Genomic DNA, 69876 nt, shown 5'->3' with positions numbered 1-69876 from the left:
ACATTAGGGAACAAAATAGATAGTGGACAACAAATAGATAGTGAACAAGTGTAGGTTCATAATTGATTTTCATATTCTTACAGTGTTGGGGCATACTCTACACACTTGTATATATACAGATATAGATGAATGAAGAAAGCAAGAAGAAAATTTTTCAAATCTGTCTTCATTTTTATATTTTCTTCACAAAAAAGAGTAATTTCTCTCAAAGTACTTAATTGAAAAATACTTTTAAGAAAATACACTTAATTAGAAGCAAAAGATTGGTCAGACATGATTACTATTCAAAAGTAATTTTAAAATTTATTAGTCAAAAATAAGTTATTATTTTATTTTGATTTTTTCCATCTAGTATCTGACACTCACATTGGACTTCAATTATTTCGTATTTGCACCGTGTAGGGCCCAATTCAATGAGAAGAACTTCCCACCAAAGATTTTTTCATACCCAATGCTCGAATCCGAAATCTCTGTTTAAGAGAAAAGCAACAGCATCCACTGTACTACATCCTTTGGTAGTAAAAAGGAGTTGTTTCTATCAACAAAAGTACTCTTTTGAAAAATATTTTTCAAAATAAACTGATTTTAATAAAATCTTAGCAAAATAGGGTATTAGTATAGAAATCTAGAAAAGAATCTTAGCAAGTATTCCCTCTGTCCCTAAATTAGTGTCACATACGTTCATTAAGAAAACAATAAATATAATGTGTAATTTACTAAATTATTTCTATTTAATAAATGTCTTTTAAAAATTGAGTACTATCAAAAAGATTGAATGTAAGAGTATAATTGAAGAAATATATTAATTTTTCTCAAAAATTTCTAAAGTAACATTTATTTTGTAACAACAAAAATTTGCTTTATTTTGGAACGAAGAGAATACTCATATGGGGAATAAGGTATAAGCTTGACAAAGAAATATTTTATGACAATTAGTTGGAAACGTGGCCAAACAAGGTCTAAAGTGAAGTATTTATTAATGGACAAGTTAAATACGTTCTACTTCTTTCTTAAAATTATAATCCCAAGCTTTTCTAATTTTTGATTCATATATTCCATCTTGTAGTTTGTTGAAGATACTAATCAAATCTGGAGGTTGACCCGATAAATTCCCCCATTTGAAGTATAAAAACATTAAAAGTTTTTAAATCGTTTTCTTTACTCATATTAGACTATATAATTGAGTTGATATGGATTCTACATGTAATGGAGAACTTTTTATATTGAAGTAAATGGGTGTGATACGTTTTGACGAACAAAAGTGTACTAAAACAATTAAATTGGACCATGAAGAGTATCATCATAATGTTCTCTTATGACTTAAATGGGTATCATATACTGGTAGAACTATCTTATTCTCCTTTTTTCCATAGTCTTTTGTGGAATAAAGAGTTGTGTGAAAAGTCTTACTTCGAATGGTTTAAGAACAATTGATATTTTTAATATGACTTGAACGATTTTTCGAGCTAATTTTTATGATTGAGCTAAATATAATATTCATTTCTTTAATATAATATCATAACGGGACCATTTCAATTCTTATTTTCCAATGTTACATCCTTACATTAGAATTGTTCCCGCACCAAAATTCAATAATGTTAGGCCCTCATTTTATTTGGATATTGACTTTTTGACTTTGAATTTGATTGGATCCTCGAGGCCATGGAAATTCAATAATGCATTTATTTAACAAACACTAAACACTAAAAAGGTTTTGATCCAAAAAAATAAAAAATAAATCTAGTGATAGTATTATCTTTTGCCAAACTGATTGAAAATCTTGATGTAATTCAACATTTCATTTCAAGATACATAAAGCTTTAAGTTGTAAGGTGAAATATCTAGACTTAAAACAATATAATTTGTGGAGCAGATGGGGGGCCGATGAATGATGTTAGGTGTTGACTGTGAACAGTTAGAATTGGGCTAGTGTTGCCCCATCTCTTCACATGTGCAAACCCCATGTGGTGTAAGGTTCCCCGCACATGTCATTCATGTATTTTTTTTCTATCGAATTTAAGTTATGTGCAATGTAACTGGAAAATAAAATATTAAGTTGGAAAAAAAATTGTATGTAATTACGTCTTCGTAAATAATGAGATTTGTCGTATCAAAGTAATACATGTTAATTATTGTAACAAGGGAAGATGATCATCAAGAATTTTTTAGACAAGGTATATAACTTAAATTATTGTCTTTTTAAGGCACCATATACTGTTCAAACGGAGTTGTTTAATTGTTTCCCTTAGCACGTTCTTTTGTTGTTTTGTCATTCATTGAATGACATGCGACGAGGATTGAATATCATGGCTATGGATTGAAGAACAGAACAATAACACGTCATTAAAAATCTTTCAGAAGCAAGAATGTGTTACAGTAAAAAGAATATGAAAAATCTAAAAACCTCACAAATATGATGAGTCACAATATGACTGGAAAAAAATAATCAAAAGATATAAATTTTAATACAACAAACGTTAAGCTACTATATATATAGTGGGTTAACTTAAAGTCGCATAATTAACATAAAATAGAAGGAAAAACTCTTTCAACCTTAAATTTGAAAATCGAAACACAAACTAATTTAAACTCTTAAGGGTGTTTGACTTTTGAGTATTACACTCCCTGTTTCAAATTCATTGTTATATCATTAATAACAATAATATATTAATTATAATTTCACAAATGGAGTCATATTTCTCTTATCGAGAATCAAAATTATGTAAGTTTTAATCAATATTTTAAAACGTATTTCATCACATCGTCATAAGAAAAGATATTGTAACTAATAGTATTTTTGATAAAGCTTTTAAATATCTAAATTTTAATTATAAAAAATAAGTTATTTAACTTCAAAAATCATTCAAATTAACGCTCAAACAACTAATTTTGCAATTGCATTGAAGTGTTTGCAGTTCTCATTTTGGCCACAAAAGGTGGTCATGGGATTGGAGGGGGCAAGTATCGAGGTTTAGTTTGTTTTTGTTCTCTAAAATCCAACCAATAGATCCAATGGATTAGATTACTAATCAGTTACGGGTTGTTTGATAGCTGGTTTGGAGGTGATTTATATAGATATCAAATTTTGCATAAGTAATATCATATTTAGTATCTCGTTTGAAGGTAAATTATTCATAGATCAAATTAATATGGTGTTTGGTTTGCAATTTAAAAACCTACATAATTAATATATATATAAGTTATAACGAAATATATATTATTTTATATGTAATAAAAGATTGAACAACTAATACATTAATAACATACTCTACATAATTAATACTTACATAAATTCCCTGATAATTAATTTCTATATTATTAAGGGAAACTTACATAAATATACAATATTAAGAAAATATTTACCATCTATAGCAATAAAAAATAAATTCACTGAATATTTATAATACATTTATAATACAGTTTTAATACATATTGCAGAGAACTATTTATAAAACATATATAATACAAGTTTTATAGATGGATAATATATTTATCACATATTTTAATAGACTTATAATACATTATGTTAGTTTCTTACTACACAAACATAATATATATTTTAAAACACTTATAATACATTTATATTGTATGCATAATTCACTTTTAATACAAGTGTAGATTTATCATAGTATTGCTATATATTGCTATAAATGGTAATAAATAAAAAATATCGCTAAAATCGGTAATTATTTTTTAAAAAACACTCAATCAAGTAATTTTTCCTATTATTAATCCTCGCATAACTTTAATCAACTACCAAATGACTCCTTTTGAGATTCGATTTTGATTTTAACCCACGAGTAGGTGGACATACAACATGATTCGTGTTGGGTCTGGACTTGGGTCACTTTAATTGGGCCTCATTGTCGTCCAGGCGAATTGTTGGGCTGAATTTTATAGTTGGGTGACCCCGACAGCTTTGGACCAAACTAACCCGATCCATTTCAAAATGTCATAGTTAGGGGCAGGACTGTACAGGGCAAAACGATAAACCGCACCAAACCGACAAACCGAACCAAATCGGGAAAAAAAACGGACTAGTGGTTTGGTTTGACTTGGTTTGGTGTTTGGAAAAAAACCCCGACCATTATAAGGTTGGTTTGATTTTAACTAAAAAAAAGTCAAACCGAACCCAAACCGATCCGATTATAGATATACTACTTTTAAATTATGTTATACAATAAAAATATTTATTAAAATGTAATTTATAAATATTTTTTTAAAATTTTTCATAATTTTTGTTTTCTTTCTTACATTTAAATTTGGACTTGAGAAACTCATCTAAATAATATACAAAAAAAGCTCATCTTATAAAGTTATATTATAAAGTTAAAACTTCAAACAGTGTTCTGCCTCCATCTTATATGTTGATATTTTGTACTAGAACTCTTTTTAAGAAGCACTGCTCTGTGCTTTTTATTAGATATTATGAAAAACCCGAGAAATCCGAAAAAACCCAAAAAACCCAAAAAAACCGAGAAAAATTGATATAAAAAACCCGACTTTATTGGTTTGGTTTGGTTTATAGATTTAATAACCCGACACAAATGGTTTGATTTGGTTTGTAAAAAATCTGAACCAACCCAGTCCATGTACACCCCTAGTTAGGGGTGTGCAATGAAAATTGACAAATCGCATTAAATTGATAATTCAAGTTAAACCCAGAAAAAAAAATCAATAAGTAGTTTTATTTCATTATCTTTTATTAAAAGTTAATTTGGCCATGTTTTCGTAAAAGTTGTTATTCTAATTAAAACTAAATAAAAGCTCTCATTCGAAACTAGGCATAAAGTGCACAAATTTAACCCCTTATTTTGAGATTGTTGTTTGAGTTGTAGCTAAAGTTCTTTTTGCGGGGGATGAATTTACCCCCTTTGGACATTATTTTCGACATGCAAGACTGAAGTTATAAAAAAAAAATTGTATATGAAATTGCAAATTTTATCTAGAGTTGATAGGTTACATGCTTATACCATTGAATTTCAGTCATGTGTCATTGAAGTTTAGTCATTTGGAGTACCGTAGCCACATTTGTTTGAAGTGTAGTCATTTTTGTTTGTAGGACTATAGTCACACATAACTGAAGTTCAAGCAATTTTTACATGCACCTTAGTCATTAGTCATATGTGGCGGAAATTGTGTTTAGCTAAACAAATTTTTATTCAAAAATAATTTATTTTTAGAATTTCAACAATTTCGCACACGATGCAATGTCCAAATCTGTTCCAAAATGAGCTCAAATTAAATATAGAAGTTTCAAATATCATTAAAAAAAAATAAACCCACATCATTAATTTATCAAAACAATATTAATAAATCTAACAAATTCATTTTGCATCTTAGAACATCTTATTTTTATTCACCAACTATAATGAAAATAGCATGATATGAGATTTGTGCGCGCAAAAGGTGATTTTATTAAACCATACACAGTAGGAGTACAGTCGCTATCATAAGTAGTGATAACATTAAGGTTTTCAAGTCTGCCTAAAATACTATACATAGATGATGATACTAATTTAGGATAAACTAATCCATCCATGTCTGCTTGTAGTTTTGACATAGTATCTTCTGAAGAAGTTCACGTGACAGTAATGTGATCATGTATTAGGTGCTGATTGGATCCTATCTTATTAAGAATATATGCTACTTTGTTTGTTTGCCGAAATTATATTGTACCATTGAATTTTCCAACTTCTTCAATAGGTACCTATAACTACAAGAATCAATCATATTTTCATAAAATTGACGTGAGAATATTCCAATTGTTGAATTGCCTCAAGAAAATCCAATTCAATTTCGATAGGCAACAATTATTGTGAATAAGCCCGTTGAAATTCCTGTAGAAGTGCGCACAGCTCCGAAAATGGGTGATTGAGAGTATTGATTTTTTTTCCTGAAACTCACAATCCAGCTGAAATACTTGTATATATCCTCAAATTCTACCATTTTTATTAAGAGTTATCTTTTTAATTAATGCTAGCTGATCGACGTAAATTAATGACTTTTGTGCAACATCGAAAGGATGAAAGGAGATAGAGAGATCCAGAAAGAGTAGAGCGTTTATCCGTTGTAAACTCAAATTGAAGGATAAATGTCAGGCAAACAAAGTCTACGCGTCTTCCTCGTTTAGACTTTAATGCTGGCACATAGAGCAAGGCAATTTTGTACATTTAATTTTCAGCCACCCGCCAACTCTTTTACAGCATACACTCTTCCTATTCCTATGCATCATCATTCCTCTCCCTAGAAATTATTCTTAACCATCTGTCTCCCTTTGACTTTCTACCATTTATTAATCATTAATACTACTAAGCGAATATTACAAATGGTATTATTGAGTTAACATCTCACTTAAGAGTGAATATCAACCGTACAATATTGGTCTCGCATTAGATACTTATGAACAAAAGGTTGTTTTTCACTTGAGACGTATTCTAATGAATAAACTGTTGAGTTGATTGATTTGATGTTTATCATCATAATCAAACAATGTCATCAGAAAGAAGAAAAAGAAAAACGAAATAGACTCTGTCCAAATTAATCCCCATTTCTTGATACTTGCAAGCATTTACTATTGCACTCTGCATATATGGTTGTCCGGTAGAGACTTATTATTACCAGCAATGCATTTAATTAAGCAGCGTTTCTCAATTTATGTACCAATTCCTATTTCTTCCTTTACTGCGCAAAGGTTACACATATGAATACCTATGATTCTATAAATTACTCCTTCATATTGAGAACAACATGGACGTCTCTAGCCAAACACTTTAAGGAGCTAGAATTAAAAGGAAGCAACGTAAAACAAGTAGATCATGACGAAAATCAACATTGTTAGTCTGATTTTGCTAGTGCTACTCCTTATCATTAGCTCATTTAACCTGTTTTTGGAAGCCAGAGCTGATAATCCAAATAACAAACATATTCAAAATGAAGAAGAATTGAAGTTCATGAGCAACCAAAGGAGAAGCAACAACAACATTGGGAGTCCTAAAAGGAGAAACAATCACGGAAGAAGAAAATCAAAGCCACATCCACCATTAGTTCCTTGCCCGCCCCCACCAAAAAGAGGTTGTCCTCCATCAATAACCCGTCCACCACCACTAGTTCCATCGCCACCTCCACCACGATGTCCTTCAATTATAACCCGTCCACCACCACTAGTACCTTCGCCTCCTCCACCACGACGTCCTCCAATTATAATCCGTCCACCACCACTAGTTCCGTCACCACCTCCACCAAGACGTCCTCCAATTATAATCCGTCCACCACCACTAGTTCCGTCTCCACCTCCACCACGACGTCCTCCAATTATAATCCGCCCACCTCCACCACGATATCCTCCAATTATAATCCGTCCACCACCACTTGTTCCATCGCCAACTCCGCCGAGACGTCCTCCAATTATAATCCGTCCACCACCACTAGTTCCGTCTCCACCTCCACCACGACGTCCTCCAATTATAATCCGCCCACCTCCACCACGATATCCTCCAATTATAATCCGTCCACCACCACTTGTTCCATCGCCACCTCCGCCGAGACGTACTCCAATTATAATCCGTCCACCACCACTAGTTCCATCCCCACCTCCACCTATACGTCCTCCGATTATAATATTCCCACCACCACTAGTTCCATCACCACCTCCGTTCATATTCTTCCCACCGCCGCTAGTTCCTTCTCCACCACCTCCACTTGTCCCAATATTTGATGCACCTCTTGTTCCAATCTTTTCACCACCATTAGTTCCTGATCTAGTGCCAAAAAATACAAATTTACCATAAGCGTACGTATAGATATTCCTCTAATACTTAATATTCCTGCATTATATATCTGTCTAACTAAAAATGTTGTCAACTTTTAAGTACCTAGATGGACTATATATGGTCTGATTCATGTTGCCTAGTTGTTTTTCTTCTCATCTTGACTTTTGCGTTAGTTGATTACTACAACTATTTATATTGTACTGAGCTACTCTGAACGTACCTTTATTTAATTCCTGTTGTACTGAGTACGTACGTAGTGCTAATAATATTTGTTTTTATAGCTCCTTATGCAGGTTTATTTGTTGGATTAATCGTCCTAAATCCTTAAAATAGGAAGGAGAGATCTAGTTAAAATCGGATTATCTATGGACGCGTTTCTTTTGAATACATAGTTTCTAACCATTATTTAGTCCACCAATACTACAAACTCTATTACAAGGAAGGGTAAGGAATCAATTAAAAGATTACTTTTTTCTTAATTATAATTATGGTATCTGGATTAGCTTGTTGACATCCTTAATTAAGTTTACAGGATAATTGTTAAGTTCTATTACCTTCTATCAACATAACGGATTGCTCCGTCTAACAAAACTTTGAGAAATAGAGTTAATAAATAACCTAATATTTTACCAAGACTGACTTGGTAACAACGGCATAGCTGCATTGACTCAAGGATGACCACTAGAATCCTTATCATGCATATAGAAAATAATGTATATTTGTCAAACATAATTTTTTAGACATATATACTATAGTTCAAATACTCTTAGTAAAATTTCCAGCTTTCTCACTGCTTGGTAAATGATTACTTTGAAGATAAAGGCGCTAAGGTTGACAAGAAACATTGAAAAAATATATTACCTCCGTTATTAATTATTTACTTGTCAAATATTTTCTAATTTGATTTTCCTTTTTACTTGTCAATTTTGACAACAAGAAAGGACAATTTTGTTCTTCCTATTATTTCCTCAATTCATTAACATTGAGTTAATATCTTTGAAAAATGTAGTGAGTAAATATATTTAAAACTCTATCAATTACTAAGGATAAAATGGTAAACTCACTATACCAATCAGTATCCGGAAAGTATCAAACAATTAATTAACAAATCATCAAATCTGAAAAACATTAGTAATTGTTAAAGCACCATGATTCTTTCCTAAGGATGGCAATGGGCGGGACGGGGACAGGGTGAGTTTAGAGCTATGCGGGTGGAATGGGGCGGATTGAAGTAATTATTTTTAAAATTAATACAGGTTGGGGGCGGGTTGCAGGTTTAAGGTACCAAATAATAACCTAAAGAAAATTAAATTTTTGTAATTACTAAAAATTAAAGATATATTTTTTTTATATTAAACTTTAACTTTAGTTTTAACTTTAAAAAAAAATTAAACTAGTCATGTCCACTGAATTGTTAGCTGTTGAAATGTTGATTAGAAACAGTTAATTAGCGATTAGCAAATAATTGTTAAAATGTTAACTAGAAACGATTAATTAGTTGTTGATGTTGATTAGCGAATTTTTTTTTTATGAATTTTATTTTTCATATTAAACTCAATTAAAAAAGAAAAAACTTAAAAATTTATGCGGAACAGGGCGGAACGATTTAATTTTTTTACGGGTTGAACTCAACCCGCCCCGCCCGATTGCCATCCCTAATCTTTCCTCTAAACAATCGCACAAATCCACCTTTCACTTTAGCATTTCTTCAACCAACAGCCATGCATCTGATCACAAGGAGAACTTTTTACTCTATCTTATGTGCTTTTGTTAATCTTAAGGAAATATATATTACATTATAATAATAAAACAAATCAAAGAATCCGTCAGAATTAAACAACAACTTACAACATATCCAGTATACTCTCATAAGTTGATAGTCTACTCAGAATTTTGAGTACGAAATATACGAGCACACTTATAGACCGAACAAAATGCTTGTAAACTCATCAACATCAAAAGCATAATAGCTGCTAGGAATGTGAGAAATTGCCATGACCCAAATACATAATGCTTCATCATTTTCCCAATTCTAATATTCAATCTCCCATTATAAAATCCATTCACATCTTCAATCACTTTATCTATGAATGGAACTTTCGTTAATCTCAACGATCTGCTCATTCCATTCCACAAATTTGCAACTTCTTTATCACTCTTCAAACGGTTCAAAATAATCCCCTTTTCTCTAAGTAACACCGCGTCCTCTTCAGTATCAATAATTCCGTTCATTAATTCAGTGTAACGCGTAAAAACCAACGGCCCTGATGCGTTACATGCCTCATATGCAACTAAATTCCTCAAAATAACCTCTGTATTTATATCTAGACTGACTCTAGGCAAATGAAATTTCATCTTTGTATCGTCGAAATTTATGCTCATGATACCTGCATTGGTGGCTACGAAATTTACTCCGGATTTAGAAAGTTCAGTTACTGATGGTATGGCTAATTCTTCAAAAAGAGGGGGCTTATTGATATTAGTTTCGTAATTTACCTCTGCTTTTTCTTGTGAAAAGAATAAATATGTAATGGGTTGAATAAAAAGTTTTATCCCAGGAAGGTTAGAAAAAAGTTTCCAAGGCACTTTCACTAGGACTTTAATTGGTTTGGAAAATACAATTTTCTTAAGAAGACGTATTGGTCCTCTGTTTATTTTCACAAGGATCTTCCAAATTTCATTAATAAGCTGTCCGATGTAACTTGATTTCCCAACGAAAGTACTATTATCATCTTGAATCGAGCTAATTTGTTCGTGATCATCTTCTGTTATCTCAGACGTCGTTACGTCCAATTTGGGCACGATGAATTGGTACAAAAAGTCTAGCAAGTGAGAACATTCTGTGACTTGTACTTTTGGGAATTCGTCCATCATTTGGAATGGAGAAAGCTCTTTACAAAATCCCGCTAGCATAGACATCAACATGGTATCTGCTAACTCTAAAGATGAATGTTGGACTTCCAATATTTTCCTTAGTAAGAACAATGGGATTTGATTTTCGAGCATAATTAAATCTCTAAGAATGGCGTTATGCGCCGATTTTCTCCCTGCAACATCAACCAAATGCGACATTCTTGAGGAAACTCTGGTTAGAATTTTACCTTCTTTGATGGCATAGATTTGAAGGAACTCAAGTAAGAAAGAGGCGTCCACCGCCATCATCCAGGCCAAAGTTTCACCATTGAAATTTAAGTACTTGTGGTACGAACAACGAATTCTGTGCTCAAATTTTATTAATTGTTCCACAAGATTTTGAAATTTGAGGCTCTGGAGGTGTTTTTGAGTTCTCTTGGCAGCAGCAAGCTTGTATCTGTGATAGCAAAATTAACAGATTTTTTAGTAACATGTTCAACCAGCCCAAGTTTTGAATCGCCTAATATAGATTATGACTTATTTGTTGACTTGGTCCAACGAATCGAATTCTATACGACTCATCAAACTATTGGATCCAGATGGATCAAAATAATGTAACCTGACACATCAAAATTCAAATATAGAACTCAAATTTGGAGATCAAGACTTATCTGAAAATTAACGAATTTAAGCTATAATTTAACAAAAAATACACTTCACAATTTTTTGGCCAAAAAGCGAAATTTAAAAAAGGATAGGAAATGGGTTCATATTGAGTGAATTGGGTCATGACATATGTTGTTTGAACCATCGTGATACAAACAATTTATGAACAAATTGAGTCATGCATGACCCAAATTTAATCCAACACGTTCATTTGCTACCCCTAATAGTTACCTCTCCATATCGTGGAGGTCTGAGCGCCAATAATGATAAGGGCCTATTGCCACCAGTTGTGGCACGTAAGAATCTTGGTCGCTCAGCAATAGAGCTTTTGGTACATTGAAAATGCTAACTGGGATTTCAGTGTCTTCTTCAAGTTCTTCATCGAGTGTTCGACGGATTTGAATAATCCATCGATGCTCATCGAAGTTTGAAGTACTGTTGCAGTTTGAGGCCATTTTGGGTGAAAAAAGAACAGTTTCAAATACTTAGATCAAAAAATATAATTCAGTGGTTTTGGTTTATTGAATGGTACTGGAGTTAAGAGGAATGTAATTATAAATTTATTTATAGGTGTGAGAATGGACATAAATGTTATTAACAAACATAATCTTAAAGGCAAATATTAAGGACAGTATTATACTTTTTGCATTTTCTCATTTATTATGGCTACTATAGGACATAGGTACCTTCACAAGCACCTCCTCTCTTTTTTTTATTTTTAAAAAAAGAAACATATATATAAGTACTAGGTAATAAGTTATCCCTTTGTTACTAAAGAGTGCCTAAGATCGAATAAAGGGGTTCTTGGGAAAAAAGAATAACTTTTATAAATTAGATTAGATTAATTTAATATTTTATATTAAGATTTAGATATATATTTAATGCTACATGAAAAGTACTACAAGTTTTACAACGTAATTTTTCTCATATCAATTTGATGAAAAAATATATACTCAATATTGATCAAAATTTAAATAATTTAAATATTAAAAAGTGAAATATGACAATTAATTTGAAACGGGGTATCATATATATATATATATATTTGAAAGGTCTCTTTTTGGGCAACCATTATTTAGTTGTTGCTCTTCAAAGAAGTAAAAGAGAAATTAAAGCACCAATTGTTTATTTTGTGATTTCCTTTTCCTTGTTGAAGGACAAAAAAAAGGAGAATCACCTAAACTATTATACAGGACAACAAAAATAAAATAAATGAAAAAAAACGAATCTAAGAAAGCCGAGTTTTTTTTGTAATCATTTGCAATAAAAATAAAAAAAATTAAACTTCCTAGATAGACCACTTGGAAAAATTATTATTTTATAACCAGAACAACTCCTCAAATAGTAGAGGAAAATTAATACAATTTGTTTACATGATAGTTTAATAAAGTTCTATGAAAAAAATCATATACTTCTAATTAAGCACATTTACCATCCATCAACAGATAAAAGAGATAATCCGTGCTGAGTAAATAACATTTGAATTCATTATAATAGTCACATTAATTGTAATTGACATTGTACTTGTAGTTCTTTCATTTACGCTTCAACGAATAAAAGATTTTTGTGGTAATTATTTTGCGATAATAATATAGTTATCACTATAGTATATTTAGTAACAGTAACAAATATGACTATTTATAACAAACACTCTATATAAATATCGTAAAGATTTTAGCGACTCTTGATGCAATAATATTAACTTAATTATCGCTAAATATTTTTGCGGCAATAAGGAAAATCGATTGGCAATAAATGTTCCTTCGTTGTTAGTGTCATCTGCATTTGTTGCAAATCAATCTGCAGAACAATAATTTTCAAGTCATTCTTTCTTGATCAAGATCGATAACAAGGTAAAAAAGAAATTCTGCTCTCTTAATTATATCTCACTTGTCTCAAGTTACATGTTGTAATATATTTTTCTTTCAATACCCGGAGATTATCATCACATTCAACAATCTTTTTCATATTTCTAATGCAATCCTTTCAGGGTTTTTTTGTTTCTACAGTGCCTCTTCAACACTTATACTCAATTGTTATTTTTTATTGGCCGAGTTGAAAAAAATAGTACAAACTAAAAAAAAAAATTGTACGTAACAATAAATAAACTGGAATGCCTCAAGAAGAAAAGAAGTGAAATGTTGATCATGATAGTTAAAAAGGCGTAGGTACTAAAACAAAATAATGCATTGTTCAACTCGGTCAATAAAAAATCAGAATTGAGTTCAAATATTGAAGAGACGTTGGAGAAACAAAGAAAACCTGAAAGGATTGCGTTAGAGAAGATGAAAAGATTGTTGGATGTGATGACAATCTCGAGGTATTGACATATTTTGGGAGATTTATTGACACCACAATAGTTGGAAAAAACATTGGCTTATTATATAGGACTATTATATATGTGTCCCGTAGATTAAATATGCCACATATGTTGAAAATATTGTTGATTTATTCATTCATGACAAATATTTTCTTCATCATTATAAATCATAGTATTAACTTTGCGATTTGGTAATGTTCTTTATATTAATAATTCAATTATACAAATATATCTAATGGTCTTTATTATATAGATTTACTAGACCGTAGCTATTAAATTACATATAGAGATGATACATACGAAGATATATCACATGTTACTCTCAATTTCCTGTATTAAAAATAACACCTTATTTGATTTAAATCTAGCACTTTTATTGTTTCTGAATTCTGATTATGATTAACCCACAAGACTATAAAAGATTAAATTGAGCAATTAATGTATATCAAAACAATTAATTCAGATTCACGCACTGTAAAATTCATTCATTATTGAAGGAAGACCAATTTCACCAATTCATGTGATTTGTGAGAGCTACACGAAAGAAGTACTTAATTTATCTATGGAAAGAACCTTTACCCTTTTTGATTGGTAGATAGTGAGGTGAGTCTTTTTGTATCCATGATTGAATGATTAAAGTTTTTTCTTTTTTAGTGAACCCCGACATGCTAAAAATTATCGTACGATAAAAATGATAACGACAGAAGAAAGAAAAAGAAGATTAGTGGAAATATTTGAAAATAATTTTATGATTCCAGACGTGCTACTTGGTGTATTGTGGCCGATTGGCTTCCTGCGTTGAATGGGCTGGTTAGTCAGGGCCCAGGAGTCGATGCCTATCACAGAATGGTGGCCCACACCTCACTATTTTTTGGCCCAAAATGAGTCGGCTTCCTCCCCCACCTAGCTTCAAAAAAGAGAAAGAAAAAGAAAAATTGAGTTTCTGATTTTACACAAAAATTGCAGAAAAATTAGTTATAGTGGCCCACGCCTGACTATTATGGTTTTTTTTTAAATAAAATATTTTAATAAAATTTAAATACATGTTTTTGTTTTGTTTTATCGTTAATAGTCATGCAAATGTCAATATCATAAGTTCTAACAATTTCGTAACATTAATATTATGATGTATTTATAATCACAAATATCGATGTATTTTTTCCTTCTAAAAATTGTAGTGTCAAATAGCTCCAATCCCTCTTCTAGCTGTGAATCAAACAATAGTAAATTGTTTTTGCAATTCTCATTATTTATATGAAAAAACCAATAATTGCCGGTTGTACAAAGTTATAAAATTATTGCCGTGTGTATCGTAAGAAGGCAACTTTACCATGCCGATGCTACCAATCAGAGGCGGCTTAAATATATTAATAGCCTAAAATAAAAATCGAATGAAAGTCTTAAATTTTAAAAGATAAATTAATATATTTTTTTAAATCTACAATCTATTATTACTAAAAAAATTAGGCTCTAAAATTTAAGGACCTAAGATACTTGCCTTTTTTTAAACTCTAATCGAGTCCCCCAGCTGGCAATTTAGATCCTTTGGTTATTTTCACAGTAAATAGGAGCCATAAATGGAGAATATTCTATGAGTATTTTTGTAGTTTCGTCGGGTAATTGGGGCAACATCGGAAGCTCAATGTAATGCGTGTCAGAGTTTGAGTGGCCTCTAAAATCTAGCGAGAAATGGCGAAAATTCAGCGCCTATGTCTTTTTGTCACTGTTCCAAAGTACTCTCTCCATTTCTAAATATTTGTCAAATTTTTTTTTGTACATTTTAAAAAAAATATTAACCAAAAAATAACTTGGCTAAATTATTTTTATTTATTACATCCCTCTATTTAAGACGACCTTCTTTTGCAATACATTAATATCTTTTCAAATTTATGATTAACGGTAAAGATGAAAATAAACAATTAAATTTATGACTTCTATATTAAAAATAATTGTTTCAATTTACTTGTCCTACTTATAAACTCAAGAAAATTTTATTATATTTTTCCTTTTCTACTTTTAGTATCAATACCTACATAAAATAGTAATATCAAAATTAGTGTTTAAAATATCATTAAGGTAGCGTTTCGCCCTAACTAATTTTGGAGAAAAACTTAAAAAATATTTGAGAACTTGTGTTTGTCCATATAATTTATCATTACTTGGCAAATATTTTTGACAAAATCCCCAAGTTCCCAAGTTCTAAAAAAAAATAGAACTTGGAAAGTTTTAAAAATTTAAAAATAACCCTAAACTTTTATATTTTATAAAAATATCAATAATTTATTAATTTTAATTAAATATTAATCTACCAATTTACTCCATTAATATGATCAGCGAAGATTTTATAAAAGAATAGTTTGGTATTACCTACTCCGAAAAAAGAATAGTTTGGGTGACAAGATTTGAAAAATAATAATTTGTATTTAATTCGATAAATTTTTTGCTCTTGCCTATAATGCTATTTTGTTGTTGTTGTTGATTGTTATCAATTGTGTTATAAGTTTTTTTTAACGGAACATGTTCATTATAAAATGATAACACAAACTTATGGTATTTTTAATAATTTTTAGAACTTATGAATACAAAATAATATTTTTAAAAATTTCACCAAAACTTGGACCAAATGTATGATGCAATTTCACTAAAATTTCTTTCAGAAATAACTTGCCATGAATATTTGGAAATTTGGGGTCAAACGGAGCCTAATAAAGTTAGTTTAATAAAATACACATTTTTTAAAAAAACTTGAAAAGTCGTGCATTAAGTCACGGCCAACTTAAAGTAATTTTTTTTTTCTTAAAATAAGTCACAATAAATAATTGAGTTTGTTTAGATGAACTTGTGGATTTGTTTGGATAGACTTATTTTAAGCAGCTTATAAGTTGAAAACAGCTTATAAGTCAAAAAAAAAGTTGGGTTGCACCTACTTTTTTTTAACTTATAAGTTATTTAAAATAAATCCATCCAAACAGACTATTAAGCTTATATACTCTCCATGTTTCAATTTATTTGATGTATTTTAAGTACGAAATTTTCAAAATGTGATAAGACATTATCATGTCTCAAAATTATCGTTAAAATAAATAAAATAAAATAAAAAATTATACCTTTATAGATAATTTTTTTAAATAAGTAAAATCTAACAGAGTTTTATTTAAATATTTATTATATAAAATATTTTATTTTACTTTTTAGAACGACCTAAAAATGCTTACATAAATTAAAGGCCCATTTAATAAAATAATATAGTATATTACATTAATTACGAATTTTAGTACATCTTTCACTTTTATAAAAAATGACAATACTTTTTTACGTGAAAAAGCAAAAAAATAAAGTACCTCTCTTTTTCTTTTTCTTCTCCCTTACTTTTCTTATATAAATAAAGTTTTTTTCTTTCTCTCTTCCGTTTTTTTCATTTCTTTTCTCTTTCTCTACTTCTTCTCTTCTTTTTGTCAGTTTTTCCTCCTTTTTTTTTCTGTCTATATTTTTCTCATTCTCTTTCTCCCTTTTTAGAAATAATAATTAATTATTTTAATATAAAACTTAATTTTGAATTGGATATTATAAAAATGATATTTTTACTACATTTTAAAGTAAATAATTTTTTATATAAATACATATATAATGCATTTTTAACACAACAAAAAGAAATAAATATAAATGATAAGTATAATACATTTTGAATTCAATATATTATACATGTTATAGGCATATTTTAATGCGCGTGGTGGATATATAACTAAATTTTTTTTAACACAAACGTATTATAAGTATTATGTGTGAATTTCAAATATTCTAGTACTATTCAAATTAATTTACGTTGTTAGAAATATATTGTATTTGTTGAAATAACAACAATTGAATTCATAATAATGTATAATATTGAATTCTAATTGTAATACAATTTTAAATTCAATATATTATACTTATTATGGAGATGCTTCAGTGCATTTGGTGAATATATAACAAAAATATTTTTAATACAATAATATATTATGCTAATAAGAGAAAACAATAAAAAGTAATTATAATACATTTTGAATTCAACATATTATAGGCATGTTTCAATGCACGTGGTGAATATATAACAAAAATATTTTTAATACAATAATATATTCTGTTAATAAGAGAAAAAAATAAAAAATATTATAATGGATTTCGAATTCAATATATTATAGGCATGTTTCAATGCACGTGGTCAATATATAACTAAAATATTTATAATACAATAATATGTTTTAGCACCATTAGTAAGAAAAAAAAAACAATAATTAAAATACATTTTGAAATTAACTTATGATACATATTATAGGCATTTTTTAATAAATGTGGTGAATATATAATTAAAATATTTTTAATACAAATACATTATAAGTATTATATGTGAATTTCAAATATTTCAATACTATTTAAATTTATTTTAAATTAGGATAATTAATTATTATTTTTAAAAAAGGATAAAGAGAAAAATAGATAGAAAAAAAGAAGAAGAAGCAGCAGAAAGTGGGAAGGGGAGGGAAAGGGAGAGAGAGAGAGGGGTAATAGGGTGATTTTAGTTATTAATTAAGATATATATGCTATAGATTATACTTTAAAAAAAGTACCTTAAAAATGGTTATTATTAATCTAAAAGAGTTTATTTATGTAAAAATTTCAAAATTAAAATGAAGGAAGAGAGAGCTATTAGAAATAGTACAAAAACGCTCTCATTCATCTAGGCCTAAAATGCTCTTGACATTCATTTTTAGGTCCAAAAAAGACCTTTTCTTTAACGGAATAGGGTATGAGGGGCATTTTTGTACCATTTTCAATAGTTTGAGGTCATTTTAGGCCCTTTTCCGTGATTAAAATACTGTTAAATAAATTTTGTTTTATAATTATTCTTACATAATTAAATTGTAACCAATAGATGACCGATTCATGTTTAAAAAAATATTCAAATCATTTAATTAAATTATGTTAAATAAATTTTGATATATAATTAATTTTAAATATTTAAATTGTAACCAATAGATGGCTGCCACATGTTTTAAAAAATCATTCAAATTATTTAATTAAAATTATGTTAAAGAAAATATCATTTTTGGAGCTAAAGATGGATGACAAAGGCATTAATTTTCAGAATTTTATATGATAATCATTCATCGTTAGTTTCAAAAATGACATTTTTCCTTAACATAATTCTAATTAAATAATTTAAATAATTTTTTTAAACACGTGGAGGCCATCTATTGGTTACAATTTAATTATTTAAAATTAATTATAAATTAAAATTTCTTTAGCATAATTTTAATTACGGAAAAAGGCCTAAAATACTCTCAAATTATTGAAAATGGTAGAAAAATGCCCCTCAAACCCTTTTCCGTTAAAGAAAAAAAATCATTTTTGGACCTAAAAACGAATGTCAAAAGCATTTTAGGCTTAATATATGGATGATAGATATTTTTATATTATTTTTAATAATTCAAAGATATTTTAGGCCTTTTTTATTTTTTAAAATGTTGTGAAAATATTAAAGCAGAAATTACTAGAGAATACTAGGTCTAGCAAAAAAAATACAAAAAGATGACATGCCTACACATTTGGTAACGCGCCATAGTTGATAATACAAAGACAAACGCGTCTCAGCCACTGCTCCTCATATCGCGTGGATTACATTATGTTGTTGTCTTCGAAGAGTCCATATAACTTTCGAAGTTCTTCCGATTCGCCTCGACATATTAGAAAAGTCGAACCGACTTTCCTTATATCTTCACCATCAAATTTCACTAAAATAACTATTTTGCCATCCCTTTCACCTCCTATATAAGCCTCTCCTCCTTGCAATCATAGGTTTGCCGAAATTTATTCAGTGAAGTTCTTTTAAACAATGGAGTCGTCATCGTCCAGAAACAAATTTCATAATTGTCAGCGATCCGTTTCACCTTCGGGTAGGTTCTGTTCTTCCACTATTTCTTCCTCCAGCTTCTCAACTCGAAGCTCCGATTGGTTAACCCGATCCACTTCCCCAACCCGGGTTAATCTCCGTCGATCAGTTTCTCCTTCGCCGTCGGTACGATTTTCCAGCTCTCCCGGCCGTTCAATTTCATTTTTACCTCATAAGACGCAGCATAATAGCCGGCCGTTACCTTCCAATCAGAAGAAACACTGCACGTGTTCGCCGACGACACATCCAGGTTCATTCCGTTGTAGCCTTCACAAAAATACAAACAATCGGAGTCGCGGACAATCCAATTCGTCATCGTATCACTCGAGTCGTCAATTGAATATGAGGAGATCAGCTATGACGAATTCGCTCGTTCGGATTGGAACTGTGGAAGGTGAATTAGTGAAGAGAGCACTTGCTGCATTGATTCGGCCTTCTTCTCATCAACTCAGGCGAAGGTGCGATTTTCAGCCTAGGCCCAGTAGGCTTTCCGTCTTGTCATAGGCCGATGTACAGAGTTGATTTGTCATGCCCTTTTTTTTTTGTTATTACTTTTCAGGCAAAATCAAACCCTGGCCAAGTTAAAAAAAACAGGCATAATTTTGTACTGTTTGATTGAATGTGTATAGGAAACAAATCTAGTATACCTATGTATATAATATACTAATTTTGTAATAGTAGAATGAGTGTAGCATATGCCAATATATTTCGTGCATTGCACTTTGTAGTTTTTCTTTTTATTTGAGCTTATTAAAGTCTGAACAAATTGATATTGGTGGTTTGGTTGAACTTTCGTAGGGTAGATGCAACTGTTACTGACTCCAACTGATGCAACTTGCAAGTGCGTTTTGTTACAACTAAGGAGAGGATTAGTTAGTAATATCTGTTTAGTTCACTTTTAGTTTTCTTGTTTTGATTATCAAGGGTTATAACACTTTGATCGAAAACCTAAAATTCAAATATTTTAGGTGATCAAAAGTTGCAGCCAAGAAAATTTTAAAAAATTTAGTAGTAATAGGAAACGTGTGGACATGGACGGTTAGAAGTTGTTGAGTGACTCGAGAAACTTCAGTATATAGTGCGACTCTGTGAGATGTGTATGTCTTTGTACTATCAACAAACTGGAGAAGAAACGGAAAAAAAAACCACACCAATATTATTTCCTATGAAAGATGAGCTGGAAGGGAAAATGGGAAAAAAGATTATGGAAGAAAATTCTCATCAATTAGGACTTGTGTGGCGTTCGTTTGTCTGTTTTTACGTCATCTTAGATAAAATATATACAAAAACTAATCACATGCGGTGTTTACTTTCCACGCTCGTTTTCTCTTGTTCATTATCAACCTAAAAGACAAAAACAAGAACAATCCAATAGGTTTCAAAGTGTGATAAAATTGGGCTTTTGCCAAGCATGTGGCTGAGGCCCGGGCCATTGTTTCAACAAGAGGGTGCCAATGCACAAGAATTACTGGTGAACCCAAAAAGGGAAGCCCAAAAAAAAGAAGAAAAATACTCAGTTGCTTCACTGTGGCAAGGAAAAGTTGTTTAATCTTATATATATATATATATATATATATAAAAAGGGCAGCCCGGTGCACTAAAGCTCTCGCTATGCGCGGAGTCCGGGGAAGGACCTGACCACAAGGGTCTATTGTACACAGACTTGCCTTGCATTTCTGCCATATATATATATATAAAAAAAAAAGGATGTTAATCCCGTCTATATGGTGCTCTAAAAAAACAGGATTGCTAATTAACTTTTTTCCTAATTTTTTGTCTGTTCACTCTTTTTTTACCCTTTTATTTGCTTGATAAAATCGAAAGGTCACATCTGTTAAATTACCACTTTTTAACCCCTCTTTCTCTCCCTTAACTGTATCTTTCCCTCTTTTTCCTTCTTTGAGTAAGAGCCCGTTTGGATTGGCTTTAAGTTGGTCAAAACCAACTTAAAGCTCCTTTTTAGCTTTTGGACGTGTTTGCCTAATGCTGACTTTAAGCCATAAAGTTCTTAAAGTCAGTCAAAAATGAAAAGTTAGGATTCCTAACTTTTTTTTTTCCAAAGTGCTTAAAGTTATTTTCTTTGACCATGGAAATTACTTTTATATCCCTTATATTTTAACTAAATTCTCAAACTACCTTTTTTTATTCTTTTAATCCTAAAATTCACATCATAAGCACTTTTATCCAAACACTCAACTGCTTATTTATAAAAATAACTTTCAGCACTTCAAAGTTCTAAAAGCACTTCATACATAAAAGTTACTTTTTTTAAGTTAATCCAAACGGGCTCTAAAACTCCTTTTCCCCACCACGTTTTTCTCCTTTCCTTTCTTCCTCCCACTCAATAAAGGTCAAATTCTTACCATGTCTTCAATTGTTGTAGCCTTACTGAATCGAGCAATGAAGGTAATTAATGAGTGGTGAAAAGATCTACGCACGTAACGAAAGTGATGGCATCATCATGAGTTCTTAATAGAAACAGTGTGTCCAACTCAAATGCAAAATTCTTACAAAGCGATCACATCACAGACATACAAATTCTTCTAAGAGATATTCTTATAGTAAGTCTACATATTTTTGTTATGTTATCGTCTATATTGTGAGATTCAATTATTCTCAAATATATCTACGTATTGAACGTTCATCTAACTTTTTCTCCATCGGTAATGGTAATGAGATTAGTGTTTGTTCTTTTGTTGTATTTGTTTGTTAAAACTTCTTGATGATTGCTTGATTTTTTATTAGACTTTCCACATATGAAAGTATTCCTTTGTTTCAATATTTGATTTTTCAGTTTGGAAAACATTCAGAAATCGTTGAGAAGGATCCTGAAAAACACCTTGAGTCCTTCTGTTTGTTACGAACTTGGATTTTGTGACTTTCATGAAAATTTTAGTGGTTTTTTATTTTTTCCCCAAGAACGGAAGAGGTTTGGGACATAAGAGGATGCAAACTTCGAAAGATTATATGCCTAATGGCTATTCTTTCATGAAATTTTTGTTGCATAATATTTTGTTGATATATCTTTAATCTGCATCAAGATAGTCCTTATAACTTTAGTATGTACTTCTTAATTTGATTCTACTAGACAACAATATATACTAGACCAATCTTGGTTTTTAGCCCGCGTTGCCTGCCTTGCTAATGTGTCACCATGCCTACCCTGTGTTAAGGCTCTGTCTTGCCTCACTTCACTCCGCCCTGCCTATTGTAGGGGTCTATTTTGTATTTATTGTTTTCCCTTAATGAATGGAAAAAGAACTAAAGTGACCGTTAAAATAGGATGGAGAGAATATCTTTTTATAACCGAGATACTCGAACCATGGCAATTAGAACATGACCTTACTTTAGACTCCCTAATAATGTTATCACTAATTTATAATATCCAAATTAGGCAGGACCAATAGAGAAGGAGCGGGAACAGAATTATTCGATGAAACATTTTGATGAGTTGCATCACAATAACCTCTCAATATATGGTAAAACCTCTATAAATGCATATATTTGGGATCGGAAAAAAATATTTATTTATCGAGATTATTAATTTATCGATAAATGCATAAAATATTTATTTATCGATAAATAAATATTTATTATTTTAGAGAGTATTTTGCAGCATGTGTCATAAGAAAGAAAAAAAATATTTGAATTAAGAATTTTAAAAGTTTAAATCTAGGAAACTAAAAAGTGTAGTCTTTGCATATTTATTATTTAAATCTAGGAAAACTAAACGAATTTAGTGAAGTTTAATGTTTCTAATTGTATTCATGTATATAGAATATGAAGAGATTTTATGTTAACTATAAAAGAAAAAAGCTAGATGTTTAAAAATCATAATCCAAGTATAATGTCTTCTTATCATTTGAAAGACGTAAAAAAATCATTCTTAACCAATAGTTATTGGTCTAGTATTATTGACCGATTAAATATATATAAATTCTTGATGTATTCTAGTAAATTATTACTTTATACTTTTTCTGGACCTTTAATACTTTATTTTTAATTATTATCTAATGCATTTAGCGAGAATATTACTTTAATATAAATGGCTCAAGTCGGGACCGAAGAAAAATATTCATTTAGCGAGATTATTATTTTTTCGAGGTTTTACTGTATTAGTTTCTTTGTGAGTGAAATCAAGTGTAGTAAACATACTAGGCCATGTATGATGACAAAGTGGCTTGGCAACAAGGCAAGTTAATATCAATTGTCCCAATTGTGAAGTAAGCAACTATCTCATTTGTGCATGATTTTATCTCTGCAAATGCATTAATACACTCCGCTATACTCCTTTGGTTTGCTACATCAAGTCTTGCCAGTAATATTGATATTTTACTGAACCATTTAGTAAGAATGACGAATAGATATAATATTTTGATTCATTTTGGTTTCTGAATTTATAGGCTTTGAAACACCCACCTACATGTTATAAGTCTTGTACTCTTTCTTAAGTCATCAAGGAATGATTTTACAACTACGTTGTGTTCTATTATATTAATCGAGTAATTATTTTTTTCTTCCAAAATCACTATAGTGATGAAATAATATATATTTCAAAGGCTTCATCTAGAAATAATGAGAAAGCATCTTCATCAATTTTAAGTCCTAAAATGAGAACATTCATGTGTTTCTACTTGCCAGAGTTAAAAAATAAAAATAAAAAATAATAAAAAAACTTTACTTTGTGCATGAATTATATTTGGCTGGGTATGGGTAATGGTTCTCAAATTTTCATATTTATATAGCTTGATATGATAGAATTTTAAAATCGTCCTGTGCAGTAATGTTTGCAATAGGAAAACTTTTTTGTGTAGGTATGGCCATGAGGAGTTGATCACATTTTTTTCCTGCAACTACTTTCAATAGGGGCAAAAAAGATATATAGTATATAATTGTACTGCATATTTTGCCATTTGTGGATTAATGCTATGTTTATTTAGTATTGTACTTATATTATTAGCGATTATTGGGGTAGTGACCCTTCCATCGAACTATTTCTGATATTTAGTATCAGTTAGTGTTTTCTTAAATTATAAAGAGTTTTTTAAATAAAGATGATTTCATTTGAATTAATTTTTTAAATATGTATCTCCCCTTATATGTTTATTCTTTGAAATTGTATATATATCTTACCTTATATATTTATTATTTTTAATAATTCATACTTTTTTGTACTCAAAAGAAGTATTCACAATCGCACGAAACGCGAGCAAATTCACTAGTAAAAAATTAAAAGGAAAAATGGGCTAATATGCCTCTTGTGATTTAGAGCGATTATACCACTCATTAAAAAAAGTAAATGCATGGATACTTCAGGGTCTAACAAATGGTGCAAGTTGAGATTTAGATTAAAGAGTTCAATGGAACAAACTCAATTATCACAGCAGAGCCATTTTGTTACGGTTCGATAGAACTTAATAGTTTCAATTCAGACTCTATATTTCATTAAGCAAACAAAAATAAAATGTATCAGAACCCATAAACTAAAAATCTTGACTCTACCTTGGTTTCAAGTCTTGAAACATTGCATCCCCTTTAATCTCTTCAACATTCCTTCATTGGGCAGTACTCTAGTTGGAGTTTCTTGTTTAGCAGTGGCCAACTTCGTATTCCTCTTCAGCATAGCTGCCTTCCATCTTGTACTGTAATTTCTCAAAGGCGCAACGGCAAATTTACAACTAATTGAATGATGTGGTCGACAAGGCCATACTTTCAGACGCTTAGCAACAAGTTTCTTTGCTTGCATTATGGCTACTATTAACCATAACATATGATTTCTTGAACTTGTACTCTTCTTCTCATCCTTCTTAGCAAGCTTAAGTATTTCTAGCCTATGTTTGGCTACAGAAATGCCCATGCTCTGCAGAAATTCGTCGTTAAAATAAGCTATGTCATCCTGTACAAGCTCATTGTGTGCAAAAGTAAGGCCATATTCATAAACAAGAGAAGGCTCCAACCTTGTTTTGGAGAGCCATGAACACCAGTCCATGACCAAAATGTATATATTATTGAGTTTTTGAATGTGCTAGCTAGTTATAAATGTTGGAGAAACAAACTAAAGGACTTGTAATAAGAAGTATTGTTTTGTCTACTCACTCAGTGTTTGATATCTGATTGAGCCTAACTACTCCGAATTTCTCATCGACAACTGTCACGTTAAAGGGTAAGCTAGCTAAGACTATTTCATTAATTTTAAGAACTTGAACTCGAGATCTCTAAATCTCTAATTAAGAATGAAGAGGTATTTACCATTCACCACAATCTTTGATGAAATAAGTCTAGGTTTATTGATTGGATGGTAGTTGATATTTGAGGACACGTTTGATAGTATGATAAGGATAAATAATAATCTCGGAGAAAAATTGAGATTAACTTTATCCCATATTTGATTTGAGGTATAACTAATCTCATATAGAAGATGAAATAAAATAATCACATAAGATATCTTTGCTTATCCCATCCCGCATATTAAACAAGATCAGAGAATGAAAAGGAGGAAATGCGTTGTTGGGTGTCTGTGAACAAAGTCTTACATATGGAAAACATATAAGCAAAAAGGATCGAAATCACTTATAAGATGTTGGATTGTGAGTCTGCTTATGGGAAAAATTGTGCGAATTTCATCAAAACGGATAAGAAGTATCTTTGAATTGTTTTAGCCCAATAATCCTTGAGCTTAATTAATAAGTAGTCCAATTCATTCTTTTCAAGAATTAAGCAGAAGTTTGATCAGACTTTTGAATACTTACACAAATGAGGCCTAAGAATTTTTTTGTCTTTGCCATCAGTCACCGCTTAGAAGAGGGGTCTGTTATAGACTTCTTGGTCACTCTAGCAGAGATTTTTCTTCCACAACTCTTGTCCTTTTCCAGATAAAACAAAGGGATACAAATTCTAAGATAATTAATTATTGTCTGATCTAAAAGTCCTGTGTTGGGTGGAACATATACTTTTCCTATGTGATTCCTAACAAATTCATAATTTCCCTCATCAACTACCTAGGTTGCTGATTTCGTATAATTCTATTTCAAAGTTAATAATTTCTTTTTCTTTTTCTTTTTCCTTTTTGGACTTGGATGCAGCAGAGAAAAAAAATTAGGAACAGAAGAGTAAACCGATTTTCAAACAAATAAGAAATTTTACCGTATGTCCACATATGGGTTTAGTGAGTCTGTTTAGATCAAATCAAACAATTTAATTTTGATAGGTAGAAATAAGTAGTAGTTTTCTATTTTTTTTTATGTGTACGTGGAAGATAAAAATTGATGACCAAACTTCTCTATGGAATATCTTTTTCCTCACGCATATAATCAGAATGCTGAACTTTGTTTGACAAACAACAAGACTAATTCATTAGTTAAGAAAACGAAAAGAAATTCAATGACTTTTAATAAGAAAGGTAGACGGCAGACGACATATCTTATCTTTATCTAGTGAGGGTGGAAAGATTATTTTTGAGAAACTCTTATTGTTTAAGAAATATGAAAAAGAAGTAGTAATAATAAGCGATAATAAAATAAACATAATAAACGAAATAATAGTAGTACTAGATGTCTAAGAATAATCAAATTTAAAAAAATGCTAATCACCATCAATTATAATCTATATCTATATATATAGCTCTAATTATTGTTGATTGATTAGAAAGGTAGACTACATATTATTTGTCTATAATCTGCTTTAATTGTATTTATCATGTATACTTTTTCTTGTAACCTTACGAGGAGATGATCTTATTCTTTTAAAGATATAGAAAATCAAAATTTGTTTTTTCCTTGTTCATAAAAGTAATACTACCCTGGGTACAGAAAAATAAATATATGCTCGGTAACCTACTAATCCTCTACTCTGTTACTCGACTTCTAGTCCCTCCTATCAATGGACATTTGTCTTCGTAGCTGAATTTCTGTCACGTCCTGCCTAATTACCTATCTCCAAGACTTCTTAGGTTTACCTCTTTCTCACCTCAGGCCCCATTACATCCAACATTTCACACCTCTTTACTCAGACATTGATGCATCTCCTCTGCATATGTTCGTATTATCTCAACCTATCTTTCACCCTTGTTCATGGGGGTCACTCCCATCTTGTCCCGAATCTCTTCAAACCTAATCTTATCTCTCCTGATATACCCACAAAATTATTTCAACATCCTTATATTTGCTACCATCTATTTTTGGACGTGTGCTTTCTTAACTGGCCATCATTTCGCTCCATACAACATAGTTGGTCTAACTATCACTTTGTATAACTTATCTCTAAGTCTTAATAATACATTCTTATCATACAAACACCGAATGAAAGCCTTTACTTCATACATCCCGCTTTAATATGATATGAGACAGTATCATCAATCACCCCATTTTTTTAAATTAACGACCTCAAATATACTTAAAACTTCCGGGGTAAAAGCAAATACCTGATGCAAACTCATTACAATAACATAAAAAATTTGGCTTTGAATGATATCATTCCATGATCACATTTAAGGTGCCGTTTGATCCTAAATATTTTTGAGAAAAACTTGAAAACAAGTGTTTGGCCATATAACTTGGCAAATATAGTTGGCAAACATCCAAGTTCCCAAGTTCTACAAAAAATTAGTATTTAGGCCAAGTTTTAGCTAGTTTTTGAAAAGTTTTAAATATTTAAAAATTACCCCAAATTTTTATATTTACACCCACAATTTATTTATTTCAACTAACATTTATCTACCTCCTTCGGAAAAAGTTTGAGTTATAATTTGAGTGACAAGATTGAGAAAAAAGAATAATTTATTTTTAATGGATTATAATTCCAACCGAATCAGTGACAAATTTGAGTATGTGATTAATGTATTGTTCTTGCCCATATTGTTATTTTATTTTTTGTTGATTGTTATCAATTATGTTATAAGATTATTTTTTAACGGAACATGTTCATTATAAAATGATAATACAAACTTATATGTATTTTAATTTTTTTAAAAAAACTTACAGGTATAAATCATATTTTTTGAAATAATCAAATATTCTTAGAAAAATTTGTGATCAAACGCATGGTGAAACATCACAAAAACTTCACCCAAAAATAATTTGCCAAAAATATTTAGGAATTTGGGGTCAAACACTAGTTAAGTATGGTGAGATATTCTTAATAGACAAAACATATGAATAATCTAATTGCTTGTTCAAGAAAATAAATTGCAGGACCTATCAATAGCATTCTATAAAGTTTGATATACGACATATCCCGCATTAGTGAGATTTGAAAAAGAAGTATAATATAGATAATTTATTTTAATATAAGAATGAATTATCGCTTTTATGGCTCAATTCCATAATTTATAAGTCACAAAATAACTTCATCGTTATCCTAAGCTCTCCTAATTCCTAACGTATTTATAGCGTATAAAAACAAAAGGTAAACGAAACATCAAAACGACGGATGGACACTCAAACTGACCGAAGCATTAAAGATCTCCATTACAATATATTTTTTTAAAAAATAAAAAATTAAATTTGCGCTCTTAGTGGATCTTGCATACAGAATTATAGAAGTATCATAAAACCTTACAGTTAGCTTTCATTTTTTTTTATTGACTTTGGTGCAGTAGAGTAAAATTTGAACGCCTATTCTTAATTATATATATATTTACAAATTATTACTGTTAGAATATTTTCACAGTATTTTTCTTTTTTGTTACAACAAGGTAACGGAAAGAGGAAAATCAGAGCAAATGACAAAAAGGTCTATTATCTTTGATATAGTAGGTTTAAGATAGTCCCTTAAGTATTGGTTGAGCAGTTTTGATCCTTTAAGTTCATTAAAAGTGAGCACTTTGACTTGTATTAAATATTACCAAACTTTGATTTGTTAAATTTTATCGAAATCGTAAAAAAAAACCTGAAAAACTTTCATCAAGAGTCTAAAAATTACAACATAAAATACTGCATCAAACAAACAAATAAAAAATAACATAAATTACCTCAAAAAGGTACATCAAACCCAAAAATAAAATAAACTACAATTTTTTATTTTACTTTCAGACGTGAGTTCCTGCAAAGTATTTTCTATTTTCACTACTCTATCAGAATTCGGTAAATTTCTAAAAACAATAGGACTAAAAATACTTAAATATATCAAAGTTAAAGGATAAAAATAACTCAAATGATACTTAGGGGACTATTTTGAACCTACGACAAAAGATAAAGAGGTCATTTTGTAAAATCAATCGGCTTATTTACAGTCTTGGGTCAAAATTGGATAAAGCGGAGTGTTGTATTTTCGTTGCTCTTTCTTAGCGTTGACACTCTCCTTCTCCTTCACTGCTGCGCCGCCGCTTCATCCTCAAACCCTCCTCATTACGACGTCGTTTTCATCTCTCTTCATAGCCAAGGTCAGTCTGAAATGGGTCCTCATCTCAGTTTTCCCGATTGCTAATGCCCAACTTCCTTTATTGTTTTTTTCCCTTCAAAATTTATCTTTTTTCTGTTTTGGGTGAATTGTTTTAGATTTGATGCTTTATCTAATTTCATGTTAATGTGTGTGTGGGGGGTCGTGTTACATTATATGAAGCCTTTTTTGTATGTCTCATTTTGGCTGATGCTCGGTTATGTAGCTGTTCTTTTTTTATTGTGTGCAATACTGTGGTTATTATGTTGTTTTGGAGTGTACCCTAAATCCGATTTAAAGTCATACCTGTTTAGATGGGCAAAAGTTTAAACCTTTTGATGTAGCACCTTCTTGGAACTACCTTTCGGGCATTATTCGCAGCTTAGCAGCTTCTATTTTTCACGTGTATGCGAGTTATAATGTAATTGAGTAATTTCGTGATTGTTAGTGTTGAAGTAGTTAAAAGGCAGATCTGGATGGAAAGTTTGATACATATGTTAAAAAGAGTGCAATGCTTTCATATTCTTGAGTTGATTGATCAATCAAATTAAGAAGAAAAAGAAATAGATGATAATTGTCTGCTTCTGCAAGTTGATCTTTGTTGAACTTTATCAGTTTGTTGCGCTGTTTTGCTGTTAAAATAGTATCCTGGCAATTCGGAGGGAACATTCTTAGCTGTCGTTTGAGGTGTTTGCTGCCATGGCTGGTAAAGATTCAGATAGTAAGTAATTTTCACTTGTTGATTGCTTTTAACGCAAGTTTGCTGTTCTCACTTTTCAATTTTTTCAATCTGCACTTTGTATAATATTATCGGCCTTGTATTTTGTTTAGAGGGTAAAAAGAAAGAAGGCAAGAAAGAGGTAGTTCATGGGAAAAAGAAAGAAGTCAAGAAAGAGACAGGCCTTGGTCTCTCTTACAAGAAAGATGAGAACTTTGGGGAATGGTATTCTGAGGTAAGCTTGAAATATTCAACTATTAGAGATTAAATGTATCAAGGTTCTTCTTGATTCATTTTGTTTTGTACAAAAAAAGAGTTGGAATATGAATTTCCAGACACTTTTAGCAATCTTTTTCTCTCTTTACAGTTACAACCCCCCCCCCCCTAAAATAAAATAAAATAAAATAAAAAAATTAACTTCAATGCTAGTGCATGACACTGAGGAACCTCATAGGGGATTTTGTGGTGCCCTGTTGGGTAGGGCGCTATTACTTTCTACTCATTTCCTTTATTTTCTTGTCCATTTTCCTACATTTCTCCATCTTCTTCGTCGTTCATTTTTCTTAGGATGCAATCTTCTTTCTTCTTCACTTTCAACAGGCATGGAATTGATTTACCTCGATACTTAACATGCACGAAAGGATCTTTGAATAACGTAGGGCAATGTGAAAATCCTTACCCAAGACTTCTATATGAAGTTCTATTATTGCATAGAAATATACAATTAGCATTGCTAAATGGATCTTTTATGTGTTGATTTAACTGGAAAAGAAAGATTCCCGTTTGTTAACCTTATTCCTTTGACTAGTGTTTTAGGTCTTCTTATCTAAGAGTACCTTTTAATCTTGCCTTTATGAGGCTCAAATGCTTATTCTTGCCTTCTAAACATTTTTTATATCAGAAGAACAATACTATCCAGCATTCCTTAAACCAATGAAGTAAGTTGTTTAGGTGCCATGTTTTACTAGGATCATAGATTGGAATTCTTTTTCCTTTATCATTAGCTAGTTAGGATGCTATCTCTGTTATTTTTTCGTCTCTCAACCATCAAAATATGGTATATAATTAACATTAACTTTTTTAAATATATTTATTTACTTATAACTATACTGAACCGCCTATCTATTCATTTGTGGGTGCTGTCCTGGTACTGATGAGCATCACGTAGGCCTTCATTAATGATACTTGGCTAGGATTCATTTAATATTCCTTCAGTATGTGCTCAGGGGGTTGTATTTCCTTTATACTTTAGTATACATGTCAAGGCTTTTGCTTCCTCCTTCATGTGGATGAGAAATGAAACATATTCTTGTCATAGTAATTTGTATCTTCTATGTTCAAGTTAGTGTTGCAAGTACCATTTTATTTTGACAAGGTAGTTGGACATCAGGATGGCAAGTTTGATCTTCTGATTCCTTTTTTTTTTGTTGTTAGTTTGATATTCTAAATCTTGGGGCTATTATGTGAATTGTAATATATTAAACTTTGTACCCCAAGTGAACTATCACATTTAAAAGTTTCAGAACTAAATTTATCATCCTCAGTAAAAAGGTGAGAACAATTATACAATTTTTTGTCTTATAAATATTGCTAAACATAATGAGAGGAAAACCATGAGTTCTCTGGTTTAAATTCCCAGCAAAGACAAAATACTAGTAGTTGATTTTTTGGGATTTGTGTAAGACTTGGTGGACAGAGTTATTCGGTACCTGTGTTGATGGGAGGTAACATGTCCCAGTAGAATAGTTGAGATGTGCGCAAGTTTGCCCGACTACCATTGTTGTGGAAAGAATGCTAAGCATAATGAAAATACATATAAGTCATACTTGTCAGAACTTGTAGACTGGAATCAAAAACTGAAATCCACCGTTTTGTTGGGTTGGAAAGAACATAAAGTTCTAAGAAATTCCATTTCAGGAATTCTGTTATCTTATGTCGTACCACTTCTTTTTTAATTTTCATGTTTTCTGTGTGAGATTAAAAGGTAACCGGCCTATTTTATGCAATACCTTTTTTGTGTGTGACGAGGAGCTTACAAGTTACAGCCTCTACCTATTTTATACTAATATTCTGTTAAAATTCCTGGCTCCCTTTTGTTGTATATATTAGAATGCCTCTAGTGCCAAATGAGTTTTGCTGGATACAAATGAAGTCATAATGAGAAACGCCGAGTAGCAAAAGGAAATTTAAGTCATGGGGAATATAATACTTCGCTATGTTTTAACTTGCCTGTATCTCCAGTTCTTTAGAAAATTTAATGTGCTCGATCAGGCAAACAAACAAACAAACAAAACTAAATACCTAGTGTCACAAGTGGCTCTAGGGAGGGTAGAGTGTACACATACATTATCCCTACCCTATCTTGGGAGGTAGAGAGGTTGTTTCCGATAGACCCGGCTCAAATAATGTGCTCTATCAGACAAGTAGTATAATCAAAAGCTCAATTTCATATACTCCTTCAATAGCCAGCGACTTTGGTATTTGTCCGCTCATTAACATGATGCGTCATTTGTTAAGATTACTGCTTTTTCTATGTACTTCCTATCTTATCACATTTGCAAGTTCCTTCTTATTACATATCATGATATTGACTTCTCCATAACTAATAAATGTAGGTGGTTGTTAGTGGTGAAATGATTGAGTACTATGACATTTCTGGTTGTTATATCTTACGGCCATGGGCAATGTCCATTTGGGAAATATTGCAAGTAAGTTTGTTCCTCAAAACGATTGAATTCTTTTTAAATGTCAGCTGTGTCGACAATTCTTTTGGAAAAGAAACTGTTATCTATGAGATTTTACGTGATTGATGTCATATTTTTGGACTCAGTTTCGGACCATTGTCAATCCTTTTTTCATTACATTTATAATGCATTGTTAATTCTATCTTTCCAGACATTTTTTGATGCTGAAATTAAGAAGATGAAGATAAAGAACTCCTACTTCCCTCTTTTTGTGTCCCCTGCTGTTCTACAAAAGGAAAAGGACCACATAGAGGGATTTGCTCCTGAGGTGAGGCTTGGCTTAAACTGTTCTATACCTCTGTGTTTCGTTTTCATTTTCTGCCCTTTCATTTTCTGACACCTTGATTTGTGAAATGTTTTATATCTTCCAAATATAAGGAAGTTGTAACTGGTCCTCATATTTTTCTTGTAAAAAGTGAAAAGAGGTTTTCTATTTTCCGCTCTCTTTAATCTCCTTCAAAATGGCATCATATAGTTATATCTTCCGCTCTCATTTCCATTTTCTGCCCTTTCATTTTCTGACACCTGGATTTGTGAAATTGTTTTATATCTTCCAAATATAAGGAAGTTGTAACTGGTCCTCCTATTCTTCTTGTAAAAGTGAAAAGAGGTTTTCTATTTTCCGCGCTCTTTAATCTCCTTCAAAATGGCATCATATAGTTAGAAAGTTATCACAAATTTGGGCAATATATGATTCCTTGATGTAAGACACTTCCTCTTACAATAACATACCCAGTGAAATTCTTCTTAGTGTTGTTAATTTCAGTAATGGTAACTTCAATCATGGTCTTCAGCTAGTAGCATCCTCTTAAGTAATCTAACATTGTATACAATTTGTTCATCAACTATGCTCAACCGGTTGTGTTCGTTCTACAGGTTGCTTGGGTTACAAAATCTGGAGAGTCTGATCTGGAGGTGCCCATTGCGATTCGACCAACAAGTGAAACTGTGATGTATCCTTATTTCTCAAAGTGGATAAGGGGACATCGTGACTTACCCTTGAGACTTAACCAGTGGTGCAATGTTGTGCGATGGGAGTTTAGCAACCCCACCCCCTTCATCAGGTTTGCTTTTCGATGGTTTCGTTTCCGCCTGTCTCTCTTCAAAAAATTGGTGTGCTGACTGCAAACATTTGTTTTCTGACTTGTTTTAGTCTTTCTGGGAGGATGCACCTAATTGTTATCTCCTTTCTTTCACTGCTCCTTATGTATAGTTATTTTATACATTATAAACATAAACCATCTAATATTTGAGATCTTCAAGCTGTGTGTAACACTTTTTGCATGTGTTCCTTACTCAGGAGCCGCGAATTTCTCTGGCAAGAAGGTCACACTGCTTTTGCAACTAAGGAGGAGGCAGATGAAGAGGTATTTGGTTATATGTTAGAGTATGCAATTGGGTCATTTTATCTTCTTTTTTTTAAGACAAAATTGAACTTTTTCTTAAGCTTCTTCAGAATTACTATACAGAGTAGTGCATAGCTCAAAAGCATTGGATGCTAACTGCAATTTAGTAATCTGTAAAAGTATTCTTCTGTTTATTCCTACTCCATACTTCGGCCTATGCTTGCAGTTGTTATTATGATGCAAAATTAAGCTTTCTGGAGTTGTTTGCATCAAACCATGAGGCTTATGGTTGTATCATGCTTGGACATAGTGTTGAATGAGATTTCTTTCTATTCTTTTCAGTTAATATTAATCATTAGAAAATGGTATTTTTTAATTTTGTTTGGGATCGTGCGAAGAAGTATGAGCACTATAGTTTTTTTAAGCTCAAGGCAGCATCAAAAGACACTTTACTTCTAGGACAAGCAAATCCTGTTTTAGTTAACAATTAGTCCGAGTTACATGGACCAGCTTGCTCACCTGTCTTGACATGAGATGATATCAGTGCCTGTTAACCTGTCTAGAGATGAAGATGATACTGATGCAAAGCAACGATGTAAATGCTTTGCTCTTGTTTCAGTTTCAAATGAGGGTTATGCATTGCCCTTTTCATTCAGGTTTAAATTAGAGGAAGAATTGTACTGCAAGGAAGAACGGACCCCTTTTAAATTGAGAAGGATCTTGGTATAATCCAAAAGGGAAATGTGAGAAGTAAATTTGTGAAAAAAGATTCAACTTAAGTGTATTATGGAAATGTGTCCCTATGTATACAAATCATCACTTGTAGAATTAGGGACGAATATCACAACATGCAAATAAGCCATTTTCATGTATTTATGTGGTCCCTCTTTCTGTCAAACTTGGGGCTGTTACATAGGCTTTGTTTCATGGACAAATTTGGGCTTGTGTGAAAATTGCGACTGCTGTTGGCCTTGTCATGGCTTAAACTTTGGGAAATGCAAGTTCCATGTGCCTTTTGTTTGGTGCATGGTTGTATGGTTCTTTAGCTTTCAGGATTGTTCTCCTTTGATATTTGGTGTTACTGGAAAGTTACTGCAGCAATTGAAAAGTACTTGGAGGTTGTTATCACCTAGCGCTCTCCCAACATCAGTGAAAATTCGTAATTGGTGTCTCTGACTTATGCATCTTCTGTTTGCGGGGTTTTTCTTTTAATCTCGTCAATACTTGGCTAATCAAACTCTGTAGTATTAAAGGTCTTTTGTGAGAATTGGTTACTTGAAACTGAGGTGCCTTGTTTATCCTTGAAAGGATCAAGAATTGATGTGTCAGATTCTAGATCAAGAATTGATGTGTCAGATTCTATCTTTACTAGTACTATGTTTTAATAAATACTGATGTTCTGACGATCTTTTCAGGTTCTGGATATCTTGGAGTTGTATAGACGTATATATGAAGAATTCTTAGCTGTTCCAGTAAGTAAGGGAAAGAAAAGTGAGCTTGAGAAGTTTGCTGGAGGACTCTACACGACTACAGTAGAGGTATAGAAGATGATACTTCTGTTCAGGGACATATTTTGGCAGTCGCTTTTTACTGCTGGTGAAATTGTTCTTATCTGTTATTCTTTTACATGGTTCATGGCTTTGTTTGCTAGGCCTTTATCCCTAATACTGGCCGTGGTATCCAAGGTGCAACTTCACACTGTTTAGGCCAGAATTTTGCAAAGATGTTTGAGATAAATTTTGAAAACGAGAAGGGAGAGAAGGCTATGGTCTGGCAGAATTCCTGGGCCTATACTACCAGAACGGTGGGCATTCCATGCCACTGAGTAACTTTCTATTGATACTTCAGATGTCAAACTCACTCTCCCTCCCTTTTTGTGGTACCGTGACAGATTGGTGTGATGATCATGACTCATGGAGATGATAAAGGCCTGGTCTTGCCTCCTAAAGTTGCAACAACACAAGTAGTTGTTATTCCTGTGCCATACAAGGATGCTAATACTCAAGGAATCTATGATGCATGTGCTGCCACTGTTAAAAACTTGAATGATTCAGGTATTCGTGCTGAGGCAGACTTCAGAGACAACTACTCCCCTGGCTGGAAATATTCTCACTGGGAAATGAAGGGGGTTCCTCTTAGGATTGAAATAGGACCAAAAGATCTTGCTAATAATCAGGTAAGAATTGTAGTTTACTCTATACCAAGTCAGTTGTTCATGTAAACAAAAAGTAGAAATGTTGTGTGCTATGGTGTTAATTTTTTTTTTTCTGAAAGGAGCCAAATAAAATGCTGTACTTCTGTTTTATGTTTTTTGATCCAAAACTCTAAATAACTTTCCCAGGTACGAGCTGTTCGACGTGACAATGGAGCCAAAACTGATATTCCTGTGGCAAACTTAGTCGAACAAGTAAAAGATGTGCTCGATTCTATCCAACAAAATCTATTTGAAACAGCGAAACAAAAACGGGAAGCTTGTGTTCAGGTTGTAAAGACCTGGGATGAATTTGCAGAAGCATTGAGCCAAAAGAAATTGATCTTGGCTCCTTGGTGTGATGAAGAGGTAAAATCCTATCAAACTAGTCTCATATGAGATGAATCTTGTAATTTCCTTCTCAATTTTGGTCCAGAAACATAGAAAGTTTTTCTTTAAGAAGATTGCATCAAGCAAGTTTTGATCTTGAAATGTCACATAGTGGTAGGGTTGATTTATCTGTTTGGCCAAGCTTTCATATAAATGTTGATACTTTCTAATAGGATGTTGAGAAAGAAGTAAAGACGCGCACAAAGGGTGAGATGGGTGCAGCGAAGACTCTTTGTTCTCCATTTGATCAGCCTGAGCTGCCTGAAGGTACTATTTATTTTCACAGTATGTATAATTATTACTTAAAACATCGAAGTTAAAGTAAAGCATTGCTAATGCATATATGTAGACTTGTCAATTTTGCTTTTTTTTTGGGTGGTATTAGTGCCATGTCATATTTAATTGTGATCTCTTCGCCATTGTAGGAACATTATGCTTTGCCTCGGGTAAACCCGCTAAGAAATGGACATACTGGGGCCGCAGCTATTGATGATTCATTTTGATCTCTTATATTTTTCTGCATTTTGGTGATTTAGAAATTGAATTCCAGAACTTTCAATTGTAACATGAGTTATTTAACGACTGATTCTTGTTCAAGATCCCCGAAATTTTTGATAAACTATCTATACAGAATGTTTTGTGCTGGATATTCACTTTGTTAGTTTCATCTCTTATGCCCCCCTCCCCCCTTTTCCCACTGTTATATTGGATTTTAATTTTGCAGTTCACAAATCAAAGGGATGCTTTTAAACATTTGCCCCTCTCCTTTCGTGGAACTTGTGAGTACTTTCAAGAATTGATATATACCAAACTCCCCATCAGTGTTTCTGTACAATTTCCGATATGTAATGGCTTCAAACTCTGCCCGTGTGAATTTGTTCACATTGTCGTCTTCAAATCTGAATAAAGGAGGATTGTTGTAGAGGGTTCATCGGAAACAATCTCTTTGCCTCATAAATATAGGGGTAAGGTTGCGTATATTACACTGGATTTGTTGCTATTATATAATGGCTTCTCATCGCTCCTCCTCCCCCTTCTTCAAACTATTGTTTCGATAAATAATATTAGAAGATGGATTCAAATAACACAACAGTTTGTCCCAATCGTCTTTGAAGGCTTAAGTTAGATAAACAGAAGGTAATAATAAATATGCAAAATCATGGAGAGGATCTCATTACTAATACAGATCCTCATCATATAAACACACAATTAGTGGATTTCTGCTTTTATCCCCACCACTAACACAAAAGCAAAAAACTAAAACACCCAACCAAACCATATCTTGAAAAATTCCTCCAAAAAATAAAGATTGGTGGAAGAACCAAAAAGTCAATCTCTCACCAATTATAGTTAATTACATAACCAAAACAAGAGAAAATTCAAGTTGGTTTCATGTTTTGAAACATTGAATCCCACCTGATCTCTTCAACTACAGAGGACCCCCAATAGTCACCATAATCAACTTCCATCTTCTCATGAACCATTGGACTCGAAAAACTATTAATTCTTGATGAAGTAGACATAAATATTGGACTCCCATTTGTAAGCAACAAAGTACTATTACTCTGCTTTGCTGGTGCCACAACGCTCTTGTTCCTCTTCAGCACTTTTGTCCTCTTCCAAATTCTTGAACTGTAACTTCTTCTTGACACAAGTGCAAGTGCTGATTCCTCGCGACGAACCCACGTCCTAAAATACTTTGAAAAACGTTTCTTGGTACGTTTCATTACCAGAAGAAACTTCGACATTGAATTCGGAACGTTTCCTCGTTCTTTCTTAGCAAGTTTGAGTATTTCTAGCCTATGTTTGGCTATAGAAATGCCCATGCTTTGGAGGAACTCGTGATTGAAATACGCGATATCGTCTTGTTCTAGCTCGTTATGAGCAAATGCTAGGCCATATTCATAAACAAGAGATGGCTCTAGCTCTGTTTTGGACAGCCAAGAAAACCAATCCATGGTTTTGTTTGTTGTGTTCTTGAAAGGAAAATAGGTGTGTTTGGAGATATTTATAAATCTGAATGTAGTTTAGACATATTGAAGGGAAAAAAAGGGTTAAGGCTAATCAGTAATGAAATGTTGAGAAATTGAACTTTGCTTTTTTCCCTCAATGTGTGTGTGGCTTTGCTTTGTTGAGGTGGTAGTTGAAACTTTGAGAATGACTAAAAAGAAAAAAAAGATGGGATTATTGCATATGGTTTGTGGGGTCTTTCAATCATCGCCATGTTTGTTCCCTCCAAAATTGGTCAAATTGCCAATTGACACTTCAAATAGAGTGAAAAATAAGAAATCTTGGATTTATTTTGCCATCAATCAAGGCGTGGAAAAAGCTTGCCACTAGCCTTTACTCTGCTTTTGCTTTTCCCTTTGTCTTTGCTAAATGGATTAGGCACTCCAAAATGCAATGACAACCTTTTCTAGTACATATTATACTAGAGAATTATACATCTCATTGATCTCTAAGCAATAGTTTTTTCAATAAAGGTGGTGATCGAGCCAGCTTGTGTGCATTTTGACTATTTCATTAGATACTTGCTAACTTCGACTAGCATTAGCATCATATAACTTAACTCACAAAGGTTTCGACAAATAAAAATAAATCACCTACCATTTTGTCTTTGCTACGATTTGAATCATCATCTCTTAACTATTCATTGCACTACATTGACTGTTAGGCTATTTCCTTGGGTACAAAAATTATAAGCAAATGTTGTGCATCACTTTTCAAGTTTAAAGAACTTTGATTTCTTCTCTAATTTTTCCATCCAAAAATTTGTCGGTTGAGAATACAGTAAAACCTCGATGAAATAATATTCGATAAAGTAATAATCTCGCTAAATGAATATTTTTCTTCGATCCCGACTTGGGCCAGTTATATTAAAGTAATATTCTCGCTAAATGCAGTAGATCATAATTAAAAATAAAGTATTAAATGCCCAGAAAAAATATAAAGTAATAATTACTAGAATACATCAAGAATTTATATATATTTAATTAGTCAATAATACTAGACCAATAACTATTTCTTTTTAAAATATGATTCTATAATTGATTGTTTTTTCTTCCCACCAAAACCAAAATTAATCTCATCTAGCTTTTTCCTTTTATAGTTAACATAAAATCTCTCCATATTCTATATACATGAATACAATTAAAAACACTAAACTTCACTAAATTCGTTTAACTTTCCTAAATTTAAATAATAAATATGCATAGACTACACTTTTTAGTTTCCTAGATTTAAACTTTTGAAATTCTTAATTCAAATATTTTTTTTCTTTCTTATGGCACATACGGCAAAATACTCTCTAAAATAATACATATTTATTTATTGATAAATAAATATTTTATGCATTTATCGATAAACTAATTATCTCGATAAATGAATATTTTTTTCCAACCCCAAACATATGTATTTATAGAGATTTTACTTTACGGTTTGAGCAAATGGAACAAAGCTTTTCCAGATCTTTGACTAAGAATTTGCTTTCTCCATAAGATACAAAAGTATAGGTTTGATTATGCATATATTATTATTGTTAAAATGAGGTTTGACTCAAATTAATTTGCAAAGTCAGGTTTTGCCTGCCATCATCCTTACTAATTTCCAATGTGTTAGTTGTTATATATTCATACTGGGTGAGTAAAACACTACGCTATGCTCACTCATTTAAAATTCTGAATCCATTTACCTACAACTTTGCTTTAAACAAGAAAAAATAGTACAATAATTTCTTGGGAGAGGGGAGAAATGATTGTAAACAATTGCCCCAGTTAATGAGGTCTAAATAATTTCTCAATAAAAATGGGGGAATGAAATGATGTTTCCTTGGTTAGTGACACATAAGCCTTGGAGTAACTGGTAAAGTTGCTGCCATGTGACCAGGAGGTCACGGGTTCAAGCCTTGGAAACAGCCTCTGGCAGAAATGCAAGGCAAGGCTGCGTACAATAGACCCTTGTGGTCAGGCCCTTCCCCGGACCCCGCGCATAGCGGGAGTTTTAGTGCACCGGGCTGCCCTTTTTTGAAGTTAAACAGAGGTTTACTAGTATTGTTGTCATGTGATTTCTTGAAAGATCCCAACAAACTATGCTTTTAAAAGTGCACAAAGTAATGATTTTGCTATGGTTAATTTTTTGTTTCTAAAGTAAACAGCATCATCCTTAATATTAAAGAAAAAATAGGTCACGGACCGGCAAAAAACTGGAATCAAATTACAGTTACCCACCCATGTGAGAAAAAGCAACCTTCGCTTTGGATTTTTTGTCACAAAACAAAAGCTTGTTTCTTTGTCCTTACACAAAATTTACCTATAGGATTATTAAACAACCCTACTAGTGGGATTTCAGTAGGTAGGTTGTGGTTATTTTGAATCAATGGGTATTGGGTAGCAAAATAATACAACATAAGCCAAGTTTATAAGTTCTGTTTCATAATCACTTCAGAAATATGCAATTGAAGTTGTAAAAATTCGTATCCGAAGTTATAAATTTTATCTCAGAAGTTTAACATATTGCTTGTTCTGAACTTCAACTTTAGATATACACGACTTCAAATCCGAAACATAGATTTGAGTGTATTTATTTCTTAATGCACATTAATTTTGAGGTCTTCATTACCAAAGTTTGTGTCCGAATACATTCTATTCTTAATCAGAAACCTCGATTCCGAGCCTGGGAATGAAGTTTGTCTTAGGTATGGAACACTTTACTTCTAAAGAGAAACTTTTCAGCATGAATTCAAATTAATTGAGTCTCAAAACAATACCAAAAACCCGAGAAACAAAAGAAATGAGTTTTAAGTAGTCCTAAGTAAGGTGATTAACTGGTTGGTGTTGTACAAAATACATGACTTTTCCATTGTTGTATGAGGTCCTATAGTTGTTGTGCTTTCTGGAATGTTTAAAAGTATTTTCTGTGAATTCCAATAAAACTAGGTACAAATTACAATTACAGATATAAAAATAAATAAAATAAAAAATTGAAATTACACTTTTATCTTTTAAAAATGACTTTAGATCTGCTTGGACAGTTGAGGGGACAAAGTAAGATGTGGTCACATGGTTTCTTTATTTTTTCTCTTTAAAATAAAAAGTCTAGTTTTGGACAAAAAACAAAAGCTGCTCAACCACCATTGAGGAACCTTCAACTGTTATTTGCCAACTCTGAATCTTTCTTACAGTTTTTTAGGTATTCTTCAATAGACATGGAGAAATTTCCCACCAGCAATGTGGATGTGCAGACAATGATTTGCTCATTGGTGCTTGAAACTGCTCAAAAATCTCTTCTTTCTCTTCTCTTCATGGTACATTCTTAGCCCTTTAACTATTACACCTTTCTCTTAATGTCATTTTTAGTTTAAATGATGAAGAACTGGAACTTGTTTTCTTGGATTGTGTCATTGAAGCTTTGTCCTATCCACATTAGCTCTGTATTTGTATCAAAATTAGAATGTACTTACACCTTATCCTTACCTTAGAGGTAAAAGAGACTGTTTTTTTCCATATACCCTAGGCTCAAAGAAAAACAGTTCAAAGCATACGCAAAAAAGAAATAATGGAAGTGAAGAAGGCAGCTTTGGAAATTTCTTGGAATAGAAATGTGAAATGTTTGGAGCAACTTGCTTTATAGTTTTTGTAGTTGCTGCTCAATGACTGGTTTGTATAGCCAGATGATTTGTCCTGGTGTTTCTTTTGTTATTACAGTACTGTTTTATTTACTTTAATTGATAAATATGTGCTAAGTTAGATGTTATTTTTTCAGATTGAGTTTCTAAGCTTGTACCCGGACCTTGTTGGAGTAGAGAGGAGGTACCTAAAAATTCTGTTCTTCCCTGCTCTATTTATATTCCTTTTTGTTTGTTGTCTGTATGTGAGTTTGAGTGTTCATTGGATTCCCAAATTATATTATAGGTTTCCTTTTGGTGAGCTTAAAAGAGCTACGGCGCTAGATAATGAACCCAAGGATTCAAGTGAAACTGATGATGATGATGAAAATGAAAACGATGACGACACCAATAATGATGAAGAGGATGATGATGAAGATGATGAAGGAAGTGACGATGATGAAGAGGATTCTGATGGAGATGATGCTGGGGCAAATGGAAATGAAGGGAGTGATGATGATTCCGATGACGAAGATGATGATGACGATGATGAGGAGGATGATGACGACGAGGAGGATGACGAGGAAGAAGATAATCAACCACCATATACGAAGATAAAATGAAAAGATCGCACTAAAATTTCCAGAATTCCTAGAATTAGTTGATAGAAATTTCAATGATAAAGTTAATTTTCTAGTCTCTTCCATGCTGAAACTATTAAAAGTTCTAGCTCTGGGAATGGCTATTTTTTGTTGTCCATTCCAGATTTTTGGCGTATCTCAAAGTGAGGAGATTCTTTATGCTTAAAACTCTCAAATTCCTTGTATTGCCTCAAGTTAAGTTACAGAGGAAGAAAGAGGACTAGGCCTTGCTTTCTTCTACAAATGAGATTTGGATCAAGAAGTAACTAAAGCCTAGTTACTACTGCAGAAAATAATAATCACAAAAAATTGTGACAATACAATAGATAAACCTAAGGAGGATCATAAACCAGCATTCTAGGTCTTCTATTTTATGATTCTAACCGAAGGAAAGTTCAACCTATCAACATTTAGGAGGCCTCTAACTTGCCTCAGCACGGCTTCCATTTGAGTAAAAACCTGTAAAGCATCAATAGACTGACTCAAAGAAGCCAACTTGTTCGCAACATGGTTAGTAAATTCCTTTTAAATCCAGGGAGTCCATCCATAACAGGTTTAAGGACCTAGATTTAACTTCAAATTTAGTCCTCCCAGAACCCCAGAACAAGAACTCTCTGGTAATAATAATGACACACAATGGATCTCAACAAAAGGTTCAAGTTGCTGCATTAAAAATTCCTTTTTTCCAAGACTGTTTCTTGATGCTAATTGTCTGTCGTGTAAACATCATCTTCTATCCTGACTATTCATGTTGTATGGAACATATTCATCTTCATTCCACATTGCCATTTTAGTAGTTGCAACATTCATAATCAATTAGAAAAGAATCTACATTGAAAAGGAAAAAGCATTAAAGCTCAAGGCTTGAGCAATGACAATCTGATATTGGGTCCATAATTGTTTTCTCTAATGCACAATAAGGAGCAATTCAGAGTAGATTCTGACTCAAACAATACTTCTGAGGAAGTTCTACAACAACATTGTTACTACTCCTATTACTCACTGAGGCAATTTTCCAGAGCGAAAAATGGCAAATTTAGACACATTAGAGTAGGAATAGTCAATACCATGACTCTTCAAAAACTCCTCCAGCAAATCCTTAGCTCTTTCAGGATCGCAACTCTCACATTCAATCTCATAATTCATTCCAAAAACATAATGTGTTTCGTCTAGCTCCAATTTCAACCCATTCCACTCGTACACCGCTCTCACATTCCTAAACCCGCCTAAACAGACCAAACCCTTTTCCCCAATTCCATACTCTTCTCTAACCCTCCGTATTATCCTTGAAGAATCGATCAACAGTAATCGCCACGGCTCCGAAACACACGCGCGGCCAATAGAGGGGTCAATGGGTTCTTCATCTTCCTCAATCCGGCTGATACCGTTTGAAATGACGGGTTTGGCCTTGAGGGAGATAATGCACTGGGTGTCGACATCGTAGAATCGGAGGCGAAGTACGGCGAGTTTGGAGGAGAGTTCGGAGTTGGCTCCGTCTAAGAAGACATTCTCTTGAGCGTGAGTTTTGAGGTGGTAAGGTGAGAGAATTGAGGAGACGCGTTGGTGAGTAACGGCGTTTGGTAAACGGAGCTTGACTTCTACTTCCATGGAGGTAATTGTGGGATTACGAGATGTGGATATGGCGGAATGTGGGGTTCTCAAGAGTGATGAAAAGGTGAGGCTCCTGAGAATTCGTGATGCTAAAGAAGAAATGCGATGCATTGGCCATAGATTGGATAAAAGTAAAAACTTGTGCACAAATTATTTAATTTTATAAGGTGAAATATAAAGAGAATAAAATCTTATGTTTACATTAGAGATAAGATATATTTAAAAATAATTCAGTTTAATCAATTCTAGTAAATATATATTATCGTTTATTAATTAAATATTGATATAACATTAGTAAATGTCATAATACTATTCTAATTTATCATGATCGACGTATCTTTCATTTTACAAATGAATATTTTTAGAAATACAATAAAGTTTTCTTAGAAAATCTGGAGCGACAGTGGACAAGGACTCAACTGTTAACGTTTTTCTAAATATTCGTGCCTCTTTGACGCATTACCATTCATGCCCTACGGTAGAGTTTCCTTAAAGTTTTTCTCAATGCACTGGTGAATGGTTGTCGAAGTGTTTAATTTACGTTTTGAGGATTGAAATTAATTTAGACTATTAAATAGTAATTTCACCTCTGGTTCAGAAGCAAGTTTGCACACAAATGAAAAAACTTTGTCTAAACAAAATAATACAGTAAATTTTAAGGTTAGGGTAAATGGTGTAGTTATATTTATTTTCGGGGAAAAACATAATTATAATAACGGAAAAGATCTGTCTATCAAATTCGGTATAGAGTTGAGTTTTACATAGAATATTTTTATTTTTGGATGATCTTTAATTTTTCTTTTAAATAAATAATCTTCATTTTATTCCGTACTTCTCATTTAATAAAATTTTATGGATTAAGATATCTTTAACTATGACCTAATTTCACAAAATAAAAGTTTTCTAAAATTGAACATATGTCTTTTATCGATTCTTAACAGTTTGAGATTTTTTCTTAATGGATTGACCAATAACCCAATAGTAAATTAATAAATTATATTTATACGATTTGGTATATAAAGTCCTTGACTTAAGATTCAGTTTCATACTTTTATTTTTGACTGTCTCAAACTCTTGATTATTCTACAATGTGTCAGCATTTGCTTTTGAGCAAAATGCAATCTATCAACTCATCTGCATGGTTCATTGATTTGTCACCTTATTTTAAAGTGATTTTCAATAATTTATTTTGTGTCAATTCTTAACAGTTAAATTGATAACGATCAACAACCGATAAATTGATAATCGATAAACCAATATCTTAATGTAACTATAACGGTTTATCATGTTTACAAATCGATAACCAATAAGTCGAACGATAAACTTTAAAATCGAACCAAATCGACCGATATACAACGCTAACAAGTATAGTAGAAACTAAGTTATGTCTTTTTCGTTATAAATTTCTTTTGCCTGATAAGATATAATTTGTGTCGTGCGGATTATTTTTTCAATGTTACTAATATTTTCTATTTTTTTGTCACTTAAAATATTGAAAATAAACTTAGACATTTTTGCCTTTTCTTTTAACTCCGAAGAAGTTGACTTATTTATCATTTGGATCGTAAATTCAGTGGCATACTCTAATATAACCTATAAATTGAGATTCATCCTTAATTAGAACTGGAGGAACAGACCTTGCAGTTTATTATCGCTGCAACATACTAGTGGTTGCCGGAATTTAGTTCCCAATAATTACTCGAGCAAAAATTAGTTTTTCTGCAATTAGCCATTTTTTTGCTATTGTCAGGGTGGTTCAATAAAATGGGTGGCCTAAAGCATATATATATATATATATATATATATATATATATTCATACAATACAAATGTTTAAATCTCTTTTATTGATTATAGTTTTGAAAACTTTTTCAATAGAATCAATTGTCATATAATATCAAAGCTATTCTAAAAGTGTTTAAAAATAAAACTAAGACTTCACTTAATTGAATATGCTAATTAGAGTATCATTTTTTTTTACTTATATAATATTTCGTAATACTTTTAATTACAAAAATCAATATTATAGTGATTGTTACCTTTATAAGACATTCAAAATTAAGACAATATTTTTTTAAAATTTATTATTTGATAATCTAATTTGTTTGAGTTTGAAATATTTAATAAAACATCTCAAAAAATTGAAGACAATCTTGCAAAGCCAATGTTAAACATGGTTGATTCAAATTGAAGTGAACTAGACAAATTAAAAAATAAAAAGTAACTGAAAAATTAATTGTGTACAATTTTTAATTATAATTACATCAATAATAAATTTTAAAAAAGATGTGCATAATAATTAGTATCCATCTATCTCATATTAGTTGATCATCTTATTAAAAATACTTATCACATATTAGTTGTACAACTTACTAAATCAAGAAAGCTTTAATAGTAAATCTTTTTCTATATTACCTTTGCAATTAGTTTTTTTTGAAAGTATTTATATTTGATCTTTATCTATATATGTGCCTCTTAATTCTAAAATAATTAATATTAAAGGATAAAGTTAAAAAAAAAAAATTTATTTTTAATTGATACCTATTTTAGAATAAGTATTTGAAGGAACAAAGTAATACGAGTAAGTAATAACAATAAATACATAACTGAATTTGGAGGGTATTTACTTTGGATGCCCTTATATTTTGGGGCCTAAAGCGACTGCTTTACTGCCTTTAGGGTTGAGCTTTGGCTATTGCTCACATGGCAGACCACTTAAATATGGTATGTAGCTTCTTGCTTTGTTTGGGATATCTCAAATTTGGGATTTTTTTTTTGAGAATTTGATTGCTTTATGGGGTTTTGCTAATTTATTGTTGTGTATAAGAGTAGTTTATTCTGATTTTGGCTCCTCCACATACGCTATTTCTTTGGTAGATTGAACTGTTTTAGCTTGGAGAACAACGTTTCACTCTTTTCTGGTCTGTGTGTGTAATGGATCGTACCTATTTTCTTACTCAGTGTTGTGCTTGTAGGAGATTGAAGAGGAGGATGATTACGTTGAGTATATACCAGTTGCAAAGCGCAGGGCAATTGAGGCGCAAAAGATCCTCCAGCGCAAGGGCAAATCTGAAGCATTTGAAGAGGAAGAGGAGAAAATAAAGCTTGTTGAAGCTAAGCCGAGTTTACTTGTGAAGGCATCTCAGCTCAAGAAAGAGCAACCTGAGATAAGTCATGCTGAACAAGTGTTTCAGCAAGAGAAAGAGATGATTGAGCATTTATCTGATAAGAAGACGTTGATGTCTGTTCGGGAACTAGCCAAGGGCATTACTTATACAGAGCCTTTGCGTACAGGGTGGAAGCCACCCTTAGCGATCAGACGGAAGTCAAAGAAAGCTTGTGATGCCATTCGAAAACAGTGGCATATCATTGTGGAAGGGGATGATATTACCCCACCAATCAAGAACTTCAATGACATGAGGTTCCCTGAACCAATTCTGAAGAAACTCAGAGCAAAGGGTATTATTCAGCCAACTCCAATCCAAGTGCAGGGGCTTCCAGTCATTTTATCTGGTCGGGATATGATAGGTATAGCTTTCACAGGTTCAGGTAAGACATTAGTTTTTGTGTTGCCGCTTATCATGGTGGCATTGCAAGAAGAAATTATGATGCCTATTGCTCCTGGGGAAGGACCATTTGGCTTGATTATTTGTCCTTCTAGAGAACTTGCCAGACAGACATATGAAGTTATAGAACAGTTTATAGAACCTCTGAGGGAGAATGGTTATCCGGAATTGAGGCCTTTGCTATGTATTGGTGGAGTTGATATGAAGTCCCAAGTTGATGTTGTGAAGAGGGGAGTTCATATTGTTGTTGCTACTCCTGGAAGACTGAAAGATCTGCTAGCGAAGAAGAAAATGAACCTTGACAACTGCAGGTGAGGACCAACACTTTTAGTTGATATTTATCTGGAGAGTCTCTTAAATGTTCTGTTTTTACTTGAAATTACCTCCAAAAAATAGGGAGTGTTCATCTGGATGGGACATCGGCTAAATAGAATCAGTATTTGATGAAAAAGCACAGGGCAATGGTGAAATTTTGGCCCTGGTTCTGTCTAATGTTGTTAAAAGTGTTCTGTTGCTTAAAAAATTGTATTCAAAATCCGCTAGTTACGTTTACAGGTTTCTAATTAATCCACCATTAGAAGGTTATAGAGGACACGGATTAGGGTAGAAGGTTAGTTAGATAGTTAAGAGTTGTCTCGATTATTCCTCTGCACTATTAGCTGTACTATTAGTTGTAGTATTACTCTTGTAGTTTCTTGTCCTTTGAGTTTAGCTATCATCTATTGTTTTTTGTACTTCAATTATCGTTTTATCTTGTTAGGACTACTAATCAGGATGATTTGTCAATTTATCTATATTATTTTGCCATGAGCCATGACTTCTTCCTTTCCGTTATTTCTTTCTCTATACTGCTTTGGACTGTTTTTCCCGTTGAGATGAGGGTCTATCGTAAACAACTTCTCTATTTGGTAGGGTAAGGTCTACGTACATTTTACCCTCCCTAGATCCTACTTTTTGTGGGATTATACTGGGTATGTTGGTGTAATTAATCCACCATTTGGGATCATAGACCTTCATTATTATAACTCACGTGTTTGTTTCCGGCCGGTGGGTGTTCTCCACAATATGTTATTATATTCTGTGTGTACCTATTGCTACATTTACTTGGGTTCACATATTAGAGGAAAAGAGATGTGCCTCTGGGGGTATGTGTCACAAACATTGTTTGCAACAAATCCACATTTTCCAGCCATACGTTATTTTGTACATGTGAAGCATTTCATGATTTTTTCCAGGTTTTCTTATTTGAAATTTTTGAGTGCTTACCAAATTGTTACTTTCTTGCAGATACTTGACGCTAGATGAGGCAGACAGACTAGTAGATCTTGGTTTTGAAGATGATATTAGGGAGGTATTTGATCATTTCAAAGCTCAAAGACAAACTCTTCTGTTTTCTGCTACAATGCCCACAAAGATCCAAAACTTTGCAAGAAATGCACTAGTTAAACCAGTAATTGTGAATGTGGGCAGGGCTGGAGCAGCCAATTTAGATGTGATTCAGGAAGTGGAGTATGTGAAGCAGGAGGCCAAGATTGTTTACCTTCTTGAATGCTTGCAAAAAACACCACCTCCTGTTTTGGTTTTCTGTGAGAATAAGGCTGATGTGGATGATATCCATGAGTATTTGCTCTTAAAAGGAGTTGAAGCTGTGGCTGTTCATGGAGGCAAGGATCAAGAAGAGAGAGAATATGCAATTGCAGCTTTCAAAGCATGCAAGAAAGATGTTTTAGTTGCCACTGACGTTGCCTCAAAGGGGCTGGATTTTCCTGATATTCAACATGTGATTAACTATGATATGCCTGCTGAAATTGAAAACTATGTCCACAGGATTGGACGAACAGGACGATGTGGAAAAACAGGAATTGCCACCACATTTATTAACAAGAACCAGAGCGAAACAACTCTGCTTGATCTAAAGCACTTGCTGCAAGAAGCAAAGCAGAGAATCCCTCCAGTCCTTGCAGAGCTCAATGATCCCATGGATGACGTAGATGCCATCACAGATGCAAGTGGAGTAAAGGGTTGTGCATATTGTGGTGGGCTTGGTCATCGTATCCGGGACTGTCCCAAACTGGACCACCAAAGAAGCCAACAAATTGCAAATTCAAGGAGGGACTACTTTGGATCTGGAGGTTATCGTGGAGAAATTTGATTCTAATTTTCATTTGTTTACTGTAACATGCAAAATGTGTTGGCTTATTTATGTACCTTGTGACCAAATTCAGTAGTTTTCCCATAAATGTAATTCTATTACGTACCTCACAGTCATTCCAGAAGTTATAGTTTCTACAATGTTGTTGAATGTAAGACATGGCATATAATTTGCAGCATACATGTTTAAAGTCTAAACTATCAATTTCATGAGGCCTTGAAGACAAATATTCGCAGACCTGTACAATGTTCTATGCATTGTTTTATCCTTCTCTTGCTTCTTTTTCATTGCATTTTGCCATATATATCAAAGTTGCTGATTTCTTTTCAGGAATTGCAAGAGTAAAGCTGGCCTTTTTTAAGTGCATGTGAATCAGATGGTTAATGTTTCAAATTATAGCCTTTTGTCTGAGGATGGAAGATGTATTTGTAGCAAAAATTTATTCCAAGCTATGTTCCCAAAGCAGAAAGTGTTTGGTCCTTACAAGAAAGCTAACTTGAGAATTTCTCCTCCACTGTCCAGCTCTAATCAAGTTATTTTAACTTGTTTAGCATACAAAAGTGCGGTATTTCAATTAGCCTTCTTCCCAGTAACAGTTCCATGAAGTCATATCATATGGTGGGACAAAAAAAAGTAGAATAAATCAACAAATATTCTTCTTTGACCTTTTGCCTATAAATAGATCATCTGATATTTCGAAACTTTAGGCCACTCGCAACTGCAAAAGCGGATTGGAGATTTAAAGTTTTATTGGTTATTGCAACAACTTCAATTCCCCACAAATTTCTCTTCCCAAGGGAAAAATATAAGTTGGGGAGTTTTGGATGAGCATGACTGCAGTCTGCAGGCACCTCCACATGTAGGGACAATTGCATTTGTCTTTGCTATCTCATCTTCCGTTCAATCCTTATCTTCTGCTAAGAAACACATATATAATATATATATATAATGAATAATACATAGATAGATATTTAAATTTGGAAGTAAATACTTCGACTTGAGAGTGCACATCTATACACATTAACTTAATCTCAACTGACAAATAAACTCTTCAACTCATTTTCAATGTGTCTCGTGGACACCCAATGCTAATATGAACATAAATCTTAAAAGTGTCTAGATGATCATTTTGTAAGTTAGAGAGGTGCCTGGATATGTAGTCTCAAAGTTGGAGTGCTTAATTACTTGTCAGCTAAGGCCGAGATTGTGTTGCTTATGTATTATGCCTATATATAATGCTATCACTCTGGAACCTGAAGTCTAATTCATCAATTTCTTATTGGAAACCCACTGGATAGTGTTACTTAATCATGGCTGCATCTTCAGTCCCACCTGACGAGGTGTTGCTGTCAAAAAGAGTTCAAGAAATGGTCCTTCTTGGAGAGGAGCCACTAGGACCTTATATTTGCAGAAGTGGTGAAGATGTTGATGAAAATGAAGACATCATGGATACTTCTCCTATTCCTATAATTGATCTAAACCGCCTGTCTTCTTCAACAACATCAGATAACGAACGCGAACGAGAGTTGGAGAAACTTGGATCAGCTCTATCTTCTTGGGGATGTTTTCAGGTTTAGGACATTCAAATACTGTATCTGAGTTCTTTCTATTCTGCAACTTTCTTGATATTCAGAGTTTTATTTGATGAACAGGGAATAGGACATGGGATTTCAGCTTCTTTCCTGGACAAGATCCGCCAAGTTTCAAGGGAATTCTTCAACCAGCCAATGGAAGAGAAGAACAAGTATGCCAAATCAGTTGTTGATGTTCATGGTTATGGAGCTGATCCTGTTCCGGAACAAGGCCAGTCCCTTGATTGGTCTGATCGTCTCTTCCTCGAGGTGTTCCCTGAAGATAGAAGACAGTATAACCTCTGGCCACAAATCCCAATAGCATTCAGGTAAATGGACAGTTGATCAGTTGCAGGAGTACTATAGTAACAGTCAATAGACCAGAATGACCTAGCAAGCTAATATTTGACTCTATAAGCAGCGAATTAGCGATGAATTCGAAGTGATATCACATGACATATGGTAACATCATGATTTCAAGCATAAGCATGTCAGATAATTTTCAAGCTAGTTCCATAGACTAAAATTTGAGTATTTTGCTTATTCGTTTTTAACGCTGATTCACTCATACGCGTAGCCATCTAATTGTTGGGAGTGGAAGCACTACAACTAAAGTTTGATATCATAATAAATAACGAAAATAAATTGGACACGAGAATTTTACGTGGAAATCCTCAAACAGATACGGGAGAAAAACCATGGGGTGGAAGGATCTTACTATGATAATATGAGAGTACACTACTCTTAAATACAAGGAGAAAACAACAATTAACACTTCTATGTTGTAAAATGAACAACTCACTAAAGAGGACACTTAAGACTACAATATTTATCTTGGTGTATAACTCTCTTTGTGTTCTTACTCTTTTGGATTGTATTTTTGTTTGTGGGATGATCTAAATGAGGGCAAGACACCCTCTATTTATAGGAAACTAGAAACGCGTAAAATCCGCGTATTCCACCTCCTTTTTTGACTACGCGTTTTGTAGTATTTGACTATCTTGCACTAATAACATTTGTTGTGCAGAGAGGTCTTAGAAGATTATGCTGAGAAAACGAAAATGGTCACAGAAATTACCTCTAAAGCTGTGGCAAAGTCATTGAAGCTGGAAGAAAATTGCTTCTTGGAACAATTTGGAAAACAAGCACAACTGCAAGCGCGGTTTAACTACTACTCACCATGTCAGAGGCCTGATCTGGTTCTTGGCTTAAAACCTCATGCTGATGGAACAGGATACAGTATTATTTTGCAAGATGAAGTAGGACTCCAAGTGCTTAAGGATGGCAAATGGTATACAGTACCAAAAGATCCTACAGCTCTGTTTGTTCTCATGGGTGATCAAATGGAGGTACATAAAAACACACACTGTTTTAAAAAGATACAAAGATTTTTGGCTTAAAATCACTTAAAAGAAGCCCAATCCAAACAGGCTCTTAGGGTGTTCATTTGTTCACTTCTTCAAATGTCGATATAGCTTATTAAAAGTTCTGCTCAGGCCACTGTGTCCCTTCCCTCCCGCCATACTACCATGATCACACCTGCAGTCACTTGGTTTTTGGCTCAACGTAAACTATAGATATTAGATAGAAGTTTTTTTTTTTTTTTCTATAAACATATATGTACTCTATGGATTGCACATGTACTACTTGTAGTGATACATTCCATTTTCCACAATGAAATTGGCAGATAATGAGCAATGGAATGTTCAAGGCCCCGGTACATAGGGTGTTGAGTAATTCAGAGAGGGATAGAATTTCTGTCGCAATGTTCTACACGCCTGAAGTAGGGAAAGAAATCGGACCAGAAGATGCATTAGTTAACGAGGATAGACCAAGGATATACAAGAAAGTCAAAGATTATGCAGAAACTCACTGGAAGTTTTACCAGCGTGGTATGAGAGCACTACACACTGCACACATTTAGAACTACTACATATGTCTTCCTCTGTTTTCTTTATGTTTGTAAACAACAAATTTTCGAGCTGAGAAAAATAAATAATCAAAACCGAAAAATTGGAGTAAATAAGTGTAACATTTGATTTCAAAATGTAGTGCGTGTTACAATCTCTATAATAATCCTCTAATTCTTCAAATAATATAAAATATGTTGAACTTGAATTTAATTTAGAGTCAAGGGCTTGAATAGCTTGATCTTGAATCTTCTTCTTCAAATTTGAATTTGAATTATTCGTCACGAACACTTGTATGGTTATGACGAATAATAAATATGAACAAGTAACTTAATCTTGAACTTCTTGATATTTTCTTTCGTTCTTGATCTTGAACTTGAGCTTGAATTTGATTACTTGAACTTTGTAGCTTTGTAGAAAATTTGTGGCCATTTGATCCACGAGCTCTGTTCTTGCTTCTTGTTCTTTTAAAAAAATCCCTCTGAGAATAATGAGGACCCCTATTTATAGTTGTAGGGAGTGGTATGAGGGTGTGATTTGATTGGTTGGTTTGAACTGACCAATCAGATTTCTTTGGTGAAGAGCTTTAATTTGATTGGTCAGAACATGTCACATATACAGGTGACATTATTCTAGTGGCTCATTTAATTTGACTTAGATTGACACATAACTTCAACACGTGGCATGATTTTAGTGGCTTATTTAATTTGACTTGGATTGCCACATAATTTTGGCACATGACATGATTCTAATGGCTCATTTAATTTGATTTGGATTGCCATATAACTTTGACACGTTGTGTGATTTTAGTGGCTCATTTAATTTGACTTGGATTGCCACATCATTTGGACTATTTTCTTGAATTTAATATAGTCCAAATTAATTTACGGATTTAAATCCAATACAATTTTAATGTTTACAATGTTATAGGCCAAAGATGTTTTGGAGAGAGGTGATAAGACAAGATATGATGCAGCTTCAGATTACCGAGGACATGATCTTAGATATGAGGGTGTGGAAGACACGTTTAGGGTAAAAGAGTAGTAGGCAGTGTAATGTTGTCTTGTTTAGGATGGCTAGTGTTTGCTATGGTACTAGTTGTATTATTATAGTTTTTGTTTTTTATTTTTATCATTGTTTATTATTGTTTTTTCAATAATCTATCCTAGTATGTTGTTATGGTATTTCAAATATCACATGATTTTATTGTTGTTTTGGCTACTTTTGCATTGTTCCTTGTTATTTGTTATATTCTCTTTATTGTCTTCTTCTTCTTTATACTGGAATTTGTTACACTTGAACCGAGTCAGAAACAATCTCCCTACCTCCACGAGGTAGTGGTAAGGTCTACGTACGTTCTACTTTCCCAAACCTCACTTGTGAAATTTCATTGGGTATGTTTTTATTGTTGCTCGGAAGAAAATGGCACCATTCAAATAAATGAATCATCCAATGATATCATTTGGTTCGCCAATTGGAACTCTTTTATTTGAGCTCATTTTCTGTAATTTCCTTCAAGCATTCCAATATTAAGTTAGACTAACTAAATAACAAGAAAATTGTAAATACTAAGTGAGCAGAGAGAGAAAGAGACGCAAGGATAGTAACACAAGCCCACAAATGAAACCTTGCTTCGTGTAACAAAATAAACATACAATGATGTACTAAACATGGACAATGATGTTATGGACAACTGAAAGACTAGGTTTACCAAAGAAAACTAATAAACTAACTCGAAACTGGCACAAAAAAATATTAAATAGGTGTTGTCGCCGTCATCATCTTCAAACTAAACCTGTGACTAGCTAAGAACTAACGAAGAAATCCCATGCTTGGGGAAATTAGAGCAGAAAGTTTGGTGGCGAATGAAAATACTATAGTGCTTGGTGAAGTGTCTTTCTACTTAGAAAATCTTGAAAAGTATACCGCCATGTGTTGCAAAGAATAGAGCAAAGACAAGTGACTCTACTGCCATCAGCTTGATTAGGATATTGAGTGATGGACCTGAAGTATCCTTCAGAGGGTCACCAATGGTGTCACCAATAACTGCAGCTTTGTGGGGTTCGGAACCCTTTGGGCCAAGGGTCCTTCCATGCTCCGAAGCAGCAGCCTGGCACATACTCGGCAGTTAGCAAACTTGGAGTGTCTAATAAGATATTTAGAGACAACAACAGTGCATAGATGTATTTTCTTTACCTCAATATACTTCTTGGCATTGTCCCATGCACCACCAGTATTTGATGCGGATATTGCAATCTACAAAATGAGACAGATAAAGAGCAGATTTTACGCATTCTTCCAAAAGAAACTGTCTCGAAAAGGTAAACGGCCAACTCGAACAGAAAATAAAATCTGCAATGTTAAAGAAGGTTGAATCAATCATACCTGAACACCAGAAACCAAAGCACCGGCAAGAACACCAGAAAGAGTCTCCACTCCGAAGAAAATCCCAACTATGAGGGGCGTAAGCATGACCAGTGCACCTGGGGGAATCATTTCCTTAATAGATGCATCAGTCGAGATCCTAACACAAGTAGCGTAATCAGGTTTGGCAAGGCCCTCCGTGAGATCAGGAATGGTGTTAAATTGTCGTCGAACTTCCTCAACCATCTTCAGAGCTGCACTACCGATGCTCTTCATGGTCATGGCAGAGAACCAGTAAGGAGCATGGCACCAACAATCAAACCAATGAAGACCTCAGGGGTCAAGACATCCACTGTTGAAATTGCAGCCCGACTCACGAAAGCACCAAACAGGGCCAGGGACACAAGTGCAGCGGATCCAATGGCAAATCCCTAGAAAATAAAAGGCCCATACTGGGTTAGCTAAAAGGACAAATGTTGAATAAATTTAGCATTGTGAGAGTGCAAATATGAAAATCAAATCATGATAGTGTCTCAAAAAAATATCACAAATCCGATTAACCAAAAAGAAACAAGAGTACCAAATGCATCACTATGACAAAATTGTAATCTCTAAACAAACTAATTGTCATGCATTTACGTAAATATGCGCAAGCAATGTCTAAAAAAGGACCTAGAAACGCTCATCGAGAGGAAAGCAAAACATATAAGATACAACCTTTCCAATAGCAGCAGTGGTGTTTCCGGCTGCATCCGGTGGCTCATTCCAGCCATCTCAGCTATACCTCCAGCATTGTCACTGATAGGTCCATATGCATCAATGGCCAATCCAGTAGCAATGGTACTCAACATTCCAAGAGCAGCAACAGCGATACCATACATGGCAGCAAAAGTAAAACCGACAAAGATAGCTATTGCAATGGCAAAGATAGGAATGATGACAGATTTGTAGCCAAGAGCAAGGCCAAAAATCACATTGGTTGCAGCTCCAGTCCTGCAGGAGTCAGCTACATCTTGGACAGGGCTGCAACAGAAACAACGGGAGAACAAACATAAGATGAAGTTACATCACTGAAAGAAGTACATAAAATTACTGTATGAAGACAAACTACTAATTTAACCTGTAAGCATTGCTAGTGTAGTACTCTGTGACAAATCCAATGATAAGTCCAGCCCAAAGACCAATAGACACAGTTGCCTGTGCAATAACATACACTGATTGTTCAAAACTGATTCTACAGAAAAAAGACAACCACACTGCACAAAATTTAGAAGCCAAGAGAACAATAAAGGTCAAAACATAAAAAAGAAAAGGAAATTGAAATGCTTCACTTGACAAGACAGATTAGAAAATGCAAGCCCTGATCCAGCAATATTTGGAAATTGGTGTCTAATGCAAAAGCAAAAAATTCAAAAACAAAAACTTGACACTTACCAGTTCTTTACAACCTTTTGTGTGCCAAAATTGAAGATGGTAAAGGAAGATGGAAGGCAAGTCCAAGTCACAATTGCAATTCCCACTGTCATTAGAGCAGTTGAAATAATAAGCTGGTTCTTCAAGGCTGGTTCAATTTCCTTGACAGCCTTAATTTCGAAGAAGTCAGTTGCAAAAAGGGTGGTTATCAAACAAACAAGGATTCCCATCGAACTTATGAGCATGGGATAACACATTGCAGTGAAATCATGATCAATTCCAAAAGACGAGATGGAAGCCACAACAAGAGCAGCACAGGATGATTCCGCGTATGAGCCAAAAAGATCAGAACCCATTCCAGCAATGTCCCCAACATTATCACCAACGTTGTCAGCAATCACCTGCAAACACATGTAGATTAAATAATCAGACATGTTCTCTTCTGGATATCAGAAGTTACACCTGAAGAAGTCGTGAGCTTACAGCAGGATTTCTGGGATCATCTTCTGGAATGTTCCTTTCCACCTTTCCAACAAGGTCAGCACCAACATCGGCAGCCTTGGTGTAAATGCCACCACCAACTCTACCAAAAAGAGCCATGGAAGACCCACCAAGCCCATAGCCAGTAATTGCCTCAAAAAGGCCCTCCCAGTCATCACCATAGTATAGCTTAAAGAGATTAATTGTAATATAAAGCACCAAGAGACCATTGGCAGCTAGGAGAAAACCCATTACTGCATCAGATCTGAATGAAGTAATAAAAGCTCTCCCGACTCCTTTTCGGGCTTCCAGTGTTGTCCTTGCATTTGCATATGTTGCTATTTTCATCCAAAGGAAACCAGAAACAACTGAAGTGACAACACCAAGCAAGAAGGATATTGTGCTGAAGATGGCTGTAGCAAGGGCTGGCTTGCACATCTTCTCCTTGTTGTAAGTGCATGGCTGGCTCTTGGTGCTGAAGCCCTTAACAGAACCAAGGAACACGAAGATCAACACTGCAAAAGCAACCATGAAGATACCCACATACTGATATTCAGTGAAAAGGAAGGATGTTGCCCCTGCCACAATAAGCAAACCACATTAGTATTAGATACTAAGTCAAAAGATTTCATGTCTAGCCAAGAGGATTTAATTTACACCAATGCTATGTGTGAGTAAATAGAAAAAAAGGGGGACAAACGGAAGCTACTGAAAAAAATAAGGGAGACAAGGGGAAGACATTGAGATCAGAAACATGATAAAGGCAATTTGACAGTAAATGACGAATAGAACAATCCCTGGACTACATTACATATAGCACTAGCATAAAAATACATAATTTTACTTCTCCGCAGATAATCATGTTGGTTTACATAATCAAGACAAGAATTATTGATCAGGGCATAAATATCTCTCAGGAACTGGCCCTTGCATTTCTTTTACTTTTTGAAGTGGCTGACTGCAATGACATGGAGTTGCCAGGGAATCACTAATTTGAGTTGCCAGAAAATCATTAATACTTAACTACAATCAGAAAACATTTCATCATTATATTGACTCGTGTGATACGGATACACAGATAGCAGCATTGGGGCTGAGCCAACTATCAAGATTTAAGCCCATCTTAAATGAGGATTTAACAATACCTAGGCTGAACCAACTAAAAAAAGCAGACAAATAGCATAATGGACAAAAAAAGGTAAATGTCAAGTCAAGACAATAGCATCAAGTCCACACCAACAAATGATGACGACTTTTTCTGAAAGATTTGGAGATAACAAACTGAATTGAAACAGCAATAACATCTATAGCATGTAATGCTACATGCTCAACCAACGGTTTACTATAAATGTATAGTTTAGCAAAATGAAAAAAAAAAGAAGACAAAACTATACAGCCATAACATTGTTTACTAGGATGACAGACGACATAACACTAATGTGAACTAAGCAGCATTACATTGACAAAGTATTCTACTAATCCATAATTTATCCTGTAAAGTACTAAGATTTACTAAAGATACCACCAAGGCCAATAAAGGTAGATCCAGCCGGCCCGCAACAAGCTCAACACTGCAACCTCAAAGCGGTGGCATTGATCAAAATAAACCCAAAGACTCTAGGTGACCATCGACACACCAAAAAATTGCTACTCCAGTCTCATTCCGCAACATGTATTTTAAAATCTTTTTGTAGGTTCTCCTACTTTTTCGCATAGCTCTTGTACACAGGGTGTTTTTCTCCAGGAAAATTTAAATCACAACGAAAAAATTCACAGACCCTGAACTAAGTTTAAACAAGCACACACGGAAAACTTAGCACTTCCTTTTTCATTTTCTCCATTTCACTAGCTAAGACACTTAGCTCCATAAAAGGCCAACAACAACAACATATCCAAGTGTAATTCCATGGGTCTAGGAGTGTAGAGTGAATATTTCCAAAAGACGTTCGGCTCAAGTGCAGCTCCATAAAAGACCAATGAGCACGAAAAGAGCAACTATTCACAACTATAGATACAACTAGATCTTTCAAAAAACAAAAGAGATCTAAAAGAGAGTAACTTTAACCTTCGGAGATGGCATTCTGTATGTCGACGCACTTAACGACAACGTTCTGGTCGTTGATACCTTCCTCTTCCTCAACCAAACTGTCGTTAAATCCATTATTATTGTTGTTTCTTAGAGAAGAATCTCCGTGATAAGGCGACAGTTTAACAAGCGAGACAAGGTACCATTGTACAAGAGAGAACACAATTCCGATAACGGCGCATATCGGAATTACAATCTCTGAAATAAATGGAAAGAAATAAAATTACTATAAATAGAAAGAAGAAAATGGTAAATGAAGAGCGAATTTCTCGGCGAGAAACAGAGTAGACAAGGGAGTGAGGATTTTATACGAGATTCGAGGATGTGGAGGAAAATTAAGGTGTAACTCTCCCTACGATAGTTATAATGAAACTGCGTTTTAATAGCCGTCTGTTTTTTACTATATTATAATTTTTTCTCCGAGCATCATGGAATTATTGTTTTATATTTTACCTTTTCTTAATATGACGATTATTTGATTTTTTTTTATCTTGAACATGGAATCTATTTCCAATTATCTTGGCTATTAATAAATAAATATTATCGTTTGGTAGCTGGTCAGGCAGATATTAGTAATATAGAGATTAGTTATGAAGAAATTTATAATATTATTTTATATAAATATTAGTTATGTAGGGATTACTTATTCATGTATTAGTTATTTCACATTCTATCTTACGTAAAATAATATATAGAATCCCTCAAAACTTAAACATATATAAGTTATGCTGGTTTTTAAATTGCATATAAACATTGTATTTAGGGATGCCAATGGGACGGGTTGAGCTCAACCCACAGAAATTTTAAACTGCCCCGCCCTGCGTAACAATTTTTTTCATTTTCAACCCGCCCCGCACCGCCCCATATATACTCGCCCCGCATAAATTTTTATGTTTTTTCTTTTTTAATTGAGTTTAATAAGAAAAATAAAATTCATAATTTTTTTTCATTTTTCGTTAATTAACATTTCAACAACTAATTAATTATTTCTAGTTAATATTTCAACAATTGTTTCTTAATGGCTAATTAACTCTAATTAATATTTGTCTAGTTTAAAAAAATTTTTAAAGAAAAGTTAAAATTAAAATCAAAGTTTAATATAAAAAGTTTATATCTTTGATTTTTATTAATTACAAAGATTTAATTTTCTTCTGATTCTTATTTGATACCTTAAACTCACATAAACCCGCAATCCGCCCCGCCCCCGCATTAATTTTGATAATTATTACCTCAACCCGCCCGACATCCGCCTTGCCCCGCATAACTCTATATTTGTCCCGCCTCGCCTAGCTCTAAACCCGCCCCGCTTCGCTCCATAGTCATCCCTAACCGTATTAATTTTATACATGAATAATTTATCTCCTAACCAGTATAACTCAAATTCAAATTAGCTACCAAAGGAACCCTAAACACTATGGCATTGCCCTGTGTTGTTATATACAAAGTTGCATTTTGGTCCAACTACATTTATTTCTTTAATGTAGCGTCTCCTCTCTTTGAATTATTGTTCATGTGTAAGCATAAAGCTTTGTGAAGGAAATCAAATTTTCAAGAAAATGTTATGATTTTCTCTTTATATATTTTTGTAAGAAGATACAAAATAAGTAGGTTTGACGCCAGTAATCACTAATCAGTAATAAATATGAATGTAACGGTTGATGTTTTGAATGGCACGTTCTCGAGTGCTATGATAAATATTGACATCCAATTTTGACCCTCCACAATGTAAATTAGTTATTGAGTTTTTTTAAATTTCGAACATTTTAAAAATAATTAGCTTTTATAAAAACAAAGATATTTTCATGTTATTCTTAACTATTTAAATCTTTTTATAAATTTTAGTATAATATACATATTTCTATATAACTATATCTTTGATTACTATTTATTTATGTGATTATTCGAAAATTATCTCAAAAAGATTTTATTTTTAACTAAATACAATGTTAGTTAGATTAGTTTAATTATAGTTTGTATTTTTGAAATCTTTAGTTTTTTCTATAAAAAAAATCTCATTCTCCCACATCGAAAATTCATGAAGAATTTGGATTTTTGGATCCTATATAAAGGCTCGATTCTCATTAAGAAGAGAGAAGAAGTGTGAGATTTTTTAGCCACCCAAAATTAGAAATTTTTCTTACTTAGCTAGGATTTTGAACTCTTGTACCCAGCCTAAAAGTTGTGAAATTTTTTAGCTTTCAATCTGTGTTTTTCTTTGAGGAAAATACGAGATTAAAGTCAAAATTTAGGCTAAGAACAGAGTTCTTATAACATCGAACTCACGAAGGCTCAAGTCTAAATTTTTAATTTTTCTTTTTGTTGATTGGAGTTTTGTCAAGCTCTTGGATGGTGGTGAAGTCGTCTTTCGCCCGTCTTCTTCAGTCTCGCTGCCCGAAAAGAGTAAATCTTTTCTCAACTTTATTTTATTTAATTATTTCATGTTTTATATTTAGTTGATTTGTAAATTTTTTTTAGTTAGCATGTATTAAGAATAATTAGATTAATGATAGAAATTTCTTATAGTTAGCATATGTTAGGATTAATTAGCTAGCATGTGTTAGGATTATTTCATGAAAACTTTTAGTTTTGTTCATTATTTTTTCAAGTAGTTTTCTTTAAAAATATAGATTTTTATGTTTTCGATTTCTTCTTTTAACATGATTTAGATAACAAAAACATGCTTAAGTTATTATTTAGCTAGAACTTTTATGACCTAATTGATTTAATTCTCTCTTTAAAATTTGAGTTAGTATAGTGTATATATTAATTCCCTATCCTTTAGTTACTTGAATATATTTCTTCTTTCATTTCCTTTTCTTTGTCTACATATATATATATATATATATATATATATATATATATGTTGTTAGTCACCTCTAGGATGCCCATTAATTTGATACCTTAAAATATCATGATATATTTCTTGTTTTAGCTTAAAATGAGTAGATGCTTATATAATTTTATTTTGGTGCATGTGATATCAATTCGAGTCTATCTTTGGACTCCATCCTTGCATATTGTTGAGTTTTGAGTTTTCCATCATCTTGCTCGAATTGCTGAAAAGTTGATAAATAAGTTGTGTTATAAAATAAACTAAATCTAGCAATTTGAGACGGAGAGAATCTGAGAGAAGAAAGAACAAAAGAATTATCGTATGTATATTTTGTACTAATATGCATACGATAATTATTTTGTTCTTTCTTCTCTCAGATTTTCTCCGTCTCAAATTGCTAGATTTAGTTTATTTTATAACACGTTATCAGCACGAGGCTCCGGCTAATTTTCAAGGTAACAAAAGTGATAAGAGTTTTATTTAATTTTATTTTTATAAAATGGCAAATATTTCCAAAATTGAATTTACTGCTCTTGATATTTCTGGAAAAGACTACTCCTCATGGGCACTAGATGCCGAAATTCATCTTGAATCGATGGGTCTGGCAGACACCATCAAAGATGATAACCAGGCATCTAATCAAGACCGTGCAAAAGCAATGATTTTCCTCCGCCACCATCTTGACGAGGATCTTAAATTACAATATCTTACATTAAAAGATCCCTTGAAATTGTGGAAAAATTTAAAAGAAAAGTATGACCACCTGAAGCTGGTCATGCTTCCACAAGCACGTCATGACTGGTTAAATCTGAGACTAATGGACTTTAAAAATATAATTGAATATAATTCTGCTTTATTTCGAATTATAGCTCAGTTAACTTTATGCGGAGATGAAATCACGGAACAAGATAAACTTGAAAAAACATACTCCACATTTCCACCCGCGAATATGCTCCTGCAGCAGCAATATCGCGAAAAAGGCTTTACAAAATATTCTGAATTATTATCTCACTTACTTATTGCTGAACGCCATAATGAATTATTAATGAAAAATCATGATAGTCGGCCCGTTGGTTCTTTGCCACTCCCTGAAGTGAATCAGGCAAATTCAAACCAACGAGAAAGAAGCCATGGCCCCAGTCGTGGTCGTGGTCGTGGTCGTAATCAAAGAAGAAATTTTAATCATGATGCTCGGCTGACACCGAAAAATAATCAGCAATATAAAAGGCTGGGTAAAAAGCTAGAAGCTTTACCGAAAAATAATTCAGAAACAATATGTCATAAATGTGGAGGTGTGGGGCACTGGTCGCGAATTTGCCGGTAATTAAAGCGCCTTGTTCAGCTATATCAGGCATCTCTGAAAAGGGCAGAAAATAATTCAGAGACAAATTTTATCTCTGAAGATAATATTGAGCCCATGCACTTGGATGTAGCTCATTTCTTTAATTTTCCAGAAGTAAATATGAATGTTGATAAGCCCGATAATATTTAAACAATTCTCTTTGTTGTTGTATGTATTAAATATTATGTTTGTATTTTTCTAGATCCATGTAACAAAATAAATGTATTAAATATTATGTTTGTATTTTTCTAGATCCATGTAATAAAATAAAATTTTGTATAATAAATTATGTATTAATTATAATATTGACTTTCTTTCTTTGTGAAGAAAATATGGAAATGCCTTAAATCTTGTTTGGATCAATGATAAATCACGAGGATATTTGTGTAATTGATAGTGGAACAACCCATGCTATATTTAAAGACGAGAAATATTTTTCCAATTTACTTAGAAGAAAAGCTAATGTCACTACAATTTCTGGTAATTCAAAAATGATAGAAGGCTCCGGAAGAGCTACTATAATTCTACCTAAGGAAACAAAAATTGTTATAGAAGATGCACTATTTTCTTCTAAATTCCCTAGAAACTTGTTAAGTTTTAAAGATATCCGCAGAAATGGATATCATGTTGAGACACTAACTGAAATAAATACTGAATATCTTGGTATAACCAAGAGTGTCTCATGCCAGAAATATATTTTGGAAAAATTACCAACTTTGTCATCTGGCCTATATTATGCAAAAATTAGTGCAATTGAAGCACATATGATCGTAAACCAGAAGTTTACTGATCCAAATACATTTGTGTTATGGCATGATCGAATAGGTCATCCTGGATCAATAATGATGAGACGAATTCTTGAAAATTCAACTGGACATCCGTTAAAGAACCAGGAGATTCTTACAAATGATGAATTTTCATGTGCTGCTTGTTATCAAGGCAAATTAATTGCCAGACCATCGACATTGAAGGTTGGCATCGAATCTCCTGGCTTTCTAGAGCGTATACATGGAGATATATGTGGACCTATTCATCCACCTAGTGGATTGTTTAGATATTTTATGGTCATAATAGATGCATCATCTAAATGATCTCATGTGTGCTTATTATCATTTCGCAACCTGGCGTTTGCAAAGTTGTTAGCACAAATAATAAGATTAAGGGCGCAATTCCCAGATTATCCAATTAAGGCCATTCGCCTTGATAATGCTGGAGAATTTACATCGCAAGCTTTTAATGATTATTGCTTATCAATTGGGATAAAAATTGAACATCATGTTGCTCATGTTCATACTCAAAATGGCCTTGCAGAGTCATTTATAAAGCGCCTACAATTGATAGCAAGACCTTTACTAATGAAAACAAAATTGTCAATTACTGTTTGGGGTCATGCTATCTTACATGCAGCAGCACTTGTACGTCTCAGACCGACACATTATAATAAATACTCTCCGTCACAATTAGTATTTGGTCATGAACTAAATATAGCCCATTTAAGAATTTTTGGTTGTGCGGTATACGTGCCTGTAGCACCACCACAACGTACAAAAATGGGCCCTCAACGAAGGTTGGGCATATATGTTGGGTTTGACTCACCCTCTATAATTCGATATTTTGAACCGTTGACTGGAGATTTATTCACTGCTCGATTTGCAGATTGTCGGTTTGATGAAACAATTTTCCCGCCATTAGGGGGAGAGAAAAAGGAACCCAAAAAAGAAAAAGAAATTGCGTGGAAAGTTTCATCACTATCACATTTTGATCCACGTACCCGCACATGTAAACAGGAAGTCCAGAAGATTATCCACTTGCAGAAAATAGCAAATCATTTTCCAAAAACATTATTTCTCTCCTCAGTTCTTCTTCACTTTCAGTATCTTTCTATCTAATTAATTAGTAGCATTAGTATATTATTCATAACAAGTTGGATATTAAAAATAAATAATTTCCAATGACAGTAATAAAGGAAAAATTGCAATGGTAGGAAAAAAGTGATGTATCTTTTTCACTCTTCACTTTACTATGTACCGAAGGAGAAAGAGTACGACTTTAAACGAAGTGATAGTTATTGTTTAAACCAAAAAGGAGGTGTCTGTTGAATTTTTATTTTTTTTAATTATGTACTGAATGACTTGTTTAAAAAAGGAAGAAAAGAGAATTTTCTGACTTAGAAAGCGCCACATCATCGAGCCTAGGATTCTTTTTTATATATGTATAAGATATTTCTTTTTTATTATTATTTAATTATCAGAATAAAAAATATATATATATATATATATAATGAAGTCTCTCTTAATCCTCTAAAATAACAAATATTTGGGAATAATTGATTTTAATACATGGAAGTACATGATAACTAAATGAGAACGAAGGAAGTTCTTCGCAGGCGATAATTAAGATTTGATTATGTTGCAAAATAATCAATTTGACAATTTGTATAGTATCTTTATGTTCCCTTTTACTAATTTAGCATATAAAATATAATTTTTTACTTGTCCATTATAATAAATTAAAAGATATTTATTTGTTTCAATTTATTATGCTTATTATTAAGTAAGTATTTTTCAAACTTATTTAATATTAGTTGCCAAATTTAAATTTCTAAAACATAATTAATAAGGTAAATACTTAACAAGCAATTTTTTGTAGGAGTATAAATTATATATCAAGAAGCAATTTCAAATTGAATTTCGGATGGTCATTGATATTTGATCAAGTAAACGTAGTCTTAGGAGGATCAAATAAGCACCACCAAAAGTTGGTTAAGTACTCTTTCTAACTTTAAATAGAAATTTTGAGTTTGATATGGATAGAAATTTTGAGTTTGATATGGATATAAAGTTATCATTAATAAAAAATATGTCATTTGAAATTTTTCGATACAAAATTTAAATTAATTAAATTCGAAAATGGATAGTGAGCTGGCTAGCTGGCTGTGATTTACGTTGTTTTGTCTTTTGAGCTGTCGCCATTTATTTGCTTTTCTTTTTCCCTTTAAATATAACTAAGGGGGTAAGTAAGATCCAATTGGGCGTTAATAATTGTGAAATCATTTTTATTGGAACTCGTGCATGTGATAGGAATTTATTGTATATCTTGATCAGGGGTGTGCATACTTCGGAATTTCGATTTTGGTGTCACGGAGGCTATTTGAATTGACTTATAAGTTGTTTTTAGTTGTTTTTAGTGTTTGACTGATCAACTTAAAATCATTTTGTGCTTAAAATAAGCCCCAATAAATAATTGAGTTTATTTAAATGAACTTATTTTAAGCAGTTTATAAATTGAAAACAACTTATAAGTCAAAAAAAAGTTGGCATGCACCTATTTTTTTTTATAACTTATAAGCAGTTTTCAATTTATAAGCTGCTTAAAAATAAGTCAATCCAAACAGGCTAATGGTCAGTGGTAAAACATTTTTAAAAGGTTGTGATACTTGGCACTCTTTCCATCTTAAATTATACTCTCTCCGTCTTATATTAGATGAGCACTTTCTATTTTATACGGTGATTAAGAAATTATTAATAGATTGATTATCTTTACTATTTTTTCATTTGTTCATATCAATGCAATATACATAGAAGGTAGAAATAACTAATATTGAGAATTAATTAATTATAGGGGTAAAATAAGAAAAAATTAATTAATTCTATCTTAATTTAATAAGTGATCAAGTAATATGAAACAATATTTTTAAAAAATGTCCATCTAATATGGGACGGAGAGAGTATGTCCTAATTTTCTTTTATATGTTTCTTAAGAATACTCCCTCCGTTTCTAAATACTTTCTATAATCCATATCAGGTGAATTGTTGATTCGAGGAATATGGGCCATGAAATTCTTGTTTTTACCAACTATTTTGTTGGTGAGATTTATTTAGTTCCACTCAAATGTAATTATAGAGGCATCACATGTACTTTTTAGTGTAACCAAAAATGATATATGGTAAACTCAAAATTATAAACGTCATTACAATATTATATACATCAGCAGAATCCTAGAACAAGAAGTCAAAATTACTCAAGGAGATCAAATATCAGGGAGCAAGAATTATGAAGGTATTTACTCAACAAATTTATCACTTGTTTCATGAGAAGATATTTCAGAAAGGGCGCCTTATTGAAACCAAAAAACAAGAGGGTGGGTACCTTATCCATATAAAGCTAGATGAACTTTACAATGGAGAAAAAAGCAACTAAGCAAGGACTGCACAAAAAGGAAGTTGAATAAATTTTCTGGCCATCAAAAAATTGTACCTCCAGATCTGCTATCATTTTGATCAAATCTCCTTCCTCACCTTGTCTTTTATTTTGGGTGAACAAGATAAGCAACCTCCTCAGAGAAGTAGAATAGAAGAAATTATTAGTGGTCCTACTGCAGTTTATCTTCCACATTTTCTACAGCATCAAGTAATGACGAAATTGCATATGGAGGTTGTTTGGAGATGAAGCACCTTCTAGTTGAGATCACTCTCCTCAATGTACTTAAGCACAGATAGACTGCTGACTGTACAAACCATTTATTCCATGGGCAAATTGTCGCCTGTTTCTTCTTCGCCTTACCACAGGCAAAAAACCTTCGCCATCCTCATGTTTATTTTTATTTACATCAACTGTCTTTGGCCCGCTATATTTATTTGCTTCTACTGAAAGCTCCTTTTTCCCTTCACTTCCACCATGCAATTTAGTTGCACTATCTGCACTTGCTTTGGCAGAGCTAACTAAGAACTCAGACTTCTTTGTACTAACTGGAAATTCACTTGCAACATCTGAATTATTCTGTTTCGACTTCACAATGAAGCTATTTTGTATTTGCCTAGCTAGCTCTTCCCTGTCAGCTTGTGAACTGCTTTTTGGTGATCTACCATTTTTGACATTAACTGTAGTCTTTTTATCAATCTTCTCCTCTGATGAAACTATTGTGACAGAGTTATTCAACCCGGTGGAAGAATCAGCTTCAATACCCACTTTTGAATCTTCACTTGCAGCAGTCGTTGGCTGTGT

At 32.8% G+C, this 69876-nt stretch overlaps 11 protein-coding genes and 1 pseudogene across 14 annotated transcripts in view; 5 read left to right on the top strand and 7 right to left on the bottom strand.

The window, feature by feature from the left end:
* Positions 1-7009: 7009 nt before the first annotated feature.
* LOC129900128 (uncharacterized) lies at positions 7010-7903 on the bottom strand. The gene is made up of 2 exons (XM_055975080.1): positions 7875-7903; positions 7010-7760 (listed from the first exon to the last, which is right to left on the bottom strand). Exons 1-2 carry the CDS (start codon positions 7901-7903, stop codon positions 7010-7012), a joined length of 780 nt encoding a protein of 259 aa, XP_055831055.1.
* A 1750-nt stretch (positions 7904-9653) lies between these two features.
* Positions 9654-11746, bottom strand: LOC129900127 (putative UPF0481 protein At3g02645). The gene is made up of 2 exons (XM_055975079.1): positions 11523-11746; positions 9654-11082 (listed from the first exon to the last, which is right to left on the bottom strand). The coding sequence occupies exons 1-2, from the start codon at positions 11744-11746 to the stop codon at positions 9654-9656; spliced, it is 1653 nt and encodes a 550-aa protein (XP_055831054.1).
* A 7466-nt stretch (positions 11747-19212) lies between these two features.
* LOC129901654 (uncharacterized) lies at positions 19213-23037 on the top strand. Of its 2 annotated transcripts, XR_008769892.1 has the most exons (3): positions 19215-19998; positions 21924-22101; positions 22935-23037. XR_008769892.1 is itself a non-coding variant. In XM_055976901.1 (2 exons), the coding sequence occupies exons 1-2, from the start codon at positions 19484-19486 to the stop codon at positions 20167-20169; spliced, it is 585 nt and encodes a 194-aa protein (XP_055832876.1). In that variant the 5' UTR covers positions 19213-19483; the 3' UTR covers positions 20170-20313. The 2 variants fall into 2 exon arrangements, 1 of the variants encoding a protein (XP_055832876.1); XM_055976901.1 differs by lacking the exons at positions 21924-22101; positions 22935-23037 and adding an exon at positions 20100-20313 and having other exon boundaries at positions 19213-19998.
* A 1851-nt stretch (positions 23038-24888) lies between these two features.
* LOC129901050 (uncharacterized) lies at positions 24889-25719 on the bottom strand. Its single transcript, XM_055976164.1, has one exon. It carries the CDS (start codon positions 25527-25529, stop codon positions 25050-25052), a length of 480 nt encoding a protein of 159 aa, XP_055832139.1. The 5' UTR covers positions 25530-25719; the 3' UTR covers positions 24889-25049.
* A 4064-nt stretch (positions 25720-29783) lies between these two features.
* On the top strand, positions 29784-37950 carry LOC129898870 (proline--tRNA ligase, cytoplasmic-like). Of its 2 annotated transcripts, none has more exons than XM_055973582.1 (13): positions 29784-29918; positions 30559-30635; positions 30746-30867; positions 33248-33340; positions 33528-33644; positions 34253-34440; positions 34677-34743; positions 36138-36260; positions 36374-36526; positions 36614-36898; positions 37064-37282; positions 37477-37570; positions 37729-37950. In XM_055973582.1, the coding sequence occupies exons 2-13, from the start codon at positions 30614-30616 to the stop codon at positions 37791-37793; spliced, it is 1548 nt and encodes a 515-aa protein (XP_055829557.1). In that variant the 5' UTR covers positions 29784-29918; positions 30559-30613; the 3' UTR covers positions 37794-37950. The 2 variants fall into 2 exon arrangements, with proteins under 2 accessions (XP_055829557.1, XP_055829556.1); XM_055973581.1 differs by having other exon boundaries at positions 30530-30635.
* Positions 37951-38396: 446 nt separating this feature from the next.
* LOC129898871 (uncharacterized) lies at positions 38397-39583 on the bottom strand. Its single transcript, XM_055973583.1, has one exon. The coding sequence runs from the start codon at positions 39259-39261 to the stop codon at positions 38683-38685; it is 579 nt and encodes a 192-aa protein (XP_055829558.1). The 5' UTR covers positions 39262-39583; the 3' UTR covers positions 38397-38682.
* Positions 39584-42367: 2784 nt separating this feature from the next.
* LOC129901376 (phosphopantothenoylcysteine decarboxylase subunit VHS3-like) lies at positions 42368-43804 on the top strand. Its single transcript, XM_055976531.1, has 3 exons — positions 42368-42605; positions 43064-43110; positions 43213-43804. The coding sequence occupies exons 1-3, from the start codon at positions 42507-42509 to the stop codon at positions 43526-43528; spliced, it is 462 nt and encodes a 153-aa protein (XP_055832506.1). The 5' UTR covers positions 42368-42506; the 3' UTR covers positions 43529-43804.
* A 554-nt stretch (positions 43805-44358) lies between these two features.
* On the bottom strand, positions 44359-45296 carry LOC129901375 (triphosphate tunnel metalloenzyme 3-like). Its single transcript, XM_055976530.1, has one exon. It carries the CDS (start codon positions 45266-45268, stop codon positions 44546-44548), a length of 723 nt encoding a protein of 240 aa, XP_055832505.1. The 5' UTR covers positions 45269-45296; the 3' UTR covers positions 44359-44545.
* A 2458-nt stretch (positions 45297-47754) lies between these two features.
* On the top strand, positions 47755-51028 carry LOC129899708 (DEAD-box ATP-dependent RNA helicase 35). Its single transcript, XM_055974738.1, has 3 exons — positions 47755-47879; positions 48131-49032; positions 50009-51028. Exons 1-3 carry the CDS (start codon positions 47859-47861, stop codon positions 50871-50873), a joined length of 1788 nt encoding a protein of 595 aa, XP_055830713.1. The 5' UTR covers positions 47755-47858; the 3' UTR covers positions 50874-51028.
* Positions 51029-52003: 975 nt separating this feature from the next.
* On the top strand, positions 52004-55559 carry LOC129899516 (protein SRG1-like). 2 transcript variants are annotated; one of them, XM_055974514.1, is made up of 5 exons: positions 52004-52444; positions 52526-52773; positions 53472-53793; positions 54132-54336; positions 55285-55559. In XM_055974514.1, the coding sequence occupies exons 1-5, from the start codon at positions 52184-52186 to the stop codon at positions 55308-55310; spliced, it is 1062 nt and encodes a 353-aa protein (XP_055830489.1). In that variant the 5' UTR covers positions 52004-52183; the 3' UTR covers positions 55311-55559. The 2 variants fall into 2 exon arrangements, with proteins under 2 accessions (XP_055830489.1, XP_055830488.1); XM_055974513.1 differs by lacking the exon at positions 55285-55559 and having other exon boundaries at positions 52005-52444; positions 54132-54531.
* Positions 55560-55955: 396 nt separating this feature from the next.
* On the bottom strand, positions 55956-60914 carry LOC129900126 (pyrophosphate-energized vacuolar membrane proton pump 1-like; annotated as a pseudogene).
* Positions 60915-68909: 7995 nt separating this feature from the next.
* Positions 68910-69876, bottom strand: part of LOC129898669 (protein REDUCED CHLOROPLAST COVERAGE 3) — an 11853-nt gene continuing 10886 nt past the window's right edge. Inside the window, exon 23 of the mRNA XM_055973299.1 lies at positions 68910-69876. This exon is cut by the window's right edge and continues 1170 nt beyond it. Coding sequence (XP_055829274.1) covers positions 69358-69876 — 519 coding nt within the window. The 3' untranslated portion in view covers positions 68910-69357.

This window comes from Solanum dulcamara, chromosome 8 (assembly GCF_947179165.1).
Source record: "Solanum dulcamara chromosome 8, daSolDulc1.2, whole genome shotgun sequence".
In the NCBI taxonomy this organism is placed as follows: domain Eukaryota; kingdom Viridiplantae; phylum Streptophyta; class Magnoliopsida; order Solanales; family Solanaceae; genus Solanum; species Solanum dulcamara.
Note: the sequence above shows the minus strand (reverse complement) of the source record. Positions and strands in the feature narration are given on the sequence as shown.

Excerpts from the sequence above, each read along its gene's own strand:
- LOC129900128 (XM_055975080.1), bottom strand. The coding sequence starts at position 7,903 with ATGAATCAGACCATATATAGTCCATCTAG. Across the intron at positions 7,761-7,874 it reads ACCATATATAGTCCATCTAG|ATCAGGAACTAATGGTGGTG; the intron begins GTACTTAAAAGT and ends TTTTGGCACTAG.
- LOC129900127 (XM_055975079.1), bottom strand. The coding sequence starts at position 11,746 with ATGGCCTCAAACTGCAACAGTACTTCAAACTTCGATGAGCATCGATGG. Across the intron at positions 11,083-11,522 it reads GACCTCCACGATATGGAGAG|ATACAAGCTTGCTGCTGCCA; the intron begins GTAACTATTAGG and ends TTGCTATCACAG.
- LOC129901654 (XM_055976901.1), top strand. The coding sequence starts at position 19,484 with ATGGAGTCGTCATCGTCCAGAAACAAATTTCATAATTGTCAGCGATCC. Across the intron at positions 19,999-20,099 it reads TCTCATCAACTCAGGCGAAG|GCAAAATCAAACCCTGGCCA; the intron begins GTGCGATTTTCA and ends ATTACTTTTCAG.
- LOC129901050 (XM_055976164.1), bottom strand. The coding sequence starts at position 25,529 with ATGGACTGGTGTTCATGGCTCTCCAAAACAAGGTTGGAGCCTTCTCTT.
- LOC129898870 (XM_055973582.1), top strand. The coding sequence starts at position 30,614 with ATGGCTGGTAAAGATTCAGATA. Across the intron at positions 34,441-34,676 it reads AACCCCACCCCCTTCATCAG|GAGCCGCGAATTTCTCTGGC; the intron begins GTTTGCTTTTCG and ends TTCCTTACTCAG. Across the intron at positions 37,571-37,728 it reads TCAGCCTGAGCTGCCTGAAG|GAACATTATGCTTTGCCTCG; the intron begins GTACTATTTATT and ends TCGCCATTGTAG.
- LOC129898871 (XM_055973583.1), bottom strand. The coding sequence starts at position 39,261 with ATGGATTGGTTTTCTTGGCTGTCCAAAACAGAGCTAGAGCCATCTCTT.
- LOC129901376 (XM_055976531.1), top strand. The coding sequence starts at position 42,507 with ATGGAGAAATTTCCCACCAGCAATGTGGATGTGCAGACAATGATTTGC. Across the intron at positions 42,606-43,063 it reads TTCTTTCTCTTCTCTTCATG|ATTGAGTTTCTAAGCTTGTA; the intron begins GTACATTCTTAG and ends TTATTTTTTCAG. Across the intron at positions 43,111-43,212 it reads CTTGTTGGAGTAGAGAGGAG|GTTTCCTTTTGGTGAGCTTA; the intron begins GTACCTAAAAAT and ends ATTATATTATAG.
- LOC129901375 (XM_055976530.1), bottom strand. The coding sequence starts at position 45,268 with ATGCATCGCATTTCTTCTTTAGCATCACGAATTCTCAGGAGCCTCACC.
- LOC129899708 (XM_055974738.1), top strand. The coding sequence starts at position 47,859 with ATGGCAGACCACTTAAATATG. Across the intron at positions 47,880-48,130 it reads TGGCAGACCACTTAAATATG|GAGATTGAAGAGGAGGATGA; the intron begins GTATGTAGCTTC and ends TTGTGCTTGTAG. Across the intron at positions 49,033-50,008 it reads ATGAACCTTGACAACTGCAG|ATACTTGACGCTAGATGAGG; the intron begins GTGAGGACCAAC and ends ACTTTCTTGCAG.
- LOC129899516 (XM_055974513.1), top strand. The coding sequence starts at position 52,184 with ATGGCTGCATCTTCAGTCCCACCTGACGAGGTGTTGCTGTCAAAAAGA. Across the intron at positions 52,445-52,525 it reads CTTCTTGGGGATGTTTTCAG|GGAATAGGACATGGGATTTC; the intron begins GTTTAGGACATT and ends TTTGATGAACAG. Across the intron at positions 53,794-54,131 it reads TCATGGGTGATCAAATGGAG|ATAATGAGCAATGGAATGTT; the intron begins GTACATAAAAAC and ends TGAAATTGGCAG.